We start from the raw sequence: 59,956 nt of genomic DNA, 5'->3' as shown, positions 1-59,956 counted from the left end.
GCGTACATACACACACACACACCAAATAAATAAAAAATAAATAATTTTTTTGTTTGTTTTGTTTTGTTTTTGTTTTTTTTTGTTTTTTTTTTTGGTTTTTCGAGACAGGGTTTCTCTGTGTAGCTTTGCGCCTTTCCTGGAACTCACTTGGTAGCCCAGGCTGGCCTTGAACTCATGGAGATCCTCCTGGCTCTGCCTCCCGAGTGCTGGGATTAAAGGCGTGCACCACCACCGTCCGGCAAAATAAACAAATTTTAAAATAAAAAGATTCAAAGTAGTGAATGAGCACTCAAAAACTCAAGCAAATCTTCTCCAGGTTGTAGAGAAGGCTTGGGGTCAGAAAATCAGTGTTACCTAATGTGGCCCTGAGCAAATAACCTAGCATGAGCCATACAGGGAGCTGGGTGTTGGGCAGCATCCCAGCCCTCCCAGGTACACATGCCTTCATCCTGGCCACTCTGGTTATCAGTCTCATCAGTAAAGAATGCCTAACAATAGTAGTAATGACTGAAGCTTACTAAGTACTATCTGTGAGTTGTGTCCTATGTCAAGTCAAGCACATTGCACGGACCAAGCCATTTACTCCCTACCACATCCCCATAAGGGAGGAACAGTCACTGTCTCCATTTTATGAGTAAGGAAGCTGAAACACACTTTAGTCATTTGCCCAAGACCACATTGTAGCAAGCCCAGGATCAGTTCCAGGCAGTGTGACTACAGTGTGTGTTCTGAGCTCTGCCAGCCAGCGACCTCCCTGCAGGGTTTTGAGGATTCAATTAAACAGTGCACATAAAGCCGTGGCATCGCACCAGACACAGAAGACATGATTAGCCCATCTTCGTTAGCCATAAGGGTGCTTTGCCTGCAGGGCTGAAGACCAGTTCCTGGCACAGAGGAAATACTAGAAACGCCCTTTTTCTAGTGGTCAGTCCCCACTTTGGGTCCTCTACATATTGTAGGTAACAGCCCACATCCCAGAGTGCAAGCAGGTGTAGGAAAAGTCCCTTTATGCTTGAGAGTTTATCCTTAGGACAAGAGGTGGGCACAACCTGCTGAACACACCTTTCCTGTGTACAGTTCCAGGTCACAGGCAGTTTGTCTTTCTGTTGCCTCCTCCTTATTGCCTTTGTGATCTTCTAGAGAACACTTCCTTTGTATTAGAAAAAGCCCAAGCTTTATGTCACCGAAGAGGAATTGGCATTAAGTACTGCCAGTATCTTTGAGGTTTCTTTTTCTTTCTTTCTTTCTTTTTTTTTTTTTTTTTTTTTGTTTTTTTCGAGACAGGGTTTCTCTGTGTAGCTTTGCGCCTTTCCTGGAACTCACTTGGTAGCCCAGGCTGGCCTCGAACTCACAGAGATCCTCCTGGCTCTGCCTCCCGAGTGCTGGGATTAAAGGCGTGCGCCACAACCCGCCTGGTTTCTGTGAGGTTTCTAAGGCTAAGACACACTGGCAAAGCCAGGGTTCCTTGAATGCCTCTTCTTGGGTCTCCATCCTGGGTGGGCCATCCAGAATCACACACACACACACACACACACACACACACACACACACACACACACACAGTCACCTTCTCCTCCAGCCAGCATCTACTTATTCATTCCAGTAGCATACAAGTGAAGGGTTACTGTGTATCTGACACCATACTAGACACTCAGGCATCTTTGGCACAAAAGCGCACATCTTCACCTGTTCTCCACTCCCTCAGACTTCACTTGAATGTTTTTCCATGTCCCTTATATATGTAGCCATATGTAGAGGACACCTACGTATGTCCTTACAAATATTCTTTGCACTCACATCCCTCACATTTCCTATGTTTTGAGTGGTTCTGCCTTCTCTGCTTTCTGTTTCTTTCCCAATTCCAACAATGGCAGCACTGAGCTGTGGAACAGCACAAATCTGAGGCTTGTATTTCTCTTTGAAAAAGACCTTGCTGCTTGCCTTCCCTCTTCCAGGGCAAAGATCTATATTTTTGGCCTAGGCCCAGGCTGCAGCAGGTGAGCATGTCAGGGTGCTCAGGCTGCAGCAGGTGAGCATGTCGGGGTGCACAGGCTGCAGCAGGTGAGCAGGTCGGGGTGCTCAGGCTGCAGCAGGTGAGCAGGTCGGGGTGCTCAGGCTGCAGCAGGTGAGCAGGTCGGGGTGTTCAGGCTGCAGCAGGTGAGCAGGTCGGGGTGCCCAGGCTGCAGCAGGTGAGCATGTCAGGGTGCCCAGGCTGCAGCAGGTGAGCATGTCAGGGGTGCTCAGGCTGCAGCAGGTGAGCAGGCAGGGGTGCTCAGGCTGCAGCAGGTGAGCAGGTAGGGGTGCTCAGGCTGCAGCACGTGAGCATATTAGGGGTGCTCAGGCTGCAGCAGGTGAGCAGGTCGGGGTGTTCAGGCTGCAGCAGGTGAGCAGGTCGGGGTGCTCAGGCTGCAGCAGGTGAGCAGGTCGGGGTGCTCAGGCTGCAGCAGGTGAGCAGGTCGGGGTGCTCAGGCTGCAGCAGGTGAGCATGTCGGGGTGCACAGGCTGCAGCAGGTGAGCATGTTAGGGTGCACAGGCTGCAGCAGGTGAGCAGGTCGGGGTGTTCAGGCTGCAGCAGGTGAGCATGTCAGAGTGCTCAGGCTGCAGCAGGTGAGCAGGTCGGGGTGCTCAGGCTGCAGCAGACGAGCAGGTCAGAGTGCTCACTTATTCAAAGATTCCCTAGATCAGGTGAGTGTGGGAGAACAGGGCCCACTTGTCTGGCCCTAAGATCAGCCCCTCCTGAGCCAGAGAACCCAGAACCATTGGCCTTGGCCACTGACTGGACCCTTCCTGGCATAGCTGTATGGATGTGGCCTACTTTTGTGTGCCCTGCTCTCCCTTTTAGGTTTCCCAACCTTCCACATCTTTCCCTTTCAAATTAGCTCTTAAACCATGATATGAAACCTCTTGGGAGGATCCCAGAGCAGAAAGCTTCCAAATTAAAGGAGCCCTACTCTGATCAGGACACCAAAAACAATGAAATGTGGTAGGATGAGTACTGGCTCAAGGAGTCGGGACATGTTCGAAATACACATGTCCACACCTGTAGAGGGATGGCCAATTTCTGGATTAGCTAGAGGAAGGTGGCCATCTTACCATTCTGGCAGACCCTACCTCATCACAGCCATGGAGACCATGAGGTAGCTGTAAGGTAGAGGAAATGAGCCAGTTGGAGTCACTATCTGAGCTGCTCTGTGAAGGACCTGGGGATGGAAACATCAAGTGATCCCTGTTCAAAAAGGACACTGCCCTGGGTGTCGGAAGTAATGAACTAAGGCACTTCAGAGGAAGAAGCCCTTTGGGTTTCCCGCCATACGCAGTGGGCCTTGGCTTCTTCTCTGCCAGCTGAGGACTGAATTCTCCGCCACACCCAAGAGGCTAGGTGCTGGAAGGAGCTACCAAAAGGGGCACCAGCAGACATGTGAAAACAAGGGCAAATGCTTACAAAGTTCCAAGCTGTCCCCCAGAAACTTGAACGTGAGTACGCTGTACTAGATAAATGGAAGCTAAGAGACTGACCTGGCTGGAGACAAGAAGGACAAGGTGTTGAAGAGAGATTGGAACTTTATTGAGACGTTCTCCCTGACAAAACCAGAGTGGAAAGAACACTGGAAAGGTTGGCCGCTGTTCAGGCACCTACATGGAATTCCACTCGGGAAATCCCTGGATCTCATGCTTCTCCTGGATTGAAACTCCCTCCTCCTAGAGTCAGAACCCTACTCAGAACCCATCTCTGCAGAGCTGGGCAAAGAACGGGTGCTAAACTCTGTGCTGGCCCATCAGCAGCCCATGGGCAGGAGAGGAAAGTGAATTAGGGGGTGAGAAGAGGAACAGAATGGAGATAAAGGAGAAAAAGATGGAGGAAAATCCAAATGGAAGGTAATGCCGATAAGGTGCCCTCCCCCAAATACAAATACTGTATGAATTTGCTTGCCTTATTTCACCTGCTTCCCCAAGCATGCAGGCACTGACAGCTAGGACAGGGTCCATACGGTCCACGTTGCTCCCCCTCTCTCTGACTGCACTGAGAAAAACCAGATTTGCTACACCAAGCCCTCAGGCGTGAGGAGCATGAAAGAGGAAGGTAGAGGGACAGTCTCTCCAGAGAGCAAGTGACGGAGAGGTGAGGAGTTTGAGGGTTGGATGTGTATTTTAATGAGAAAAAAATCCAAGACAGACTGCAGCTCATCTACCTGAGTGGGTGACCCTATGAAAGGAACTCACTCCTTGGAAACAGTGTCTTGGCAGCTTTGGAGCATTTGACTTGTGGGAGGTCCTGGGCCCTACAGAGAGCCAAAGCAGCAGCTTCCCTTATAGCCAAACAGCTAAGTATCAGAGAGACATGAACTCCTAACCTGAAGTTCTTCATATAGCCCCCACTGATGACCAATCTGCTTATCCTCCCGACATGATCCTCAGAAGGAACAACTCTGGCTCAGCCTTCCTTCCTTCCTTCCCCACTTTCCTTCCGCTCCACATGACTCACAGGTACTGGTGGATCCCAACTCATGCCTCACAATCAAGGTCCTCAGGACAGCTTGCTCCCAAAGAAAAGCAGTTGGCTTTGCTCAAAGGGTCCTCAAGAGAGCCTGACCTTCACCTTGCCTGCTCTTCATCCTCCCAGGGCTTCTTGCTCCCATGTGCTCCAAGGTGGCAGTGTATGTCTGCCATGCAAGACTCTGAGGAGTCCTTTCTCTGTGCCCTCAAGTCTTTCATTGCCCTACTCCCTCTTGTACAGTGGACACACAAATGCACACTCACTGGTGTGTGAAGGTCCTGGCTCTCCTGACTGCATTCAGTGGATATCTGCAGAAGTTCAGAAGGAACCTGAACCTCAGACCTTGTGTGCCACCAATGCCAAGGGGCTGGGGCTGCTTCTAAGTCTAGGGAATTTCTCTCAGATGGAAGTATTGGTGCATCAGGGAATGGAGAAGAAGGAGAAGGAGAAGCCACAGTCCTGGGAACCAAGAGAGACATGTCATCTGTCAAGGGTTCCCACAAAGAAGTTGTAGAAACAGTTTCCCCTGAAACTTGGGAGAAGTGGCTTCCGAAGAAGCCTCCAAGGACCAGGAACAAGGTCCCCATTGTCCTTTCTGAAATCAACACCTTTGTGATCTGGGTTTTCCAAGACATGCAACAGACAAAGACACACTGCAAACCAATTAACCCCTGAGCCCTTCCAGTACTTTCATGTAAGCCATTTTCAGGAGGAAAAGTACTTCTTGAGTACATCACCCACTCACCCTCCTTTTGGGGCCAACTAAGTGTCTGAGCTCTCCAACTGAGACATCAATGAAATGATACTTGGGGTAGCAGATCAGCATCCTAATCAGAAAACTCTTGTTTTAGTGTTCTGGATGCCCTACCTGTTGGGAAGATGGAGAAGATTCCAAGGTTGGGCTCAGAATTCATGAAGATCAGACTCAAGAGACTGTCCACTGATGAAAGCCAACCCAAGCATAGGAGGGAGCCAGAGAGGCAGAGGGAACGGACAGAAGATTTGTGTGAAAAGAGTTGACGCTCACTGACCTCAAAGCCCTCTAGTACTTGGGAATTTACTGAGGTCGGCTTATTTGACCCTCATTATCTGAGTAGTCATTAGAAGTTAGCTGCTCTCTGTCCCTCCAAGACAAGACCCAGGAAAACAAGGGAAGCCTGACTTGCCAGTGTCAGGCCTTTGAACGAAGCAATAAGACAAGCACACTATAATTCACAGTTTCCACTCTCCTCCCTAGAACCCTTGTTCCTTCCCTGGTTCACCGGCCTCAATGAACTCCCTAATCTCCAATGCAGACTGATTGTCACCAGTATGGCTCAAAGGGTTAATAAACCAGGACTTCTCAGACAGTTAGGACATAAGCTCATTCGCCAGTGGGGACCCGAGAATGGCTACACACAAACTAATGCTTCTTGTAGCGATTCTTTGGGGTCTCACCACAGCCTGTTTTGTCACAATTAGGAGCACCTGGATTCTTCCCAAGCCCAAGGCTACCCAGAAGACTGGGGAGCTCCTGGGTGATGGCCCGTTCAATCTTCTCCAGGAAGCAACCCCCCATGTAAGAGCACTGCTGAGAGAGGAGTTTGAAATTGGAAATGGGGTTGATGCCAAAGAAGTCCTTGTAGGCCTCACGGTTGGGAAGGTCAAACTTGCTGACATTGGTCTTTGCCAGGATGGTCTTGAAAATGTAGAATTTATCAGGATCTTCCACAATGTCCTTAAAAACCAGTTCCCCATCGCTGAAGAAGGTCATTTTGTCCTTGTAAGTCTGCAGATAGCGGTCAACTAAGAGGGCGTGGATTCGGACACGGATGGCATGCTGGCGGATAAAAGCGATCTTGTTCTCTAACCTGTTCTCAATCACCTGGTTCAGGTCTTCCAGGAGAGAGATCTCTTCTTTGAGGAACAGTTCCCGGTGGGTGTCAGGCTTATAGTCCTGTGGCCAGAAGGAGCTGACATAAACCCGTGGAGGCTCTGTGACATTGATAAGAGGGGCCAAGCTCCAGAAGAGAGCTCCGTATACCCGCATGAGCATTTGCGTGGCCAGGTTGTCAGCCTTGTTCAGAATGATCCTTATCTGAGACTCCCGTCCCTTCAGCTGGCGGAAGAGCGTCTCCAGCTCCAGACCCACATCCAACTTGGTGGGATCAAAAACAACAAAGATGAGGTCAGCTCTGTCGATGAACCATTGGCACACGTCGTTGAAGGGGTAGCCTTGGAGAGACAGGAATGAGAAGTCAAGCTGAGTGGGACACACACAAAGCCCTTTGCACCCCCCTCCAGGACCAGACCCTTACGTGGGCGGAACAAAGTCATAGCACTCGCAATTTCCTGGATTTCTAGAGACCAGTGAGCATTATCTCTTGCTTTTTGTCAGCCTTTAATCAATAACAGCCTGACCCATGCTTTAATATACAGTGGCTTCTGAGTCCCTAGTGAAGTGAAGTGTTTGTCCAAAGTGGAGCTTTTTGTGCAATGTGTGGTAGTGCATTCCTGAAATCCCAGGGAAGCAAATGCAGGAGGATCTTCAGTTCAAGGCTAGGCTGAGCTGCCTAATGAGACCCTGTTTCAAAAACAAAAACAGCAGCAGAAAGGGAAAAAATCAGGACTAGAGAGATGTCTCATTGGTTAGGAGCACTGGCATCCCTTTCAGAGGAGCCAGGTTCTGTCCCCAGCACCCACATGCCACTCACCACTGTCTGTAACTTGCATCTCAGAGGAGCCAAGTCCCTCTTCTGGCCTCCGTGGGCACCAGGCATGCATGTGGTGCTGACATACATGCAGGTAAACACAAGTCATAACGGTAAACTGAGATTTGCCATTTAATCACCTATTACTATGACTGCCCAGGTTAGGACACATCAGTGCAGATAGCCCTGTGCCAAGGCAGTATTCAGGGCCCTATTATACAGCCCTGCATCTGAGGCAGACAGGGCCTGAGAAGCCTAATAAAGGTTTAGGTTAAAGCAGGCCTAACAAAGCAGATGTTGGGAGTAAGAAGAGATGTAGACCAAGTTCAACAGAATAAGCCCATGCCCAAGACCTAGGTTAGCCAGAATTCAAGTATAATGCACCAGGATCCCATTAGTCCAGGCCCTCCCCTATTCAGGATAGACTGAGTACCCAAAGACAGCTAGTCCACAGCTTGGACATCTCCAAGACCTTACAGAGAAGACCAGTACTTCTCCTAGGAAAATACTGGCCATCTCCAAACTCAGGCATCCCTTTAGGAGGCAGAGAACACGACACTCCAGACCCCAAGTGGTACCACAGTAGCAGTGAGAAGGAGTGGAGGTAAAGAATGCATCTCCTTGGTCTTGAACATTAACCATTCTTGCTTCCTTGCTGGACTACCATCCTCTGTTGATCACAGTATCCTAACACAGAGCTCTTGCTATTCAGAAATGGATTCATGTGTGTGTGTGTTGTATGCATGTACAGGTGAGTGTACCCATAAGTGTGTATACATTGAGAGAAGGATGGTAGGGTCTTCCTTTACTACTTTCTGTTTTATTTCTTTAAGACAGGGTCTCTCATTTTGGTTAGGCTGGCTTGGCCACAGAGCTCCAGGATCCAGGGATCCACCTATGCCCACCCTACAACACTGGCATTATAGGCACAGATAACCATGCCTCGCTTTTTTGGTTTTTTGAGACATTGTTTCTCTGTGTAACAGCACTGGCTGTCCTGGAACTTATTCTGTAGATGAGGCTGTCCTGGAACTCACAGAAATCCACCTGCTTCTGCCTTCCAAGTGCTGGGATTAAAGGTGTGTGCCACCGCTGCCAGGCTTCATGCCTGGATTTTGACATGGGTGCTAAGCATTTGAAGCCAGATCATCATGGTTGTAGAACAGGTACTCTTACTCTGAGCACATCCCCAGCCCCTGAATTACCTCTTTCCTGTTGTTTGCGGTTCTCAATGATGCCTGGCGTGTCTACAAAAGTGACTCGTTCTAGAAGTTTGTGGGGAACCTCGATGCCGATCAGCTTCTCCAGAAAATTCTGGCCAAACTTTTCCAGTGGTGAGAAGGATCGGGCACTGTCAGCAGCCATGACGATGCCCTCAATGGTTTTCAGCTTGGGCCCATGCATAAGGACAGTGAACTCGGAAGTGGTGGGTTCAGCACCTGCATGCACGGGTGAGAAGTGGAAAACAATAGCCACTGAGAAACAGACTTCTGGAAGGGTGTGAACAAGCAAGGTGTCTGGGAAGGAAGGGCTTCCACAAGGACAGGACAGGTGTGCCAGGTTCCTGCCGTCTCACTTTTTAATTGTGTCAAAATACACAGAACATAACATTTACATTTTAATCTTTAAACCTATAGTTCAATAGCATTAATATAGTCACATTATCATGCAAACAGTTAGTTATCCTCACTCTCCAGAACTTTATCATCTTCCCACACTGAAACTCTGCTTCCATTAAGTAGTAACTCCCCATCCCCTTCCCTGGCAACCTCTATTCTTTCTCTGCCTCTGAGTTTTTCCTATTGTGGCACCTCATATGAGTGGAATCATACAGTCTCTGGGCTTTTGTGCCTGACTTGTTTTACTTAGCACATTTTCAAGGTTTATCCATATTGTGGCAAGGATGTATCCAATGTGATCTGACAGCATGCATGCTTCATTCCCTTCTATCTGTGCTTGTGTGTGTGTGTGAGTGTGTGTGTGTTGCACGCATCTGCCATGGCACAGGGGTGGAGGTCAGAAGACAGACAACCATGGGTATCCTCACCTTCTACTTTATCTCTTGTACACTGCTGCATAGGCCAGGTTAGCTGGCCTCTAGGCTCTCAGGGGTTCTCTTATCTCCAGTTCCGATCTCCCTATAAAAGTACTTCGATCGCAGACACTTGTGCTACTCATGTGGCTTTTATGTGGATACTAGGGACCCGGCTTCAAATCATCAGGCTTGCACAGCAAGCACTTCCCCACTGAGCCGTCTCCTTGGTTCTGCAACATTCCTTTCTAAGGCTAACATTTCATTGTATGCACAGGCTACATTTTGATTATTCCTTCGTCCAGCAGTGGACACTTGAGTTGTTTCTATTGTATGAATAATGCTGCTGTGGAGGTGGTTGAGCTGCTGGATCTTGTATGTAATTTTCATTAATACTTTAAGGGCATACAAGTGCTTTAATTATTCATCTGCTTTAACAATTTACACACACCCCCACACCTTCTCACCTGTGTAAAGCTGGTAGCGAGTGTCTTCTAGCCCGAGGAGGTAGTTTATCATGGTGGATTTGCCGACGCTCCACGGTCCCAGGAACAGCACCATTGGCTTGGAAGTAATCTCCCCATCTGCAGACAACAGGAATTAGAAAGAGAAGTGCACTAACACCAGTTCTTACTGGGGGTGCAGCACTGCTCTCCAAAGCACCCTGGATTCCCCACATCATCCAACTGCTTGTGGGGTTCCATGTGGATCAAACTGTGCAGCAGTCAGTGGCACTTTTCTTGCTTTACAAGAACATTCACTCAAAAGACAGCAGAAGTCAATGTTTTGACCTTTTCCAGATCCTTTGCACATCTGGAATTAGTGGATTATTCCATACTAGCGCAGTGCTCACTCTAGGTGCAGTCTCCTGTCTAGAAAGAATGGTTCATAAAAAGGACGGAGCTTCTGCACTGAGAAAGACTGAATTTTGCTACCCGGATCAATAACAAGAGAAGAAAGGACATGGGAGAGGCACAGTGTTGAACCATCTGAACTCACTGGGGCTCCCCAAACCCCATCAAAAGCACAGACTAGTCTCAGATAGTCTGCTCCAAAGTCCATGATAAGTCTTCAGGGTCTGAAACCAAACACTGAAAACTGGGAATCCTTAAATTATTGGGCCCTGTGGCCAAGGTGCTCCCTGACGTCATGCTGGGTAGCACACCCTACCGAGGCTACCCAGCAAGGGGAAGTAGAATTCTCCAGTGTTTTCAAAACTAGGGCTGGGGGCTTAGGAGGGTGCTCAGGGGCAGAGCATTGGCGTAGAATGTGTGATGCCATGGTTCACCCCCCAGTACTGCAAACATAGAATAAATACGGGCAGAGAAGGGGTGGACAGAGAGATGATTTGTCTTCTTGTTGGTTTCTTGTCTTCTCAGTTCTTTTCTGAATAATCTCCACAGAGCACCTACGTTCTCCAGACTTTTGCCTTCCTGAGCCTGCAGATAGCCCTCCAAAGGTAGGCCTCCTTTTTAAACTTTTTTCATTTATTTTCTATAATTTTGTATAACATCATGACTCAAAAGTCTGAAATACAAAAAGACCCACTCTGTCTAGGCTGTAACATCCTCTCTAATAGGTAACTAATGCTAGAGTTTTCTCTATTTTTTTTTAATTTTGAGACAAGGTTATATTATATTGACCAGGATGCTCTCAAAGTCCTGGGCTCAAGAATCCAGTGGTTCTCCTGCCTCAGCTTCCAGAGTATCTGAGACTATATTTGTATGCCACTACACTGGGCAGCATTGCTAATTTCTGGCATTTTCCCAGCTACCTTGATGTGTATAATCAGTGTTGTAGATATCCCAGCTCATCGTTTCTGTACAGCGGACAGCATGATTCCCCTTCTGCACCTGGCTTTTGGATGCCCGGCTTTTGTTTCTCTGGGGTGTCTTGTGCATGGTGAGCACATATTCATGGCCTGGGCCCTTCCCTCCTGCCTACAAATATGCATAAGAGGCCCTCTGGCCTGGGGACAGGACGGATTAGCAGGTCCAGAGGGGTACACTCAGTTACAGAGATTTTACAAAAGGCCAGTCAGTGCTGGTTATGTGAGTTCTGAGACAGGGCTTCCGGGTGCTGCTGTACCAGCTCTGCACAGCAGGGGGCACCGTGGGCATACCTGGGAGGCCAGGAATAAGCTTGAAGGATAGGGGTCACGCGGGAAGCTGGCAAGAGATTAGGACAGAGAAGCCAAGTCCAGAAAGGGAAGCCAGAAAAGAGCCAATTGGCCTTTGCTGAGAACCAACCAATTGGCCACTGAGGGTGGGGTTTCCCCAGGAGGGCCATCCCACTCCCAGTGTCAGAGTAGGAAGAGAAGGCAATACAGAGGACCAAAGAAAGCCATGGGGAGATTCTGTAACCTCATACCACGTCCTCTAAGAAGCAGACGAGGTCGACTGACTCTCAGGCTTGTAAGAACGGTAGGACTAACAGAACGGGGCATTCCCTGGGGACAGAAAGAGAATCACCATCCTGACAGTGGCTTCGTGGCCAGGGCAACCAGCACTACCTGGGCACCAGGCTCCTTTCTGTACAGTAGGAATATATATGCCTCAGATGCCACAGCTCCTCAATAGGCATTAGGATAATATGGGAACTGCCAAGGAACACAGGGAGAGATTTGTGTTATCACTCACAATTAAAACAAGGGCTGGATTATAGCTCAGTGGTAGGGCGCTTGCCTAGGGTGCTCAAGGCCCTGGGTTCCATCCCCAGGAACTGAACGGAAAAGAAGAAAAATAACAACAGTTATGGAAGCTTTCGAGAGGAGTAAGAGCAGCTGCGGCTGTAGCTCAGTGGCAGGGCCCCTTCTTAGCATGCCTGAGGTCTGGGGTGTAGCCCCAGAACTACAAAATGGGGAACACTTTTTAAAATGGCAAACTGTGGTGGAAAAAGAATTCTCTGGTATGTTCTCATACAGATTAGAGTATTTCAAGGTGATTTTACGACAGTGATCAAAATACTTAATTCTAGTGTTCCATATTAATTTTTAAGCATTCATTTGTGGGGCGGGGATGTTCCAGAGGATGAACTATGGGACTTGGTTCTCTCCTTCCAGCATGTAGGTTATCAGGGCTGGCAAGCGGTGCTTTTACCCACTGAGATGTCTTGTCCGCCCCTCTACTGTCCTGTTTTAAAAACAAGGAACAAACAAAACACGTCCTACAAATATCTGTACATAAGACATACAGTGACTCTGCCAGAATGCTTTAATCTCACTTTTCCCAGGCATCATCACACTCTGAAGCCCAGGCTGGCTTTAAAGTCTCTGTGATCCCCTTGCCTCAGCCTGCCAAGTGCTGAAACTATAGGCACAGCCACCATGCCCAGTTGTGGGGCATTACATTTTTAATTTATCTTATATGTACATATATGATGTGTTTGCATGTGTGCGGGTGTACACGGCATGGTGTGTGTATAGAGGTCAGAGGACAACTTGCAGGGGCTGATTCTCTCCTTCTTCCATGTGGAGCCCAGGAACTGAACTCAAGCCATCAGGCTTGGAGGCAAGTACCTTTATCTGCTGAGCTACCTCACTAGCCCCATTTTGTTGGGGAGGAGTCTTTTTGAGCTCTGGCTCTCCTGCCCTCTGTAGACCAGGCTGGCCTCAAACTCACAGAGATCCACCTGCCTCTGCCTCCCGAGTGCTGGGATTAAAGGCGTGTGTCACTACTCACAGCTACTAGCCCCATTTTATTTAAGGCAGAAATGGAAAGCACCCATTGTCCCTCGGGAATTGGATGCTGGTTGTACAGAGCCTGGTATGTTCATAGATGACAGGACCAAGAAGCCTCAATAAAGAATAATGGAGAGGTATGCATGCATGCACATACATGTATATATATACACATATGCACAGCTGGCATAATATGATTCCATATATGTAAGAAGAAAAAGACAATTCTATGCTCATAGATATAGAGGAATTTCTGGAAGATCCTATTACTTCCTGTAGTTTTGAGCACTATAACAAGAAGCTGTGTGTGTGTGTGTGTGTGTGTGTGTGTGTGTGTGTGTGTGTGTGTGTGTGGTGTTTTGGAAACAGGGCTTGCCATGTACTAAGCCCAGAACTCACTGTGTAACCTAATCTGGCCTCAATGTTAAAATTCTCCTCCTGCTTCTGCCTCTTAAAATCTAGGATTACAGTTATATGCCATCAAGCCTGGCTTTATTTTTCAGTTTATATTATTTTACATTATTTGAATGCAATTGAAACAAAGTTGTATTTTATTATTTTTAAAACCAAGTTTTAAAAGAATCTAGGCCCTGTTCTGGGTGCAGTAGCACATCTGTGTAAAGCCAGCTCTCAGGAAGCTAAGGCAGGAGGTTCTCAAGTTCAAGGCCATCCTGAGCTACATGGTGAGACCTTGTCTCAAAAATCAACAGCACCAGTCACATGTGGTGGCACACACCTTTAGTCCCAGCACTCAGAGGGCAGAGGCAGGCAGTTCTCTATGAGTTTGAGGCCAGCCTGGTCTACAGAGAGAGTTCCAGGACAGCCAAGGCTGTTATACAGAGAAATCCTGTCTTGAAAAACACACACAAACACACACAAATCATCATCATCATCATCATCATCATCATCATCCAGACCCAAAGGAGGCCTTCCAGGAGGAACAGTAAGAAGGCTGGGAGAAAGATAGGTCATATGAAGGCCTATGTGAATAGGAAGCCTGGAGACTCTGGAGCCCAGAGGGATCACACAGGCCTACTCCCTGGAAATCCAATGCCTACTGCTGAAACAAAATGCTTAGCAATGAAATCTCTGTCACACTCTTACGGTACTGAGCACTCACTCCTCCAGGAAAGGCCACTTCCCAGGCCTGAGCTTCTGTCCTCCACTCCTCAGCAAAGCTCAGCTCCTGGAGTCCTAGCACACATTACACATGGACCTTGTGAGCCTGTGTGGGTACCAGGGAGGTAGCGCAGCACCCACTTCTGGGTCCTGGTGCCATACCTGTGATCTCATGCTGTCGCAGCTCATTGTACTTGTAAGATTGCTCCAGGGGCTTGATGGATGTATGATAGATCTTCCGCAGCCGCTGTAGTACCGCTGGGAGAGAGGAGCAAGGAGTGAGCATCGGGCGGGACCAACCCCATGCTGCTTGCTCCTCACTCCAGAGCGATAGAGAGTCTATCTCTGCCTTTCCTCTGTGAGGAGGAAAACCATTGGCAACCCAAGATCGCGACTGTGTTTGGGAAGGAGCTGGTCCACATCCCACCCTCAGAAACCCTCAACCCAAAACCATTTTCCTACCCAATCTGCAAAGCCTCCTGAGCTATTTAAGAAACGAAACAAAACAAAGAACTAATTCTTGGCCAGGCACTGTATCATACACTTTTAATCCTAGCATTCAAGAGGCAGGGTGGCTGGATTTCTGTGATTCCAGGAGCCTCCTTGGTCTACATGGCAAGTTCCAGGCAGCCAGGCTACACAGTGGGACATTGTCTCAGGAATAGTAACAGACCAACCTCGGGCTGGCATGTGGCTCTGATGGCGAAGTGCTCGCCTCCCATGCACAAGCACAGAACCCTGGGTTCAGTCCCTAGCACCATAACAACAACAACACAAAAAACAGGTTTGGCGGCACACACCTGTGATCTCTACTCAGGGGTGATAGCAAGAAGATCAGGAGTTCAAGGTTCTCCTCTGCCACATAGGGAGTACCAGGCCAACCTGAGCTACACGAGACACTGTCTCAAGAAAAATTAAATTGAAACCCTAATACTCTCTTTCTTCCTCACCTCAATGACATAAGAAAAGCTAGGTTGTCCTCGGGAGATGAGAATCTCATGTCTGTGCCCCTGTTTGTGCTGCCGAGGTCCACAGTGTAAGGAGGTTGGGTGCCCAGAAGACCCATACACAGTGCTCCCTGGGGGATTCAGACATGCCCATGCTCTGGGGGAGCAGAAACCCAGGGTGCACTGAGAGCTGTGGGGTGTGTGTGTAGCACAAGAGGACAGTGTGGAGAGCAAGAATCAGGCTAGTAATGCTCTGGTCCTTGCACTACCACATCTGGCTATATGCCAAGAGCAAATTGCTGTATTAATCTGTGCTTGGCTAGTTAATTAAGAAAGGATAAGAAGCCCCCACTGAAATCCTTGGTTCATTATGGGGCAAAATAAAACATGAGAAATGGAAACTGTGTAAACTAAAAACCAAAGCAGATAAGATGGATTCTTATTAACCGTCTGCCCTGCCCAAGGCTGGTGGTGGGGTGGCAGGTCGCATCTGACAGGCAATGGCTCTGGAACTCACCTCTGTTCTGACACTGTGCCCTCTGCTTGGTTATCTTCCTTGCCCCTGCCTTGGCCTTGTTCACAGAGTTGCCTCACATAGCCCCTTCCCCGGTTCCCCTCTGGCCTCAGAACTACAGAGCCCTGGTGCCTGGACCCCCGCCCATCTCCTCCCCAGTTACCTGTGTAATCGTCCGATGGCTTGTCCTCATTCAGCATCAGGGTTTTGTCAATGTGGGAGCGGTCCCTCATGGGGGCCTCTTCACTCACATCCTCAGTCTCTTCTGGGAAGAGAAGCAGACAGTGTAGGGTCAGAGCAAATCTAAGCCCCCAGAGCTCTAAGCTTCACAGAGATGGAGCAGGGCTGGGCCTCAAGTAGATGCAGAACCAAGTTGCCAAGTTGAATGAATTTGAAATGTAAATACAACTTTCAAGGGCTGGAGAGATGGCTCAGAGGTTAAGAGCACTGGCTGTTCTTGCAGAGGTCCTGAGTTCAGTTCCCAGCAACCACATGGTGGCTCACGACCATCTGTAATGAGATCTGACACCCTCTTTCGGCATGCAGGCAGAACACTGTATACATAATAAATAAATCTTTAAAAAAAAAAAACCCACAACTTTCAAGACCCATGATCTACGTGTGTGTATTCATGTATGTATGTATGTGTAACTATACAGGAGTATGCATGAGCACATGTGTGTGGAAATGTGTGGAGGCCAGAGGTCAATCCCTGATGTCATTCCTCCAGATCTATCACCTTTTTTATTTGTTTATCTGTCTTATTTTTTCTGAGGTCTGTCATTGGCACCTAGGGCTCCCCAACTAGGCTTGGCTGGCCAGTGAGCCCCAAGGATCTGTGTGTCTCTGGTCACCAGTGCTAGAATTACAAGTGCACAACACCACACTTGGCTTTTTACACGGGCCCTGGAGATCAAACTCAGACCCTCACAGTTGTGCAGTGAGCATTTCCCTCTATGGCTGGTCTTAATGTCAGCTGGCCACACGTTAGTGTCACCTCGTAGGGAGCTTCATTTGAAGAGCTGTCCTGATGCCCTAATTGGTGGAGGAGAGCCCACCCACTGTAGGTGGCGTCATTCCTAAGCAGGTGGGCCTGGGCTACTTAAGAAAGCTAGCTGAGCAAACCAGAGGGAACAAGTCAGTAAACAGTGTCCCTCCATGGTCTCTGCTTCAGTTCCTGCCTCAGTTTCCCTCAAGTGGATGGACTTTAACCTGTAAGTGAAATAAATTCTTTTCTCCTCCAAGTTGTTTTTGGCCAGTGTTTTATCACAACAGAGAACAAGTAGGATGCTGACGAAGCTGCCACCCCACCCCATTTACTCTATTTCTTTTTCTAACTGTGCTGAGCATAGAATGTGGTGGCACACACCTATAACCCTACCAGTCCAGAGGCCAAGACAAGTGGCGCTCAAGTTCCAGGCCAGCCCAGGCTGTATAGCAAGGCCTTGTTTCAAAAAATAAAGCAACGTCCTGAACACCTGTCGCATGCCAGGGGCCAGATGTCATGCTGGCACCACCGTGACGTCTGCACAGTGACGTCTACACAGTGACGTCTACACAGTGACGTCTACACAGTGACATCTGCACAGTGACGTCTACACAGTGACATCTGCACAGTGACGTCATCTGCACAGTGACATCTGCACAGTGACGTCATCTGCACAGTGACATCTGCACAGTGACGTCTACAAAGTGACGCGGCTCCCGACCTTAGGAGGTCATCCTGCAGTGTAATGGGAACCAACTGATGAACTGTCTTTAAAACGTGATCATTTTGAGCAGCAAGGAGGCTATAGTAGCTTTGAGGGCCTAAGAAGAATGCCTGCAGGTTTTGGGAGGGTGGCAGGGGGTGCAGAGGCCCCTTCCCTGACATCTGCTGTTGAGCCAGAGTTAGTAAAGAAAAGAAAGTAGTTTTCTGTGACGAGTCACATAGGTAGCCTGGCAAAGAGTGGTCTAGGTCCTCCAGGAGCTGACTCTTCATCCTTAGAGACCATCACAGGGGGCTGCATTTTATCCCAGGGCAAAGAGAGCCATTGAGAGACTCTACTTACACTGAATGAACTACGTCCATTCAGTTCTACTCTCCTCAACTGAATGAACTTCTTGTCAGCTTAACACTGATGGGAACTGAGTGGAAGGAAGTGCTGCAGATGTGTGAGTGTACCTCTATGTGCTGGCAGTCACAGACAGGTCAGCTGTCCCACTGACCAAGCAAACAAGAGACACCCACACCTGATGAGTCCTGGCAAGGATGTTGTTCATGTTCCCTGGCCTCTAAGGTCACTCATTTCTAGCGAAGATGCCTATTCAGGGATCTTAGATTATTAGGAGGATGTAGCTTAGGCTTGTGGGATAGAGGGAGGCCAGCATCTGCATGTCTTATACAGCATTTCAGGCAGTCCCTGCTCCCAGAATCAAATTAGGAAAGATAGAGAAAGGGGAGGAGCTTATTGCTTGCAGTTCTACTTCCCTAAAGAAAGCGTAAGTACATAAAGAAGAGTATGAACATCAAATTCTGCAAGAAGCCAGACATGTAGCACATGCCTATAATCTCACCGCATTCTAGAGGCTGAGGCAGGAAGATTAGGAGCTCAAGGCCACTTTGACATATTACATAATGAGTTCATGCCTAGCCTGGAATACATAAGCTCCTGTCTCAAAGTGGGAAAATAGCTTTAAGGAAATCTGTAAGGAAGCCATCTGGGAAAGTGACAGTGAGAACACCACCCAGCCTCTGCTCTGAAAGCCACCTTCTGTTCTAGTCACACATATCACACGAGGTCTTCAGGTCTGACCATGTCGTCCCTAATGCTGCCCAATAGCTCAGCCCCTCTCCTCCTTCTTCCCTGTCCCTTGAGGGCTGTCCTGCTCTTAGGGGCATTTAAGAGCCGTCAGCCTCAGCTCTCACACCATGATCCTGACCCCTCGATTCCTGACGTTCACACCTTGTGTGGGAAGTCTTCAAGAGCAGACTCGGTTCCTAACCTACCCCACCACCTCCCTGCATCTCCTTCCACCGGCCAGTCTCAGGACCCCAAGCCTGCCATCAGTCCCCTTGTCCTTAAGGCTGATGAGCCACATCTAGCAGCCCTAAAAAGGAGCCTTCTTGGTCCTAACTCGGAAAAGGTTAAGTCCCTCTGAAGCCTCTTGCTAGATCCACCCACACTGAAGTTAAGTGGCTAAGAAACTGCCTAAGTGGACTCTCTGGGTTAACCCAAGGGACAGGGCCCTGCCTAACAAACCCAGAACTAACCTAGGATTATCCCACCCCCGTGTTTGTCCCACAATATACAAGATTTCCATAGAGGATGTTCTGGGATTGCCTTGAGGAATGAAGTCCTACCCTGATGAGCAATTACAGGATTCTCTCTGCCCTGCTGTCTCTCTTTGGATGCCTCCGCCTCTGTATCCTGGGTCTTGCCACCCTCCAGGTCTTCCACATCAAGCTGGGTGCCTTCCACCTCGTGTTCCGTGGTTCCTGCTGCTCTCTGGGCCTCTCCAGCCTCCCCAGGGGCGTCCCGCTCTTCTTCTGAGCTAGCGCCATCACCACTGCCTTCTTCAGACTCCTCTCTAGACGGAGCTCCACCTTCTTCACTTCCGCTTCCTTCACCACCCTCTTCCTCAGAGGAGGCCTCAGCCGGGCCCTCCTCAGGCATCCCCGACACCTGGCCCTCGGGAGGGTCGTTCTCTGTCTCCCTGTCCTTGGAACTCTGGGTGTCCCCAGACTTCTCATTGGCCTCCTGACTAGGTCTAGGTTCCCCTTGGTCCTCAGCCTTCTCCCCAGTTTCTGTATCCACCTCAGCCTTTGGTTCTCCTCCAGCAGATGTGGCATCTGGGGCTGTAACTAGCTCTGTAGGCTGATGACCAGACCCTGGGCTAGCCTCGACTTCTTTTTGAGAGGAATGGACTTGGCTCTGCTCAGCTGCTCGCTCTGCAGCGTCTGCCTCTACTCCAGAAGACCTGTTGTCAGAGACTGCATCGAGGTCAGGGGGCCGGTGATCAGGCCCTGAGATGGCTTCGTCTTCCGGCTGCAGGGCTTGGCCCTGGGGCTGGTCCTCTGCCCGCTCCTTGGCTTCTGCAGCTGTGTCAGCCTCTGATTCATCTCCAGCAGATGTGGCATCCTGAACTCCATCTAGCTCTGCGGATTGGCGGCCAGGCCCTGTGTCGCCCTCCCCTTCTGCCTCCGCTGTATAGACCTCTTCGCCCTCTGTGCTAGGAGGGACCTGGGTGGCTGCAGGCTCTCTTGTCCCTGCTGCCGCTTCTGTCATGGGGCTATCTCCTACACTCCCCTGGAATTCCTCAGGGACCTCACTACTTCCTTCTTGCACTTCTGCCCCCATGCTGGCAGCCCCCTCTGTGGGGAGCCCCAGCCCAACCTCCTCCTGTCCTGGTTCCCCTCCAGAACTGAACTCTGGCCTCTCTTCTTCTGGCCCCTCGACCCCTCCTGGAGAAAGGGTGCCTGCTGCTGGGCCCTTCTCTTCCTCCCCAGGCCCTTCAGCATCCCCAGATGGAGCTGACTCTGCAGCTGAGGTATTGGACAGGCTAGCTTCAGATTCGGAGCCCTGGCCGTTGGTAGTGGAAGGGACCCCTGCTGGGGTCTGCTCCAAGCTCTCAGCCTCCCTGCCGTCTGGGTAGTGAAGGAGCAGGTTCTTGTCTCCAGGGGCCGCATCTGCATAAAGCGCCCTTTCTTTCTCCTCTAGACTTGCATCTCCAGCAGAGAAATGATTCTCCAACAAATTGCCAACATCTTCTGTGCCACCCGAAGCAGAGACTTGCAGTTCTAAATGATTAGAACATGATTGGTCAGTTCACAGGGTCGGCACTTGCCCTGCTTCTCAAGAGTCTATATCAGTCTAGCAGAGAGCACCGTATGTGCCTGGCGTCCAACGTTATGCCTCCCAACTTGGGTCCTCTGGACCACCTGCCTCCCTCCGAGCCTGTGGGGGTCTACAGACTAGGGAGTTAAAGAATTGACTTTCTGTCCACTAAGGGAGTTAGCTGCTGTAGTAACTCAAGAGCCCCCAAAGGCTGACCCTGACCTTCAAGTCTTCCCTGGGCCCTGCTGACTATATATGGATAGAAACTTGGGTGAGCCCTTCCAGTCCTTCCTCAACCTTGCAACGGGCGTGGCACGTGCCACCTGGCTCCTGAGGAGATATTCCAAGATAGGACAAATGTGAGAGCATTCCACTCCTTGTCAGTTCCTAGAGTCATTAACCAGCATGCTTTTTATACTGCTATCAGCAGAGGAGTGAAAACAGGTGTTCGCAGGCCAGATAATCTTAGGTTACAAGGCAAAGTACTTAGGGGATTACTTGTGGCTCTTGGCTTTATTAAGTCACACATCTAACCCTGTCCCCTTAAGGGCAGGCATTCGCTGGCCTCCCTACCTCAGATTACAGGGAACAGGGCCCTAAGGAGGAGACATCCAAAATGGACAGGGCTGGGCTCCCCAATGGCCTCAGCCAACCCCTTCTGAGGGGATCCCCTTCTAAGGTCCTGCAGCTGTACCCACAGAGCAGAGGGCATGGGGAGAAGAGAACAAACATGGGCCCCGTCTGTGCCGGAGACTGCCACCAAGGGTCAAGTTGGGTATTTTGGGAAATAGGGTGAACGCAAAGCTTAGACCTATCCCTCTGACCTTCCCTCCCAACTGGGATCTGTTTAAGGAGGAGGCCTGCAGGAAAAACTGCAAGCCCGCAGGAAGGGGTGGAAGACAGCCCCTCTTAGGGGAAGCTTGGTGCTTGCCTCTCCTCCTTCACTGAAGTAAAAGGCCTGTCTGTCTCTAGGTATCCCACCCCTTGCCAGTTCTCAAAAGGCAGGGGCAGCCTTCGGTCATTAGGAATGGGTGTTTTCTCATTCGCTCCCACAGTTAGTCAACTGTGCCAGCTTCTGAAGGGTGGGAAATTCTGGGCACTTATTATAGAGGAGCCCTATATACAAATGTATAAAACTTCACCCCAAGCACAATAGTACACATGGCTATTTGTAAGCTTGCTCATCCCGCCTGGCAGATTTTAGACTCAAATTAGTGATAGTCTTTGGTTTGCCACAGACACATGGCCACCATGTGACTAAGAAGTGGTAGAATACAGAACTGCCAATTCCTGGTCCATGATGTTGTCGGGAGACACAGAAACTTTTGATGGGTCTCACAGCCCCGGACTGCATGCACCCTCTTTCCAGGATCATGTTCCTGGCTCCTGGGTAGCAGGATGGGTCTTAATTGTGTGTTCTCAGCACTCAAGACCCTTGCCTGCCCTGCAGAAAGTTCTAGAAGAAGTCAACACTCACATGAGGGAACCAGTAAGAGTTCCTGGTTCTTTGGTCTCAGCAGGATGGGAAGCCAAATATTACTTGCCACAATTCCCTCCCCTGCATTTCTGTCTCTAGTTCCTGAGAAGAATCTGTGGCAGGAATTTGTTTTAACCTACGGAGACTGACAGTCCCCTGAGCAGTAAAATGTATAAATACATGAGATACATTCATATAATTACTTACTATGCCAGGCAACAGAAAATATCTCAGTCTCACTCAGTTTATTTAGACTTACTTGCTTCTGGAAAACAAGTATTACTTATCTCTCTGTCTCTCTGTGTGTGTCTCTGTCTCTTTCTGTTTTGTTTTGTTTTTCAAGACAGGGCTTCTCTGAGTAGCCTTGGCTGTCCTGGACACTCTCTGTAGACTAGGCTGGCCTCAAACTCAGAGATCTGTCTGCTTCTCCTTCCTGAGTGCTAGAATTAAAGGTGTGCTCAACCGCAGCCCGGCTATTTATCTCTTTTGCAGGTGAGAAGACTGACATTCAGGGACCTACCTGTGTCACATGGCTAGTAACAGGCTGAGGACCTGGGAAGGACATTGCCTGGCTTCTGAGCGGGATTATTACTACTCAACGTGTGGCCCAGGGACCAGCTTCTTCCCCAGCGTCACCTCAGAGCTTTCTGGAGACACAGTCTCAGGAGCCAGCCAGAACACATGGATCCGAATACTCAACAAGACGCTGCGGGTGATGAATTTACACATTTTTATGGTTTGAGAGGCACTGGTCTCTACCATGTCCTCTCCTGTCCTTTCCTGTGGCTTTTAACACATGGAATCACCTTGTTCTTGGTTCTTTATTTCCTCCCTTTCCTTAGTGGTTCGGATTTAAATTATCCAGGATGCAGCCCTAGCAACAACAACAAAAACTTATCTCCAGTAATCCCAGCACACGAAATTACAAACCACTGCAGCTTCAGAGACAAACAGTTTTGACCCCGGGCTTCTGCTCCTATCCCCTCCACATTGGGAGGACCCCCACTTAACTTCCAGTTTGGGTTAGGCCTGCAAAACCTGGCATTGTCTTCACAACAGCAGTAGTTATCAGCTTTTCCTCTGATACAGCTAACCATTTCCACAGGCTGCTGCTACCCTCTGATGACAAAGATGGAAGTAGTGACGATACTGAGCTAAACAGATTCTAGGTCTGGCTTCTGGTTATATTTCTGATATTCTCAAAAGAACCTCTGCCGGGCGGTGGTGGCGCACACCTTTAATCCCAGCACTGAGGAGGCAGAGCCAGGTGGATCTCTTGAGTTTGAGGCCAGCCTGGTCTACAGAGCAAGTTCTAGAACAGCCAGGGCTGCACAGAGAAACCCTGTCTTGAAAAAAGAAAAAAGAAAAACTCTGACTCCAGTGGGAGTGAGAAGCTGGCATCATCCAAAAGAGTGTGAAGAACTAGATGTTGAGGGGACACCTGACCTCCACACAGCGGTGTTTCCACCTGCCGTTACTAGACCATGTGTGTGTACATTAGCATCTCCCATCTTTGGTGTTTAGATCTCAAAGCCAAAGTGCCCCTCATTGTCTACTAAGCAGTTTGGCAGGAAAAAGACTGATGCCCCATGGCCTCCTTCTCAGGCTAAAACTGACTGCTCTGGCAGAAAATCTTTCCGTGAAACCACCTGTCCCGCTGGGGCTCCCAGAGCTCAACCTCAGGAAGCATTGGACCCAAATCTGTTGTGGGAGGCACATCTGATGCTCAGTTCCCTGAGAGCTAAGGCCAGTGTCCCTCCTTCCCCCCTCCCTTGACTTCTGGCCAGAGCCCTTGTTGGTGCCCAGAGCAGGAGGGAGAGAGAGGACACAGAGGATCCTGGTGGGCTGAGTCCTGGTGAGATGAGTATGGTTCCATATCAGGACATGAAGTGTCCTACTGTATGAACTGCTGCCAACAGAGCCACCTCGGCGCTGCCAGGCTGGGCACTGACGTCAGGGCACATGAATAGCAGGTCTCCAGCTCATCCTCAGAGGCCCCTGACAGGCCGAGTCCCAGCCTCACTCACACTCAGGCACAGCCTGGCACAAGCTAGCACTGCCTCCCTGGGCACCCCCTCTACCATCAGCCCTCTTGGGGAACCTAGGCTTTTTGCTCTCCCAACCCCACCCCCCAACAGTGGTTCCACATGCTGCTCGGTTCTTCTCTTTTCTCCCCACAGACAAGCACCCTGGCTTTGTTCCTCTACTCCTGCCTTGTCCCACAGCACTCTCTGTGACTCGGAGACTGATGAGTTTCCAAGGGCCTAAGAGTCCAACTGGAGAGGAGGAAGCTTTGGCCAGGGAGGGGCTTAAAGGCTGGCCAGAGGACAAGGTCAGGCTGGGACAGGGCCTGTCTATGGCCTAGTGTTCTCACTCTACCTCAGTGGCTTACCTGCTTGTCTTCCAGGAAGTTCCTAAGGAGAGAGGGAAGATGAAGTAGGCTAGAGGCAGGGCCTCCTCCATATTCCCTAGCTCCCTGAATCTATCCGCCCACTGTCTGGAGGGGACTCCCTGCCTTTCCGGTCCTGTGCGGCTTTTTTCCCCCCACTTTGCTGATCTACGGTGCAAAGCTCCACACTAGATCCCGTCTTGCCCTCAGGGTTCTCAGACACTTTGGAGTTCTTGTTCTTTGATCCTCCTCACAGCCCTCTCAGGCAAAGGCAAGGGCTATCAATCTCTCTTGAAATGAGGAAGCAGACACCGGAAACACAAGGCGTTTGTCCCACAAGCCATTCCTGCGGAGTTCCGCCTGGGAATGGTGTCATCACACCTACAAAGCTTTTCAAGCTCTGGATCCGGCTCTGGGGTTGGGCCAGTATGTAGCTGTGTTTTATAAGATAATTCTAGATAATACCAAGGCCTAAGACCCTCAGCGGTAAGTCTTCCTCAGTACAAAGTAACAAGGAGTTCTGTCCCAAAGTTGAAAGTGGAGGTCGAAAGAACAGATCTCAAAACCCAAGAGTTTTTTTGTTTATTTATCTGTTTTGAGCTCACCTCACTGTAAATTCCATTGCAGTTGTCTCTTTAGGACTTTGGAGGTGGAGGTGGGGACAGGGTCTCACTGTGCATCCCTAGTCAACCTGAACTTACTTTGTAAATCAGAGATTCACCTGCCTCTGCCTCCAAGCGTTGGGATTAAAGGCGTGTGCTGGCTGGCTCCTTAGCAGTCTTTAGTAAGGATAGGCTGAAGTTGCTCTCCCACATGCTTTCTCATCCATTTGATCTGAAACTGTGACGGTCAGAGTCACTCATACACATTTATGCAAATGAGCCATCAATAGTAATAAAGATGCCAGTGGAAAAGTCTTTCCTGGTTGTACACCTTAGGAGGAGTGCACTGGCCTTGAGGCACACAGGAGTTCCAAGTCCCACTGTTAGTGACCCTTGGTCCACACGTCAGCTTCTCATGGGCTGTGTCTCCAAAGTGACTGGAGACACGTCAGAACCCATGACGCTGCTGCTGCTGCTGTTCTCACCCTTTCCAACGACTGGAGCTCAGGTGGCAGAGTGCTGGCCCACACACAAAGCCCTGTCCAATCTCCAGTACTGCATAAACTGAATGTGATGCCACATGCCTATAACCCCAGCACTTGGGAAGAGGAAACAAGAGAATCAAAAGTTCAAGGTCATTGAGTTTAAAGCCAGCCTGGGCTACATGAGACTCTGTCTCAAAATAAAAATGAAAAAAAGAAAAGAAAAAAATATTAAGTCATGCTGCCTCCAAGTGAACTGATAGAAGGAATGCTCTGTTGAAACTGTTTTTATGGAGATCAGCACAGAAATCCTCACAAGAGTCATCGTGGAGTGATGTCCTTACTCTGGAAGGACTAAGGCCAGGGCAAAGAATGAACGCAGGGTGGAGTCTGAGAGAGACCGAGGCATGTGTCTGGCTCCCCTGTCTCCCCTGTCTCCCCACCTCCCAGCCTGAAGAAACTGAATCTCCCTGGAATCTGTAGGGAAGGATGCTGGGAGAACTGATGGTGTAACTTCTGGGTACCAGCAAGGAGATACCCAGTGGGCGCCGAAGGAGTGCCACTCCCTCTAGAGGCCTTGGGTTAGTCACTGGGGCCCAGCAGCTAAGGGAGCAAGGGAGACCAGAGCCACCTCTTTCCCATCCAAGGAAGCTGGAGAAGTCTGCTTGATTCTGCACTTGGGAACTGGATCTTCCTAGTCTGGGCCTGAACCAAATCTTTTCCCTGGCCACACCTCACAGGCTAAGAAGGCTCCTGACCCTTAAGCCAAAAGAGCAGTCTCTCTGGGTGTACTTGGAAATCCAGAGAGCCAGGCTCTGGTCTTTGCTGTTGCACCATCTGTATGACCTTGGACTATCCCTAATCCTCCTGTAGCAGCCTGACACACTCACGAAATGCAGTGCATCGCCACCGTGTGGTAGAGGCACATGCCTTTAATCCCAGCACTCAGGAGGCAGAGGCAGGCGGATCTCTGTGAGTTTGAGGCCAGCCTGGTCTACAGAGCGAGTTCCAGGACAGGCTCCAAAGCTACACAGAGAAACCCTCTCTCAAAAAAAAAAAAAAAAAAAAAAAAAAGCAGAGCATCCTGCCCTGCTTTGACCAGCCCCTGGGAGCACTTTAAACATCAAATGAAGTTTAAAGCATTCGACAATCTGCTGGAGCACAGGGGGGGGGGGGTCCTGCAGACCCAGGGCTACAGGATCCCCAGACACAGGGCAGCAACGGGATGTCCAGGAAGAGTCCCAGTGAGGCCCAGTGTTGATAGTGCAGCAGAGACCAGGGGCCTCGAACCAGACCAGGGGTTCTTTGCAGTGAACACCTGCATGGATAAAGGGATTTACTTCAAGACTAACTGTATCACACTGCAGCTTCCCTTTATCCCTTTTTTTTTTCCTTTTTTATCTTAAATTTTATTTTGTTTTATTTTGGGAGGGAGGTTTCAGGGTCATAGGGCAGATTCTAGGGGATGGGAGATAGGTGGGATCAGGATGCATGATGTAAAAGACACAACGAATAAATAAAAGAAAAATATTTTTAAAAAGCATCCAACAAATGGTAGGTATGACACTTACTATTTCCTAGAAGATCAAAGATCAAGTCCCAAACACTCCAAGTCGCTGCAACAGAGCCAGCTCTGGGCAAGAGGGGCACAGGATTGCCCCTCACTCTACTCCTTTGGACCTTTTGGGTCTGGGAGCTCACCCAAGAGGCCAGAGAAGGTCTTTACTCAGAGCTTCTCTCCAGCCACAAGAGCTGAGGTGGGATCTATAGGATTTGTTGGGGGTGGTGATAGTCTTTTGAGGCTCCAGCTGGTCCAGGGACATGAGGAACTGGAGGTACCAGCTCTCCAGGGGCCAAGAGTTCATTCTGATGAGCCTAATGGTAATTCCTATGATCACTATTCCATCAGCCTTGACTCACCTAGAAACATCTGAGGCTAACAAGAGTCCTCCCGTACATTTCAGATCTTGAAGTCACTGACGTGAGGTAACCATGGCTGCACTTTACCCCCAGTGCAAATCACACAAACACACAGATCCATCATAAGAACTATATCTGTCTGAGAATGGATGGAAGGCCCTTCCAAAAGCAAAACAAAACAAACAAACAAAAAATGTAAAGGCCCTTCACAATAATAAACCAAGAATGCTGCATTCCTATAGACCACGGTGAGTGAGGCCTTTGCCTCAGAGACAGGGCCAGCACAGTGGTAGCTCTTGCTTAATAGGAACTGTGTGGGCTGCTCAAGTGAAATCGGAGCAAATGCTTGCAGGGTTTTGAAGGACCGTATACACCAGCCTGTAGAACCGACCACAGCCATCCTTCCTCATCACCTCCTGAGCTGTGCTCCAACAATTCAGGTGAGAGGAAGAACCATACCCAGAATACCAGGCAAGCAGCACCCAGCAGTACCAACACTGCTGCCCACTCTGCCAGCAAGATAGCCTCCGAGGCTCTCACCCACAGTCGCCACGGAGCTGCCCACCCGATGTCTGTTCATAGTGAATGAAGGAGGAAGGTCAAGCCAAAGACAGAGGTTGGGGTCAGCAATGGACAGGTAGTATACCCTAGTCTATAGACCCTTATGGAAAAACTGCTTCCCACTTTCTCCCCTGAGAATATCCCCAAATCCATGACAGAAGAGTTCCACTTCTGGGCTCTTACATCCATAACCCCCACATTTTGATTTTTAGCCTTATAGTTATTTTTACTATAGAGACTTCCAGAACTGAAGAAAAATTACAAATTAATTAGTTTAACTCTTATTTCACAAATGGAAAAAAACAAGTCCAGGGAAGGAAAAAAAAATGGGGATGCTAGAAGTCCCTCAGAGAGCAAGTACAAGCCAGGGCTAAGTACACACACACACACACACACACACACACACACACACACAGACATGAGTGAAAGAGTGAAAATAAAAGTAAGCTGGGTGATGGTGGTGCACACATTTTATCCCAGCACTCAGGAAGCAGAGGCAGATGGATCTCTGTGAGTTCCAGGACAGCCTGGTCTACAGAGTAAGTTCCAGGACAGCCAAGGCTACACAGAGAAACCCTGTCTCAAAAAAAAAAAAAAAAAAGAAAGAAAGAAAAAAATAAAAATAAAAATAAATCTTAAAAAGAAGAAGAAGAAGAAGAAGAAGAAGAAGAAGAAGAAGAAGAAGAAGAAGAAGAAGAAGAAGAACGAAAAGGAGTAAAAATCCATTCTCTCACAGTTCCAGAGTCAGAGTCTGAATCAGGCGTTGGCTGGGCCCCACTTCCTCTGAGCCCTGTAGGAAGGGCCTGTCTTGCTGCTCTGGCAATCCCTGGCTTACAGCTGCCTCTTTCCATTTCTGTCTCCACTGTCATGTGACCTCCTCCTCCTCTTCCCAGAGGGAAGCCACCGTGTTGGACAGGGAGCCCACCCTTCTCCTCGGAGTTCAGCTACCACCGCCACAGGGGCCCCACTTGCAAATCACAGGTATCTGGCTTAAGACTTAAACATGTCTTTTAGGGGGTTATGGTCCAGCTCATAATTGGCGTCGTGATGGCCTTTATGCCTGCTCCCTTTGCGAGCCATGCTGGTACCACACCCCTTTTGGTTCGTATCACTTAAGGCCACGTAGCTCTCTGACTCTGGCCTCAGTTCACTCAATGTCCAAGACTGATCTACACTGAGTAACATGACAAGACACAGACAGACCCTGATCCCTCTGCTAGTGACCTATCTTCCAGGTTGACATCTCTAGGAAAAGGGCCATGCCCAGTACCTCTTTAGATTTATGCCATCCATGCCTGAAGAGCTGATATTCGAATCACCTTCACTCAGTATGACTTTCTAACCAGTCTCCAAAATGCCTGTCTCACTGTCAGCCTCTGTCCCAGGTCCAATTCCTGCTCATCCTTCTGAGCTCGGCTTTGAGGCTCATCCCCTAGGAATTCCCCCCCCACCCCTCAAACTTAGTTAGGTGTGTCTGTTCTGTGTTCCTGAAGTACCTGTCACCTTTTCCCCAGGGAGATGACAGGTGTTTGGCTGAGACATAGCGGTTATCCCTGCAGTCTGAGCACCAGACGAATGCACTGAGAACACGTGACAATAAGCCTCCTTTCCCGGTCAGTGTTTCTCAGGGCTATCTAAAAAAGACCACATAGCACCCCTTCCCATGCCCCTGTGTGTTCCCCATGCCAGAGGAATGAGTGATGTCCCTCCTTGGTGCACCCTCCAGTTTTCTTGTATTATGCAAAGGAAGAGCCAAAGCTCCGCAGTGACCTAGAGGCCCATGCCCTCTGCCCTGCTTCCCCGGTGACCTCATCTCTTCTCCTGTACCACCTTGACCACTCTGGCCACACTTGAGAACTCTTGCTCTTCTTGGGCCACCCCAGTGTCCCTCCTGGCTCATTGTGCCTCCTGTCCCCTCTTCTGAGTATGCTCTTCCCAGACAGTTCTGTTCTGATGTTGCCACCTCCCTAAGGCTTACTCCAGCTAGCCCGCTGACGACGGTCCCCCACTTAGCCTTCCTGCTTTTCTCTCCCTAGTTTTACTTTTCTTCACTGCAACTACTGTTTTCTAAAACACTGCATAACTTACATAGTGTCTCCGTGGTTGGAACTTGTTTCCTTAGCACCTAGAATGGCTCTTTGTGTGGATGGATACAAAATGAGTGGATGGGAAACAGATAGTCGGATGGAAAATGGGATAAATGGTGGCAAAATGAAAGACCTTTTTTCAACTTGGTAGCAAAATAGTTCCATAAGACAAGAGAAGTGCCATTGAGCTGTGTCCTGATGCCAAAACTTAACCTCCACAGGCCTAGTTCTCAAGTGATTAAAGGGTCCTAGAAGAGTTGCTTTCCTACCTTACCATGTAATAACCAAGTGAACAGAATTGCTAAACAAAATCTCCTCCCCTTAAAGACGTTAGGATCTGATTAGAGGGAGAGATGAGTAGGCAGGAAGCCAGAGCTAACCACGCAGCATCAGTCTCCAGGCCTGAGAAAGGACTGTGGACAACACAGGTAGTTGCTGAGTAGTTGCTCATGAGAGCTGAGGTTATTTGGGGTCAGACACTGTGGGAGACAAGCCAAGTGTATAGGGGAGCAGGAGTTATGGTTAAGAGGACAGGAGAGAGCTGGACAGGGAGAGCACACAAGGCCAGGCTAACGGGGGACCAGGGGGTTCCTTGAACTAGGTCTTGGTGGTCACTGATAAACATTTTGTTGTTATTGTTGCTCTTTTTTTTAAAAAAGATTTATTTGTATGTGTTTGTGATTGTGCGATGAGTATGTGGGAAGCTGAATAGGCCAGAAAATGGCATCAGACACCCTGAAGCTGGAATTACAGGCAGTTGTAAGGCACCTGATGTGGGTGCTGGGACCCAAATTCAGATCCTCTAACAGAGCAGCAAGTCCTGACAACCACTGAGCCATCTCTCCCGCGCCCACTGATGCTCATTTCCGAAAAGGTCTGGAGACCTTCCCTGAGCAAAGGTTGGAAGTAACCTCCCGACACTGCTTCCTCCAGAACCAGGGTGCGCCACAGTGCCCAGCTTCTAGAACTGCTAGATGCCCAGACTCAAGCTTGGGCACTCCTGCCACCCACATGAGGAGCCCCAGCTACTCTACTGTCCAGTAGGGAACCTCTGCTGCTGGCAGGTCTGTGAGAATGGGTGCCTCACGGGGTGGTCCTTCAGAAGTTAATTTTGAGCAGCTTCTGTGAAAGCTAGGGAGAGGCTTCTACATCCCACATATCCCTCCCTTGGCTCCCACAACACCCGGGGGCTGAGATCAAGAAGGGAGATGGATACAGGGTCTAACAAAGAGAGCATGCTGTGCATAGATTTCCAACTTCTGGGTCCTTGCTCTTTCTATCACTAGCCATCCAGACAGCAGTTCTCCCTCCCTTGGGATCCTCCACCTCTAACTTGTTCCATAGCTGAGGCATACTCAGAAAGTCACCCTCCCCGCCAGCACCCTTACAAGCTGGGCAGCTGCTCCTGGAATTCTCCGCTCCAGCCAGCTGTCCATACATTCATTTCACGTTTCCCTTGGGTGTGTCATCAGAGCTCCAAATTAGCCATCAGGTCATTGTGGGGGCCACAGGAGCAGTAGGGCCAAGACAGCAGGTGCATCTCTGCCCAGCAGAAGAATGTTGCCCGAGGGACATAAGAACTAGACATTTGGAGGTAGCAGCTGCCAGGATCCTGAGGTTCACAGCTAAGACACTATAGTGGGTTGAATGGTGTGCTCTCAACATGTGTGTCCACCATGACCTGAGAATGTGACCCTATTTAGAAATAGGATTTTTGTAGATGTAATGAGTTAAGATGAGGTCATGTTAGTTAGGGTGAGCCCTAAACCCAATGTCTTTAATAACTTTATATGATGGGGTTAAAACATAAAATCCCAGACAGGGGAGGAGGCCATAGGAAGGCAGAAGTGAGATTGGAAAGGTAAAGCTAGAAGCCAGGAACACCAAGGGTTACTAGTAGTTACAAGAAGCTAGAAAAGGCACAAAAGCTTCCTCCACAAGGGCCTTCGGAAGTATAGCCCTACCAATGCCTTGATTTGGATTTCTAGCCTCTAAAACTGAACAAGAATACATTTGTGGGTTTGGTTTGGTTTGGTTTGAGACAGGACCTCACTGTAGACCAGGCTGGCCTTGAACTCACAGACATCCACCTGCTTCAATCTCCTAAATGCTGGGATTAAAGATATGCACCACCACACCCAGCCATTTCTAATTTTTTTTTTTTTTTTTTTTTTTGGTTTTTCGAGACAGAGTTTCTCTGTGTAGCTTTGTGCCTTTCCTGGAACTCGCTTTGTAGCCCAGGCTGGCTTCGAACTCATAGAGATCCGCCTGCCTCTGCCTCCCGAGTGCTGGGATTAAAGCCGTGCGCCACCACCGCCCGGCCATTTCTAATGTTTTAAGCCATCAAGTTTGGGGTGATTTGTTATGACAACCACAGAAAAACGACCAGCGCCTAAGCCTGGCCCTCTGAAATCTGCCAAACATCCCCCCACACTAAGCCAGATGTGACTTCACTAGTCCCAGGCCCTAGTCCCTGCCCTACAGTCCTGGCATCGGCATGCTTAGAAACCCGGTTTGTGCGCCCCTCCCAGCCACAAAGCCTGCCTGACAAGTGTTCCCCTTCCCTGCTCTCTCTGGCTACTTATTTTTAGCCCCTGATTCCATCTACCTTATATGGTTCTCTGTTCATCTCATGAGTATAGACTCCCCCTCTCTTGGTCTGTAAGCTCTTTGAGGACAGAGAATCCCAAAGATATTAACAGCCCTAGCAGGAGTGAAATGCTGATAGATCCCTTGCTTGTTCTTGTCCCATGATATTTGAGGAAACTGGCAGCACATGTCACTCAGCAGTGAGGATGATCCGATACTGTCACAGCCCTGTTAATGTTAACATTAAAAAGCATCTAATATCAAAGATGCTTTTTTTGAGACAGTGAATCACTATACAGCTCTGGCTGTCCTGGAACTCACTCTGTAGCCCAGGCTGACTTCGAACTCACAGAGATCCACCTGCCTCTGCCTCTGAGGGATGTGATTAAAGGCATGCACCATCATGCCTGGCTCAAAGAATATTTTTAGCATCTGATAGACTTTTCTTTTTTTTTTTTTTTTTTTTTGAGACAGGGTCTGTGTATCCCAGCCTGGCCTCGAACTCACTATATACCCCAGTATAGTGAGATGACCTTGAACTCCTGGTCCCCCTGTATCTACCTCCCAGGTGCTAGGATTACAGGCACACACCACCATGGCCGGTTTTTGCAGCGCTAGAGATGAAGTCCAGGGCTTTGTACATGTTAGACAAGCTCTTCGCCCACTGGCCTGTTTTCCCCCAGCTCCCTCGCCCTTACATAGTCACACGGTCCCCATGTTGTCAGTAGTTCAAGTATTATTATCCCCAGTTAGTAGGTAAAGAAATGGGTACAAGATGAGTATGGTGGCACATGTCTATACTCCCAGCATCTAGGAGGTCGAGGAAGGAGGACTATGAGTTCAAGGCCAGCTACGTAGAGAGACACGAGAGACACTGTTAACGGAAAGCAGGGCGGCAGAGGAAGAGGAGGAGCCAAGGGCTTGGCTTTGTCAGTCAAGCTTTTACCTGTTGCCATCTAGGGAAAATTCTGCTGGAGACAACTGGGCAGCCAGGTCCTAACCAATGGCCACTTGGAAGAGGACCAGGGGCTGCAATTTGGCAGTGGCCTGCTGGAGGAGGGGAGGAAGGAGGGGACTCCCAAGCGAGCTCCAGGGCTCTCCCCTGCTCAGTTCTGGGCTGAGCTCCCAGAACAACCCACTTCCTGTGAGCACTGAACTCCAGGCCAGGCTTTGCCTGCACCTGTTTGAACTCAGAGTGCTACCCCTGCTCTAGAAGGATCCAAAAATATCTGAGAGGGAGGAGAAGGGGTGGGTCTAGTCAGAGGAAGAGCAGGCTAGAGAGACAGCTACTTAGCTTAGCATTCAAGGCCCTTCCCAACTGGCTGCACCCATCCGTGTGGCCTTGTCTCCCCTGAACATGAGCTTCCCATTCTAGCCAGTGCGGCTCTCGTCCTGTTCTTGCCGATGCAAAACTCGGAGCTCCCCCATGCCTGTAGAGAGCTCTGCTTACACGAATCATCTGCTCCTTCATTGGACTTTATTAAATGCCGTCAGTGATCCAAGCTCCATGCTAAGGATTGGTAATGCAGTACAACAGTCCCTCTGGGCTTGCAGGGAGTAGTTCCCAGGGCCCCGGCAGAGGCCTGAAACCACATAGTACTGAATTCTATATTTTTCCTGTACATGCATATCTATAGTGAGTGTTAAAGTTTATCTATTTATTTATTTGTTGGTGAGGAGGGTGCACACATGCCATGGCACATGTGTGGAGGTCAGAAGGCAATTTTCAGGGGTTAGTTTTCTCCTTCTACCATGTGATTCTGGGGATGGAACTCGGGTTGTCAAGCCTGGCAGCAAATGATTTTGCTTGCTGAACCATCTCACTGGCCCCATACAGTTTTAATTTACAAATTAAGTACAGTGATGGCTTGGAGATGTAGGTCACTTGATAGAGTGCTTGCCTGGCATGACCAAAAGCCCTGAGTTCCATCCTCAGTGTGTTCGTGCACACATGTAATCCCAGCACTTGGGAAGGGGGGCAGGACTATCAGGCATTCAAGGCCATCCTAGGCTACATAGTGAATTTGATGCCTGGCTGAACTACCTGAGACCCTGCCTCAAGAAGGGGAAGACGGGATGGCAGCCAGGTGGCTCAGCAGGAAAGGATGTTTGCTGCCAAGCCTGGATAACCCACGTTTGAGCCCCAGAAGGACTTAGTCCCTCAAGTTGTCTTCTGACTCTACACATGCACCAAGGCATATATGTACATATGTGCAAACACAGAGAGAAATAAATAAGTGTAATAAACTTTTAAATTAGGCACAGTGAGCTGAGGCTCTAGCTCAGTGCCAGAGTCTGTCCCAGCATGCGAGAGACCCCAGGTTCAGTCTGTACTGTGAGAGAGTGGGGTCCCAGTAAAAGAGTAACAAAGTAATAGTTAACCAGAACAATCCTAACAATATAACAATATACTATATGGAAATGGAATATACAGTGGTCAGTAGAGCAGGGCGTTAATCCTGACTCTTGAGAGACAGAAGCAGGTGGATCTCTGTGAGTTGCAGAGCAGCCAGGCCAAAACTATATAGTGAGACTCTGTTAAGAAAAAAAAAGTTATTTAAAATTTATAAATTGTATATTTCTAGGATTTTCCTAGAATCTTTTTGAAGCATGATTAGCATGATTGGTCATAATAACTGAAAACAAAGCAATAGATTTTTAAAAACTACAACAAAGACAAGCAGTGGTGTGGTGGCGCATGCCTTTAATCCCAGCACTCGGAAGGCAGAGGCAGGCGGATCTCTAAATTTGAGGCCAGCCTGGTTTATAGAGCAAGTTCTAGGATGGCCAGAGATACACAGAGAAACCCTGTCTCAACAAATAAACAGACAACAACAACAAACACTACTTATTTACTATGTAAGAGAAATAAATAATAAAAGTCCAGTCTCTTGCCCTCTGGAAGCTGATGGTCTGATAATTGTCCCTTCCTACAAGCTGACTCCCTCCTCAGAGCCGACCTTCCTAACTATCCTCTGCACTCCAACCAGAATGTAGGCTGCAGGGGTGTTAGTTACATTTTTTTACAGTGCAAGTCATCTCTCCAAATAGAAGGTCATCTCTTCAGGGTAGAGACACAGTCCATTCCTGCCTGTACCGTGTGGCTCAGCCAGGACCTTGAAGGTCCTGAGAAGGGTCTGGGAGGGCTAGAGACCCCACATCTGCCTCAGCTCTCCCTCCTCAGGGGTAAAATACCCCCACTCCTTGTAATCACTCAAGTTCCCAGAGAGTGTGGTCATTTTTGTTGGTTCCTCAGACTTCTGATTACATCCTGACCAGAATCCACCTCAGTCTTCTTAACTAAAGGGTGTTCTCAAAGGAAGACTACACTCACATTCTGCAAGTCTCTGATGGACCTTCTACAGCCAAAGATCAGCACATAGCCCACACTCACACAGTAGCTAGCATACTCCAAACTGAGGGAAGAAGCAAGAACTCTCAAGGAGGCTGTGCAAAGAAGACCCTGGGAAAGAAGTGGAAAGTCCCTTAGAGAGGGCCAGGAATCCCATCCTTGCTAAGACAGTCCCATAGAATACTTCTGGCCTCATTGATGGCCACCCTGCTGTCCTGAACCCCACACAGCACCATCTCAGGAAAGACAGACTTCCAGAATGGCTCCACTAGCATCAATGTCTTCTTGTCCTCAGAATCTGGCTGTGGGCATACTCACCCCAGGGCAAATGAAAGCATCCCTCCCTCCATACTAGCTGAGGAAGAACTGGTAAGCTAGAGTGAGGAACCCGCTATAAGGCACTGGCCTTGGAGGTGTGAAGGGTTGAGCTCTCAGCCCTTTAATTCTGATTATATTCTGACCAAATTCTACTTATTAACTGTTTATAATCAGGTTATGAATAAAACTAATACAATGTTACTTGTACTTCTGGTTTAATTCTGACACTTGAATTCTGATTCTCCATGAAAGTTTTCTATCTTGCAACTGAGCAGCTCAGGAATGGCTGCTCTGAGAAGGAGGGTGAATACATAGGTTAACAAGTGACAGGCATGTCCCCTGAGGTGGAAGGGACCTGGAACCTTGATTGTAAGTAAAAACCACCTTCAGGAGTGGAAAAGAAAGAGGCAGAAACCAGATGGATTAAGACTCGCTGCCAGGCATGGTGGTGCATGCCTTTAACCCCAGAACTCAGAAGACAGAGGCAGGCAGATCTCTGAGTTCGAGGCCAGCCTGGTCTACAGAGTGAGTTCCAGGACGGCCAGGGCTACACAGAGAAACCCTGACTGAGGGGTGAGGGAGAGGAAGACTCCTCAGTCCTACAGAAACACAACAACTTTCCAAAAGCTCAGAGAATCTGACAGTCCTATTTGTTCCCTAAAGTGTGCTCGTCACCTTCCCTGCTGAGCACACCAGGCTGGGGTGGACCTAGGGGACCGAGACCTCTGGAACACTGAGCAAATCCAAAGCCCAGTTACAGCTGGCCTCCCGTGGCTCCAGTTCTTCCTCAGCTCCAGGCAGAAAAAGGCCCACTCTACAGAGCAGCCCGTGTGCTCAGAACTCAGGGACATCCCCTGTGTGCTCAGAACTCAGGGACATCCCCTGTGTGCTCAGAACTCAGGGACATCCCCTGTACACTCAGAACTCAGGGACATCCCATGTGCACTCAGAACTCAGGGACATCCCCTGTGCGCTCAGAACTCAGGGACATCCCCTGTGCGCTCAGAACTCAGGGACTATCTGTTGACTACATTGTGATTAAGGGGTGCCACAGGCCTTGCTCACCAAAGCAATGGGAACTTCCGCCTGAGAGATGCATTCCTTGAGCTAAAATGTGAACCCTCTAAAACTAAGAGTGATCACAGAAAATGACAATCCAAACTGCTGAGCCCTGGTCTTCCATGGACGTGCTTATAGCTTTTCCTGACTGCACTACATTAGGTAGTGGAAGTGAAGGACAGAATAGGTGTTGGCAGAGAGGCAAGAAGTGAGACATCAAAGAATGACAGGGACCCTGCAGGGTGGATGCATCCTGCAGACAGGCAGCTGCTGCTGCAATGCCTTTGCGAGAAGGCAGGTAAGGAAAGAGCTGAGGATTCTGAGGAGCCCAGGCTCTCAACACAGAAATGAAGGACTCAAGCCTTACCCATCTAAGGTGCTCCTCTTGTTCACCCCCCTTGTCCATGAGAAGGATGTAGGCCTCATAGCCAAGGTGAAACCAATGGGGAGACCTGAGCCTAGGCGCCTGTCTTCACCCCACAATGAAGAATAACAAGATCACCCTCCAGGTAACTCAGGCCATGTTCCTCCCCTGTCAGCTTCCACTTTAAAAAAAAAAAAAAAACAATTACAAAAAACAACAACAAAAACCACACCACGAATCCAGATGGGACCAGAACACAGAGCTTTACCCACAGTTGATTCAACAGGCATTTGTTAAGTCCACCTCCTGGAGGATGGAGTCTGAGGCAAGTTTGTTTCCTACGAAGCCACTGTGACTGGAGGTAGCCGGCCCGCCAGTGCTCACTCTGACGAAATGCTGGCTTATTGCTCCCGCTCCAGCCCCCTCCTCCAGGCATCTCACAGTCCTTCCTCAACGGTGGAGACTAGCTTGGCTCAACTCAAACCCAGAGTGGCAAGTCACAGCTCCGGGAAGATTTGTCTGGCTCTCCATTCCATGGCCTTGCATACCTGCTGGAGCAGTGGTTCTCAATCTGTGGGTCACAACCCCTTTGGCAAACCTCTATCTCCAAAAACATTTACATTATGATTCATAACAGTAGCAAAATTACAGTTATGAAGTGGGGATTAAAATAATTTTATGGTTGGGGGTCACCACAAAATGTATTAAAAGGTCGCAGCATTAGGAAGGTTGAGAACCGCTGTTCTAGAGAAATCCCCAGTGTGGGCCAGGATCCCACAGGCATACTTCCTAGTTCAGCTCCTTAGATAGCATGGGCCACTGAGGCTGATTCTAACTCACACTACCTATCCAAGGCTTCTTCAGTGCTTCTCCTCAGGCCTTTTGTGCCCTGCTTGAGTATTCTGCTATCTTAGACACCCCGTTTGCCATCTCCTTCTTGTCCTTTTTTTTTTTTAAGTCAGGGTCTCCTGTAGTCCAGCCTGCCTCTGACTCACTCCGTAGCCCAGAATGACCCTGAACTGCTGATTCTCTTACCTTCACTCCCAAGTGCTGGCATTACCAGCGTTTGCCACCATCCCAGTATTGTGTGGTGCGGGAGGTTAAACCCAGGCCTTATGCATGCTAGGCAGTCACTCTCCTAACTGAACCATAACCCTAGCCCTTCCCTATGCTTTTCAACCTTTGCCTTTCCACAGGATCCTTCCCTATTGGCTCAGAAACATGCTCCATGTTAAAGTTTCTCTCTGTCTGCAATGCCTTCTGGTCCCGAATTCTGTTACTGGCTTTTATCCCCCCCGACTTAATCTTTAAGTCCCCACATCTAAATATGTTGCCTCTGTGTGATCACTAAATACTCTTAAATCCCTCATAATCTGCCGGTGACCTCTGGGTTGTCAAAATCAACACCTCATCGTCCCCCACGTCTCTGTGACATTTAATCTCCTTGACTGCCCCTTCCTCTAGGAGACATCCTTTCCCTTGGCTACCAGGCCACTCTCTGTCCTTATATTCCTTACCATCTTTCTGAAAATTATTTATTTATTATCTTCTTCCTCTTCCTAATCTTTAATTCCAGTGTCCTTCCAAGATTAGTTCTTGGTCTTATTTCCTCCCTCTGTAATGGCTCCCCCTTCCCAGTCTTGAAGGTCTTTGTATAAATGAGTTGTATCTCTTCATTTCTAGGCCTAGTTTTAATCTAGTCCTAGCTCCAATCCATCTTTCCTCTGTTTTTGTTTGTTTAATACAGAGGCCCTCTACCAGCCCAGGATGACCTTGAACTCGTGATCCTCCTACCTCTGTCTCCCAAGCTGTGTCAATATACCCAGTCTAATCTCATCTTTCTAAGCACTCTTAATCCCCATCCAGATGTCCCATGGACTGTGGCACTCAAAATGACCCAAATTGAACTTTGTGTGTATATAACAGGGTCTCACTACTGACTGGCCTGGAACTCACTAGGAGACCAAGCTGGTCTCGAACTCACAGAGACCCACCTGCCACTGCCTCTCCAGTGCTAGAATTAGTCATGTATCACCACACTCAGTCCAAACTGAACATTTAGAATGTGTTCTCTCTTACATAGCAATGTCTTTTTCTGACAGTTCCTCCAGTGACCTAAAGGAAGCCTGTTGGGGATTCCTGCAGCCTGCTCAGGTTGAGAAGTCTGACTTAAGGGCCCTAACTCTGTTAGGGTTGCCTCTTCGTCCTACTCACAAGTTTGCTGGGGTCTTTATTCTCTGACTTACCCTCCTGACATGGCTGACTGATCAGTTTCCCCCAGCCCTACTTCTCCCAGTCAACATTACCAGGTACATTTTCTCAGAGTTCCCCATGGTTACCCACTGTCCACAGAATAGTTTCCTCCTCAGCCACCACTCAAGGCCGTCCACACTTCCCTCCATGAGGTCAGCTCATCCTGGCCCCTTTACATGCATTCCCTTCCTGCTATCCTCTCATATCTGAACCCTGCTTTCCTCAAGGCCTGGCTCCATCTTCCTTAATCTAGAAACACTACTCAGGGCCAGCAAATGGCTCAGCAGGTAAGGGTGCTTGCCGACAAGTCTGGTGACCTTAATCAGATCACCAAGACTCCCAAAAGTTGTCCTCTGACCTCTACATACATGCTGTGGCACATGCATGCCCCTCCCTAATCAATAAACATAAATATTATTTATTTCATAAAAAGACAGTCCTCCATCCACTCAGCTCAATAACCCTACTTCAGCTTCTCATGCTGACAAGTCTCCATGATGACAGCATCTTATCAGCCCAGGAATAGCTGTAAAGAGGCAGCTGTCTTTCCTTCCTTCTAGACCAAACGCATGCCAAAATGTCTTCTGAATTCCTCCAGTATTTAAAAAACAGCAGGCACAATAAAATATAGGATGACTTTATAAAATGATGAACAAGCAAGCTGTGTGGATGAACGGCTTCAGATACTCGAGCACCGTTACACAATGGGCTTGGACTTGGGTTACAAGTGTAGAATGTGACCACCCCCACGGCAACAGACCCTGCTCTGTACAGCACACTCTCCCAGCCGTCACTCCATTCCAACCGGGAAGCATAGCGTCCAGCCCCGCCCCCCTCCCAGGCCAAACCAGCAGCAGAAGCAGCCATCTTGTCTTCCTTCGTGTCCACAGGAGCTGAGGGAGGCCTTCTCAGTCTATTCTCACAAGTAGGCACCAAATGGCCAGCTGGTTGCGACCGGCCTTCTCTTCCCCTCCCTTGGGAGGTGAGTGGGCCAAAGCACAGGGAAGAGGGAAGAGACCTGAACCCTGGTCTGGCCCACCATGAACTAGATATCTCATATATGGGACAAAACCAGAATTCCCCAACTGTGGTTCCCCGTGACACCAGGAAAAGTGTCCTCTTTCGAAGGGATGAATCCATAAGCATATCCTGGCATAGCACTGCACAGACTTCATGTGGAAAAGGGGACACAAGATGCACTTGGGCTTGTCCAGCTTTCTCAAGCTAGTAGGGGACATCGCTTTGGAAGCCAGAAAGGTCAGCTCTGAGGTCAGCTCTCTCCCCAAGAACCCTGAATTCACTCCCCTCGAAGCCTCCCCACAGAAGACAGTAGCAGCTGAACTGCGCTGTGGAAGAGACAGGAAGTTTCCTTCTGAATATACCAGCCTTATAGGAGTGACAGCCTCAAGGAGTGACATGGACACATTGTCCTTGGCTGTAGACAGGAACCCCCAGCACACACCAAGGGTATGGGGGGGATGAATGGACACAAAATCCCTAGATTCCTGATCAAGGAACAGGAAGCGAAGGGGTCATGAATTAGCCTTTAGCGATACACACCAATGGCTTCATCTGCATCAAATGCTTTCTTAGCAGCACCTACTCACCCAACCCTAGGGAGTCAAAGGATCCAAAGCAACATTCTCAGAAACTTCCTGGGTGGCCTCATCCCAGCCCCTTTTCACATCCACCCACAGGGGCTGTCAGAGGAAGGCAGGCAGGGGAGAACACAGTTCCCAGCCAGCCGAGTGCTAACACACTGAAGCATGTGCCTCTGTCGCTGACTGGAAAGGTCCCTTCACTTCTCTGGGTTTTCCTCTCCTTCACTGTCCACAGAAAACACTGATTAAATCATCTCTAGGGCTCTTGATGAGACCCCTCTCCCTGCCAGGTGCTTAGACCACGGAAAGCACTCAGGTAATTATGAAGAACTCGGGGCAACAGGACAAGGGTGGAGCCCAGAGGAGTCTGGTAACAGGAGCCATGGCTGCTCCAAGTCCTGCTGTAGGAACGTGTGACTAACGGCTAGAGAAACCGGGTCTTCTAATGAGAAGAGGAGGCAACAGAGGCTTCAGAGTCGACCACCCAGTCTCAAGGAAACGTGGGAGCAATGTGGGTAAGATAAAAACAGGTAGAGTTCTGGGGTTCCTAGCCTTGGACGTTGGGGTGGGGCTAGAGGAGACATGTGCTTCTTCCAGCCCAGGGCAGAGCAAGGCGGGAGGTAGATGGCAGGAGGAAGAGGAGGGAGAAGAGTCCAGTACAAAGGCACGACCTTTGACCGGGATGGCAAATTCGGGGGAAAATCAACCACTGGGAAAGACTGCTGTTATAAGGGCATAAGGAAACGGTCTGGTGTCTTATAACCTCCCACGAAGCTCAAGCAACAGCCACCTTACAGTATCCAGTCTACACAGAGCCGTGGGCACTGAGCTGAAGGAGCAGGCAGGGGAAGCTGCACACTAATGGACAGGCAGGAGCAGGCTCACACTGGGTGCAGGAAGACAACAGCCTGGAGAAACATTCACACAAAGCATATGTCCCTTTCCCCCATAGCAAGCGCTCTGAGCAGAGCTTTTGGAATATTCTAGATATCCACTTTCCTCTATATGAAGAGAGAAAATAAAAGATGCCCCTAAAAGGACAGAAATTCCTGGGGCTCTGCTATGTGGAGGCTTCAAGGTGGCAGCCGGGGCTGGACCCACAGAGGAGGGGCTGGGAAGGGAGAGGGTGGCGGTGGCTTCAGGCTCAGGATCCAGTTACAGGACTGTTTCCATACTTAGCCACCTGACAGCCGCTTGGAATACTCACCACTCCAGCCACCCCAGCCCCACAGACCAAATTAACTCAAGGGCAGACAAGGGCAGGGCCCAGCAGCAAGCTCAATGGCCCGGAGGCCCCCAGCCTTATCTCTTGCACCCCCAAAGAATGGCTCTTGTTTCTCCTAATTCCTGTTCTCTCCTTAGAACTGTACCTCTGTAGCTCCATGGTCTCACGAGACAGAACCTTAAAGATCTAAGACCAGACCCACAAGCCTCATGATCTCATGTGCAAAGACTAAGTCTAGTACAGGAGACAGACCGGGGTGTCCTGGATTCCTGGGGGGATCTTAGGGCACCTCCTCCAAAGAATCCCTAAGGGGAAGCCAGCCTTGGGAGTCTTAAGAACAAGAGAGGTGGAAAAATGATCGGGTGTCCCCTCCACAGCCTATAAATAACCCCCATGCTGCAACCCAAGCCACCGCCTCTGTCACACAAAGTGCTGAGATGTCAAAGGAAAGCCACGCCGTGCAGAGCTGAACCCCCTTCCTGATGAAAGACCCTGCCCCTCAGAGAGCTCTCCTCCATTCCTCTCTGCATCTGTCCAGCTACTGCAACACAGTCCCCAATTCTCAACTTCATGTTCAATACTACCCCATCCTGACTCCAGTTCTGTCCCACTGTTCATAAAATGATTCCCAGCTTTGCCTACTCTGAGTGTCCCACTCTGTCCATGACATGCAAACCTAAGTCACTAGCTAGAACAGAGTCCTCTGCCCTATCTCCCACCAAGAGGGTAACTCTGAACCTCCAGTCCTAAGATTGTTATTTTTATCCATCTCACAGATCCCTCTAGGCTTGACTTGGAGGGTCCTCTTTCCAGCATGTTCCTGCCAGGCTCCTCTCTCTGAACCTGGCCCAGATCTCAGAACCATCTGCTCTCATCTCTTCTTAGAGCCCCTCATGGGCCCCCAGTTCTCTCTAGCATCTCATCCTGTGTCCCAGGCCCCTGTGAGAAGGGCAGTGGTACCAGCATGAAGCAAAGTTCTGCTGTCAGCCTAGCCCCTTACTCCAATAGAAATGGGCACATCAGGGGCCCAGTGGGAGCCATTTGTGCAGGGGGACATACCTGCTTGTCCTGAAAGCAGCAGCGAGGCCAGGCAGCAGCAGAGCAGGAGCAGCGCCCTCATGGTGACTGCCAAGAGAGCCCAGCTGCTCCTCGCCTCTATTTATATGGTGGCTGCAGGCGGCCACAGCGGGCAGTGGAGGGCGGGGAGAAGGGTCACACAGTCACTAGGGCAACTGGGCAAACACGATGGGGAAGCCACCCCGACCCCCAGGACTACGGCAGGTGTTGTCCTAGCCTTGGGCACCAGAACCCAGAGCCCAGTACTGGCCTCTCCCCACATGCCCAGGATCGTCTGATCCAGGGTATTGGCTAAGGGGATAAAGTGAGATGGCCCTTGGGCTGAGGTCCAGGAGTTAGGAACTTGAGTCTTCCTAGAATATTTGCTGCCTTAACCTAAAGTCAGGTCCAGGACCTGGAAATTCCTCCAAGTGAAGGAATTATCAAACGAATCAAAGCCAATCCTGTTTGGTAGTCACTGATCTGCAATCTAGCAATAGGAAAACCCGCCGCCTCTGACCTTTGAGGTCGATGACTACAAGCTTATCCTTCCAGGGCCTCTGCATAGAGAATGCTGAGCAGAGGGAAAAGGGGACTTAGAGAAGCGCCTAAGTGATGTGATGTCAGTTGGAGGCAGAGAGACAGATCCATTTCCAGTGGGCGGGGGCTCCAGAATGTTCAGTTACCTCTGCAAAGTGCTATTTGATGCAGTCTTCCTCTGGGCTTGTGGCAGCCCACAGATGCTGGCTTGTGTGGCTATGGGGACAGTGTCACCAGGAAGGAAGGAGGTAGCAACTGGCCATGGAGTAAATAAACTAAAAGTAAACTAGGCATCTGTTATGAGTAGGAACTTTACATTTCTCAAAGTTTGTTTTTATTGTACTGGAAATTGAAATAGGGCTTAGAGCATGGTCAGAACACTCTACCAGAGAACCACATCCCTAGCCCCTGTGCTTTTCATTTTTAATAAGCTCTGTAGACCAGGCTGGCCTCAACTCAAGGATCTGCCTGTCTCTGCCTCTCAAGTGCTGGGATCAAAGGTGTGCACCACCATGCCTAGTATACCACATTTAAATGGTACAAACTGATACAGTTTGACCTATGTCTGCAACATCATAGGTGCCAGCACAATTAAGATAATCAACCGATCCCTCTCCTCACAGACTGGCAACCTCTAATCTACTTGCTGTCAATACAGGTTAGTTTGTATCTCATGACTATGGCTGTAAAGGAAATCAATGTTCTTTATCTGTTTCTTTTACTTACACAATTATTTTGTACACATTGGATCAATAGCTCATTCTTTTTTATCAATGAGTAATCTTCCATTGTATGAACAAACCACAATTGGTCATCTACTCACCTGCTGATAGACATGTGGATTGTTTCTAAGATTAGACTATTAAAAGTAAATTGTTATGAATATTTGTATGCATACCAGTGTACAGACAGAAGCTTCAATTTCTCTTGGGTAACTGCCTAGGAGTGGTAGCTGGAGATTTCTTCAGTCCTGCCTGGCCCACAGTCAGGACAAACCTCTCTCACCCCCGAGTCCCGCAGCCGCTCAGACCCAACCAAGTACACACGCAGAGACTTACATCGCTTACAAACTATATGGCCGTAGCAGGCTTCTTGTTATCTAGTTCTTCTATCTTAAATTAACCCATTTCTATTAGTCTGTAAGTTGCCATGTGGCCCATGGCTTACCAGTACCTTACATCTCGATTTTCATGGCGGTGGCTGGCAGCATCTCTCTGCCTCAGTCTTCCACTTCCCAGAATTCTCCTCTCTCCTTGTCCTGCCTATACTTCCTGCCTGGCTACTGGCCAATCAGTGTTTTATTTATTAGCCAATCAGAGCAATCCATTTAACATACAGAACATCCCAGAGCAAGGGGTGAAATAGTTGGGTCATATGGTGTCTGCTTAAACTTTTCCCAAGGTATTTACTCTTTATGTTCCCAAAAGTGTACTCCTTTCCCAGCCTAACACTTGATATGATTGGTATCTGTGGTCCTGGGAATGGAACTCAAGGCCTTCCATGTGCTAGCCAAGAACTCCATCACTAAGCCATGCCTTAGCCCCTTACCTTTGGTGATTCGTTAGATGTACAGGTGTAGCTCACTGCAGAGTTTTTTTTAAATAATTATTTTTAGTGTATGCATGTGTGAGCACTTGAAAGGGTGCCATGGTACACACAGAGCTCAGAAGACAGTTCTTTCTGCCATCTGGATCTTGGGAGTTGCACTCAGGTCAATAGGGTTGGTGGCAAGTGCCTTTACCCACTGGGCCATCTCATTGCAGATTTAATTTGTATTTCCCTGATAACTAATAATATTGATGTTTTCACTTATTTACTACCTATTTCTTAGGTATACTTTTTGTGAAATGCCTGCTCAAATTTTTTGTTCACATATTATGAGATCTTTTGCTCAGTTTTGGCCCATATATGCTGGATACAAATCCTTTATCAGATAGATATATGCTTATAAATATTCTTCCCTAAACTGTAGCTTGTCATTGCCTTCACTTAAATGCCTTTGAAGGAACAGAAGTTCTTGATTTTTATCAAGTGCCATTTACCAATTTTTCTTTTATGAATTAAGTTTTTAATCTAAAAAATGGTGTCTTATCTAAAAACTCTGCCTCAAAGTCACAGATTTTCGTTGATATTTTCTTTCTTATGTGCAGCCCTGTCTGTACTAGAATTCTTTATATAGACCATGCCAGCCTTGAACTCACAGGACAACCTACCTGCCTTTGCTTCCCAAGTGCCCAGTGATTTATTTATAGTTTGTGTGTGAGTGTTTTGCCCACATGCATGTAAGTGTACTGAATGTGTGCAGGGTGCCCACTGAAGCTAGAAGAGGGGATGGTTGCGAACCACTGTGTGTAATAGGTCTTTCTTGGGAGTGTTAGCTCCTGAATATCGACATGGTGACTTTTTATTAATTATGAAAGCTTGGCGTTAACTTAAGCTTGTTCCCAACTAAATCTTAAAACCTAAATTAACTCATTAATATTAATCTATGTTTTGCCACATGGCTCATTATCTCTCCTCAGAACCATACATCTGACTTCCTGTGTCTGGCAGGCAAATCTCCCTCCTCAGTTTCTTTCCCAGAATTCCTGTCTCTCCCGGAAGTCCTGCCTAGCCTCTCTTGCCTAGCTATTGGCTGTTCAGCTCTTTATTAAACCAATCATAAGGTGCCTTAGGCAGATGAGGTAAAATAGAGACACATCTTCACACAACATACAAAAAGGTTTCCCCAACAACCCTGTAGGTGCTAGAAACCAAATTAAGGTCCTCTTCGAAAGCAGCAAGTGTTCTTAACCACTGAGCCATCTCTCCAGCTTCCAAAGATTTTAATCTTAATGACTAAGATTATTTACTTTTCAACACACACACAAAAATGAAAAGACCAAGAGTACAATTTAGTTTTTACATATGTATTTTCAGTTGTTCTATTACCATTTACCAAAAAGGCTAGTTTTTAATTGAGATTCTATTGATTGTTGAGGATTAATACACAAACATTTCAATTTATACTCAATCTGTAACACATATACTGAAAATGTAAAATGTCATGTATTGTATGTGTTTTTTAAAGTTGTTCCAGTTTTAAGCTTTGAGGTAAATGCTGATAATCTTTACCTGTCACCAATTCAAGGTTTGCTTGTTTTTAGATTCATTTATTTTTATTTTTATGTGTATGGATGTTTTGCCTGCATATATTTTTGTGCACCATGTGCATGCCTTGTGCCCACAGAAACTAGAAGAGGGTTTCAGATCCCCTGGAACTAGAGCTACAGATGGTTGTGAGCTAATATGTGAATGCTGGGAACTGAACTCAGGTCCTATGGAAGAATAATCAGTAGTCTTAACCACTGAGCCATCTCTCCAGACCATTTGTTGTTTTTTGAGACACAGTCTCACTATGTAACCCTGGTTACCTGTGACCCCCCAATGTAGACTAAGCTGCCCTTGAATTTAGACATTCACACACCTTTAAACCCACCACTGGGAGGTGGAGGCAGGTGGATCTCTGTGAGTTCAAGGCCAGCCTGGTCTACAGAGTGAGTTCCAAGACAGCCAAGGCTATACACACACACACACACACACACACACACACACACACACACACACACACACAAACTGTCTCAAAAAAACTAAAAATAGTAAAATAAAATAAATTAGACATTGCCTTTGCTTCCCTAGTGCTGGTTTAAGGGAGGGCACCACCACACCCAGTCAATTCAAAGTGTCTTAGTTTGTTTGTTTGTTTTGGTGTATATGTATATGTGTGCTATGGTTTGTGTGGAGGTCAGATGACAATTTATGGGAGGTGGTTCTCTTCATCCATCATATAGGTCTCAGGGAACAAAATCAAGGTGACATCTCACTGGCTCCCAATTCAAGGTTCTACATAATATATATAAAATCAAATTTTCAATCTTGTATAGCACATCAACCAAATTAATAGGGAAACTGGATTCTCATGATCAGAGTTATTACAGAGGGCACATAGTTCTGACAGGGCAATAATGAAGAAGTATTTCTTTAAGAAACAGTTCTCAAGCTGGGCACTGATGGTGCACACCTTTAATCCCAGCACTTGGGAGGCAGAGCTCTCTGAGTTTGAGGCTATCCTGGTCTACAGAATGAGTTCCAGGACAACCAGGGCTACAAAGAGAAGCCCTTTCTCAAAAAACCAAAACCAAACAAACAAAAGCAATTCTCTTAAAATAACAAGGGACTTGAAATAATTTAGTATGTTCAACATACATTAAATTGTGACTGACTGCAAATTGGCATTTAGTATGTTTTGTATTGTAGGATATAAAACTACCCCAGGGAATGGAATATTAGCTAATACACAGCAGCAAGTGGAACCCACCTTTCAGAGTCAGAGGGTTATGAGAACTTGACCTTTCAACATTGTCAGCAATTCCCTGCATAGTTCTAAACAAAACTAGTTCATCTGCATAACCATGTTGTGCATTTCAGGTAAGTAATTTTTTAAAGTATTCTTGAATTTTAATGGGGATTATTATCAATCTCTAGCTCAACTTGAAGGAAACTAACCAAGTTACTTGCTGTGGAGGTGGATTTTGTTTCCACTTGGCTAGACTATGGTGCCAGTTGCTTGGTCTCACACTAATCTGGATGTTACTAGGAAGGTATTTTTAACATTTGAAGTAAAGATCTTGGGTTGGGAGAGTGGTAGAGCACTGGCTTAGCTGAAAGACCTTGGCTCAATCCCTACCGCCAATTTTAAAGAGAGACTGAGATGAAAAGAAATCACCTTCTTCAATGTGAGCATGTCTCGTTCGCGTCAGGCAATAGCCTGAGAAGGAATTACGACTTACACCTGGCTTCAGAGTCAAGACCATGATATCTACTCTTGCCAGAATTTTCATCTGCAAACCGTAGGCTCTTTTTTCCCTTTAACTTGTGTCTGTGTGTGTGTGCATGTATGTGTATGCTGTATATGCATGTGTGCAACATGTGGGTTACCAAGAGATCAGAAGAAGGCATTGGATTCCCAGAGCTGGAGTTACAGGAGGTTGTGAACAAAACCTAAGGGTGGGTGTTTAACCACCTTAGCCAAACTCAGGGCCTCTAGAGAAGCAGCAAGCATTCCTGATCACTAAGCCATCGCCTCAGTCTCCATGCTCTCTTTCTAAACCAAGTCTCACAATCATGCATGTAACTGAGGAGTATCACAAGAGAAGAGGATGCAGCTGGTCACAGAAAAAAAAAAATAACTGTCCCGAAAAACCAAAAACAAACAAACAAACAATTCTCTGAAAATAACAATTCTCTTAAAATAGTTCTCTGTGCTAATGTGTTCTCTTGGATGTAGTGTGAAGCAGGCACATCCTTACTGTTAATCCCAAAGATGGAAAGAGAAAGACCACCAACCCAAATCACCATGGCCAAATTAAGCTTTTTTATTCATGTACACAGGCTGCCTCCCCCAAAGTCGGGGTTCAAGAAGTCAGTATTGGATGTAAGGAAGACAAGGCTTTTATAGCTCAGGGGTATGAGGTTTCCAAATAGGAGATTTGGCAGGCAAAATAGGTCAGGTTATAGTAACAGAACATAAGATCCTAACCACCTTTTGAAACAAAGACATGGGTGCAGGGTAGGCACAACAAGGTGGTCACGGTGGTCATCTAACCTTTGGAAACAAAGGTAGGGTGCAAGATGTTGTAAACAACGTGGGAAACAGACATGATTGCCATTCCTGGAACAGGCAGTACAGAACCGTGTGCAGTTAAGATCACAAGTGGGCATAGCCCAATCCTTGAGAAACAGATTTAATCATAAATAGTGACTGACCCAGTTTGTCTTTACTATAAGATGGCTTTTAAGCCTACGATGGAGGCAGGCTGGTTCTTCACTTATGATTGTACAAGTTCAAGGTTTAGGGAAGTCAAGCAGCTGGTTCAGTAGTATACCTGTGACTTCTTTCATCAATCAAAGTGAACACCATCAGAGAAAAGAAGATGATGTCACTGAAAAAGAGTTGAGGGATATGGAGAATACAGGGAAGACACAAGTGTCGACAAAAACCACAAGAACTGAAACCTAAGCGAGAAGAGCAATGAGAGCAGTGCACCAACTCTTAGATGGAAAGATGATGTTTGGAATATCAAACAGGTAATTTGCACACCATGCTCAAAGCAGCACAGTTCACAGTAGCCAAACTGGAAACAATCCAGGTGTCTCTCAGCAAATGAACAGATAAGCAAAATGCAGTCTTTTGGACAATGAAATATTACTTAGGCACACAAAGAAATGAGACTATAACACACGTCTTCAACATGTGTCAACCTTTAAGTAAATGTTACACTAGTAAAATAAGGACAGTCTGTTATTTTGCTATGGTTTCTAGAAAAGAAAATCCTGGCCCACAGAAATGTATTGTCTCATAATTCTGGAGGCTGGCAGGCTTTGAAGTATCAGCAGTAGTGGTTTCTTCGGAGGCCTTTGTCCTTGGCTTCAAGCTGCACCTTCTCCCCGTGTCCTCACATGGTCTTCCCTGTGTGTGAGGATGCCAGTTAGACTGGATTAGGGCCCACTCCAATGACCTCATGTTACCTTCACTACTTCTTTATCAGCCTATCTTCAGATACAATCACATGCTAAGGTGCTAGGGGCTGGGATTCCACATGTGATATGAGGGTATGAGACAAGAGACAACCCCTAACAGGCATTGAATGATTCCATTTACACAGCCAAGTTTATAGAGGAGAATTAACTAGATGTAGACAAGGGACTGAGAGTATAACTCAGTGTTAGCACTTGTCCAGCATTTGCGAAACCCAGAATCCAACCAATACTAGAAAAAATGCACTCCTATACTTTGAAAACACTGTGAATTATTAAAAATTATTAAGCCAGATGTGATGACACATACCTGTAATCCTATCACATAGGGGTAGAGGGCAGGGGAGATAAGAGTTCAAGGTCATCCTGAACCAAATAGTGAGTTCCAGGCCAGCCTGAGCTCAATGACCCTGTTTCAAAAATCAGGCTAGGCAGACAAGATGGTTCGGTGGGTAGGGGTATTGGAAATGAGTTTGAGTAGGAGAAAAATGACTTCTGGAAGTTGTTCTCTGACTGCCATATGCACACCCCAACGCACAAATAAATTAAGAATTTTTGTACAAAATAAAAATCATAAAAAAATCTAAAAATTAAAATAATAAACATCTATTATGTATACTTCCACAATTTTTTGGGGGGAGCTAAGGATTGAACCCAGGGCCTTGTGCTTGCTAGGCAAGTGCTCTACCACTGAACTAAATACCCAACCCCACAATTTTTTAAAGAAGAAAAGGGGTGCCCTGTTTGGAAAACAAGAGAGAAACTTAAGAGAAAATAAACTCTTAAATCATAAATTTTCAAATAGACCTCATGTGGTCATAAGAAATCTGACTGATAACATGTCACATCACCCACCACTGCCACCACCTCCAAAGTCAGAACCTCCAGACCCCTGCTCAGCCTTTAGGAATCTTTGATCATGGTAGTTTTAACCCCATTTTCACAAGCTGCCAATCCCCACATACACCTGCTTCTGACAGTCTCAGGCTGATGTTCCAGAGATGAGAGTATGCTTAAGAACAAGATGTGTGTGAGCCAGGTGGTGGTGATGCACGCCTTTAATCCCAGCACTTGGGTGGCAGAGGGCAGCTGATCTCTGTGAGTTCAAGGCCAGCCTGGTCTACAGATGGAGTTCCAGGACAGCCAGGGCTACAAGAGAAACCCTGTCTCGAAAAGCCAAAAGAAAAAAAAAAAAAAAAAAAAAAAAAAAAAGAACGATATGAAAGCCAGTGAGACGCCACCAAGCCTGACCTGACAACCTTAGAACCCACTTGGTGGAAGGAGAGAGCCAACTCCTGCAAGCTCTCCTCTTCACCGCCACATGAGCTCCCACAGCACTGACATGCCCACACATACACATTAACACAACATAAAAATGTAAAGATCAAGAAAAAGAACATGAGGTGAGGCTACCATGTACTGGGGCGACTCAAGTCCCACTTCCAAAGCCCTGGAATAGGGATAAGTAGCCTCTCCTGTAAAGGATCAGAGGGCAAAAAATTTAAGTTTTTCAAAAGCAGCCATGGATAACAAAAACAAATGGATATGTCCCCAAAAGAATTTATCTGTGAACTAGTCTGGGGCTGTGATTGTTAGAAATCATTTGGTAAGTTACTTGACAAAATACCAAGTCTGTATCAGTGATCACACATCTGGGGCTTCCTGGCTTAGGCTGCCTCACTTTGGGGTTAAGAGTCTACAAGGGGGGGCAGTGAGAAGGCTCAGCAGGTAAACGTACTTGCAAAGAAAACCTGACAACCTGAATTCAATGCCCAGATCCCACAGTGGAGGGAACAGATTCCCAGAGTTGTCCTCTGACCTCCACAGGCACATCATGGAACCCATACTGACACATCACACACAGAATCATAACAACATATAAAATAAAAAGTAAGTTTAGGACTCTATGATTAAGAGTACTTACTACTCTTGCAGAAGACTTGAATTCAGTTTCCAGCCGCTATATCAAATGACTCACAACTATCTGTAACTCCAGCTCCAGTAGATCCAACACCTCTGACTTCCTGTGGCACACCCAAACATATGTGAATTCCCACAAAGACATATAATCAAAAGAAAAAAAAAAAAAAAAAGAATGAGCCAGGCATGGTGGCACATGCCTTTAATCCCAACACTCAGGAGGCAGGAGCTGACAGATCTCTTGAGTTTGAGGCCAGCCTGGTCTACAGAGTGAGTTCCAGGACAGTCAGAGCTACACAGAGAAACCCTGTCTTGTTTGTTTGTTTGCTTGTTTTTTGAGACAAGGTTTATCTGTAGCTTTGGAGCCTATCTTGCAACTTGCTCTGTAGACCTGGATGTCCTCACAGAGATCTGCCTGTCTCTGTCTCTCAAGTGCTGGGATTAAAGGCATGCGCCACCAGGCCCAGCTTGAGAAATCCAGTCTTGGAAAAAATAATCATCACCATCATTTTTCAAACTAATCTTTAAAAAAAAGAACCCAGGCACAGTGGCACACTCCTTTAATCCCAGCACTTGGAAGGCAGAGGTAGGTGGATTTCAGTGAGTTTGAGGCAAGCCTGGTCTGCAGAGTGAGTACTAAGTCAGCCAGAGTTACATGGTGAGATCCTGTTTCAAAAAAACAAAACAAGCCAGGCAGTGGTGCCACACTCCTTTAATCCCAGCACTCGGGAAGCAGAGCCAGGTGGATCTCTGTGAGTTCGAGGCCAACCTGGTCTACAGAGCCAGATCCAGGAAAGGCACCAAAACTACACAGAGAAACCCTGTCTCAAAAAACCAAACCAAACAAAACAAAACAAAAAGAGAGAAAGGGGGCGGGGGAGGGAGGGAAGGAATGAAGGCAGGAAGAGAGGGAGTAAGTAGGTGCATCTGGAAGGATACAAGGGTCTTAGGAGAAAACACAAATTTGAGGGGCTACCACAGATTATGGTCATGGCCACATTTCAAAAGGCAATACTGAAGGAATTTCTAAAAGTGGGAAGAAGTACATATATCCATGGGAAAATTTCTCCTGGACTGAAAAGGGACCCCAACCAATCAAACCCTGGATTTAGGACCTGACGGTTCATTTCAATTGCTAAGGTACTACCACTAAAGGAAACATCAGTTTGTTCTGTATGGTTCAAGAATAGAGCCAGGGTTATAGAAGACATTTCACCTCAATGTTTAGGCTTAACATGCCCCAAAGAACACGTTTGCTGCATGTAAGCACTCTATACCTGCATGGATCTGGTCTTGGCAGAGACTGGTGTTTAGGGGAGGGGCACTACACCTATGGCTTCCTTCCCTCCTTTCCTAAGAGTCTGGGTCCAGGAAAGCCTTTGGGCATATGCCTTCTGAGAAACTGCTATGGTCTAAATATAGGTGTCCCCAAAAGTCCTCTGTGTAGAAGGATTCATCCCCAAAGATACCAATAGTGGGAATTCCTGTGGACTTAGGAGGTAGAACCTAGTGACAGATCCTTAGATCTCTAGGAGTGTGCTTTAAAGAAAAAATGATGGAACCCCAACTGTCCTCTTCTCTACTTCCCCACTAGAGACATGAACACTCACTCCAATGTGTTCCACCACGACATGCCACCCTCACCAGATACCCAAACCTATGGACCACCCACTCTTGAACTTCCAGAACCATGAGTCAACATAAGCCTTTGTTCACTTCTGAAGTAGTTTGCATGAGATATCTCTTATAGTCTCTGGCCTTTGAATACTTGGTCCCCAGTTGGTGGCACTGTTTGAGAAGGCTTAAAAGGTACAGCCTTGATAAAGAATCTGTCAAGCTTGAAGCAGCTTGAAGGTTTAAAAGCCACATGCCAGTCCCAGTTCTCTCTCTTCCCGTGTTCATGGTTCAAGATGTGAGCGCTCAGCTTCTGCTCCAGCCACCATGTCTGCTGCTTGCTGCCATGCTTTCTGCTATGATGAACTCTTATCCCCCTGGAATCCTGAGTGTAATACACCCGTCCTTCTGTAAGTTGCCTTGGTCATGGAATTTTATCACACAACAGATACAATTGTAACTAATACCATTTCCTAAGTAACCCCTGTCAGGTCTTTTGTTATGAATACGGGTAGCTGATGAATACAGAAACCCTAACTCTAACCATCTTCCTGTGCTCAGGCCTACCATGGGCTACCATGTCCAGTATCACCCACATGTTTTTCTCAGGATAATGTGCAGAGTTCAGTGATCCTACATTGGGCTAGTGAGTGACAAGGAATTTATCCAGCAAGTGATGGCCTTGAATAAAGGCTGGTTCTGACAACAGGGTCAAGCCACAGCTTGGGCTTCTGGGAAACTGAGGACTAAGGAAATAAGAACTTTTGCTAACACACTGTCTCAGGTGCTTCAACAAGGATCTCCTTATCCCCTCCCCCACCCCACCCACCCCCTTCCTTTCCCTTCCATACAGCTGCTCCTCCTAAAGTGGTCCCATCATGGAATCACCACTTCTCCAGTGGTGAAAACACCTGAACCAGGATTGGAGATGCACAGAAGACAGTGAGGGAAGGTAGGTAGCGTCTCAGAACCTGTCTCTGGTTGTTAAATGAGTTAGCACCCTCACAGAATTGCTGTTAGACACTTGAGATCTCACATAGTCCAGGCTGGCCTCAAACTCACTATGTAGGTGATGCTATCCTTGAACTCCTGATTCTGCTGCCTCCGCCTCCTAAGTGCTGGCTTTACAAGCATGTATCACATCAAGCTTCATTTCATTTATTTGTAACTGAAACAGTCTTGTCATGTTACCTAGGAGAGCTTTAAACAGAGATCCCCTTGTTTTCCCAAGTGCTGAGATTAGACAAGTAATAAAACCACAGTGGCTCCTTTCCTTAACGCTGGCCCACACTCTCATTAAGAACACAGGTCATCCACAGCCAAACTCTAGGCAGCTCTTGGGAATCCTGCAGAAGAGGGGGAGGAATGATTGTAGGAACCAAAGGGTCAAGGACACCACAAGAGAACCCACAGAATCAACTAACCTGGCCTCATAGAGGCTCACAGATACTGAACAGACCACCAGGGAACCTGCATAGGACTGACCTAGGCACTCCACATATATGTTACGTGTATAGCTTGGTCTCGGGATTTTAACAGTGGGAGCGGGGGCTATCTCTGACTCTTTTGCCTGCTTTTAGGACCCTTTCCTCATAATGGATTGCTTTGACTACCCTTAATACTAGAGGAGGTTCCTAGTTTTACTGCAACTTGATATGCCATGTTTAGTTGATATTCATGGGAGGCCTGCCATTTTCTGGAGAAAAACAGAGGAGTGGGTGGGGAGGAGAGGGAAGGTGGGGGAGGGACTGGGAAGAGAGAAGGGATAGAAAACAGCATTCAGGGTGTAGAAAAAAAATTAAAGAAAAAAAAGAACACAGGTCATGAATGCAGCACACAGAATTAACACCTAGTGTGAAGAACAATGGATGGTAGAAGTAGGATGTGGGGACAGTGTGAAAGGCCACAGGGCCCAACAAGATGTGTGCTAGAATTTTATGGTCCCTGGCACAGTGTCTGTAGGTCGATCTATCTTGGGCAGCTGACTTGGTAGATTGTCAGGCTCAAACATTCCTCAAGGATCCAGGAAATTGTCAGACCTTAACTTAGGCAGCATTTGAGTTTGCATCTGTTGCACATTCCATGGGGAGGAGGGGGACTGGGGGAGAGGGTGGGGGAGAGGCAGGGTCTCAAGCATTCAGGCTAGTTTCAAACTGTATTGTCATGAGTGACCTTTGCCTCCTAGTCCTCCTGTCTCCAACACCCAAATCCTGAGATTATAAGTGTGAGCCACCATGGCCAGCTTTGGCATCTTTTAGTATTTTATTTATTATTATGTATATGTATGAGATGCCATGCACAAGTGTGGAGGTCAGTAGACAACTTTGGTGAGTCAGTTCTTCCCTTTCCCCATGAGCCCTGAGGACTGAATTTAGGTCATCAGGCTTAATGTAACACTTTACCCACTAAGCTATCTCATCCAAGTTGGTTTTTGTTGTTGTTGTTGTTGTTGTTATGAGTCTTTTGTTGGCTGGGTGTGATGGAACATACCTATAATCCTGGCACTTGAGAGGCAGAGGCAGGTGGATCTCTGTGAGTTCAAGACTAGCCTGGTGTACATAGGGAGCTCCAGAATAGCCAGGAAGACATAGAGACGCTGTCACAAAAGGGTGGTGGGGCATGTCTCATACTGTATCTTAGGCCAGCCTAAAATTTACTGTGTAGTCCAAGTTGCCTCCAACTTCTTGCAATACTCCTACCTCAGTCCCCTGAGTATTGAGATTAAAGTGTGAACCACAACATCTGGCTAATAGCACTTACTAAAAGAACTATCCTATTTTTCTTCGTAATTATAGGTTATCAATCTTAGAAGAATTTGAATTTCCACCCAGTATGGGAACTACTTCTATAAAAATCTGACATATCCATCCAGCTATTTGATACCCACTGTGATGAGATGTTTAGTGTTACAGAAAAATGGCTCCACTGTTGACTACTGTGCGGACTGAGAGCCACCCAGTGCTGCAGCTCTCCTTCCCAGCTGTCATCTCAGTCTCCTACAGGAAAAGCACAGAGCCATTCCCCTGATGGCAAGGAAGCCACCCTACCAGTCCAGCCTCAGTGGCATTTCCTTTTCTTACAAAAATCAGTACATTTTTGTCAATTCTCTATGCGGCCACAGCTTCAGAGCATTATCTTCAGCATCGCAGGGCAGATGTTACCAGGAGAAACTCAAGGACAACTTCTGTTCTTCGAAGAGCACACAATCTCCAACCACTTTTACATTTCTACTTAATCTTGAGAATGTCCACCCAGATAGTCTGCACTCTGGAGTTATCCTCGATTTAGGGCACCTAATTCAGGAAACGTTGCAGCTGTCAGTCCTGGTTCCTTCTGCAATATCAGGGGTGTGATGGAAGGAGAGCCAGTTTGAGGAGTTCATTCCTTTGCACAGCTGCCAGATTTAGTGCCAGTTTTGCCTACAGCCCCCAGTCCCACCCTCTTCTCTCAGTCAGCACATGATCTTGTCAGTCAACAGAAGAAACCTGCAGTTCTTGTCAATCAACAGAAGAAACCTGCAATTCAGCAGGGCAACAAAAAGGATAAGGCAGAATGGGGTCTGACCCCACCTCCATCCAGGATTAAAGGACAAGACAGGCAAGCAGAACTCCATGTGAAAAAGACAAATGCCACACATTCAACAGCACTGAAGAGGGCAGAGAGACACGGGGGGGGGGGGGCAGTAGGATGAGCTTGGGTGGGGACAGGGTGGAGCCAGGACCAACATCTGAGGCTAAGGACAGCATGGCCAGATGGCTGGCTCCAAGAGGCTGCTTGAAGATTTCCATGTACTCTCTGTACTGGCCCGGGGCCAGTTAGTCACTGCTAAAGAGACCAAGGTCATGGAGAGGACCCTGCCTCTACCACTAGATGACTCTCCAAACGTCTTATGGAGCTGAGGCATTATTCTGTCATTCTGCCCAAACCATGGCACAAGGGGCACCTATTTACTATGTGCCCTACCATACCAGAAAAGCATTAAAATAGTTGGCGTCGGGCGGTGGTAGCGCACGCCTTTAATCCCAGCACTCGGGAGGCAGAGGCAGGTGGATCTCTGTGAGTTCAAGGCCAGCCTGGGCTACAGAGCCACTTCTAGGACAGCCAGTGCTACTCAGAGACCCCCTGTATTGAAAAACAAACAAAAAAGCTGGCAGTAATTCATAAAATACAGCAAGAATGCACCACGCAGCAGAGGAGAAACAGGAAGAAACACAAACTGGAAGGCTAGGAGGGGGAAAGGCTATATATTAAGTTCTAACATGTGCAAAACCTAACCACATGCCCAATTCAGTGTCCTTAGAATAAGAACACACCACACACTAGGAAGAAAGGAAATTATTCCTGCTACTAAGAGTCGACAAGAATTTTCTTGAGAATCATCATAAAGGCAACAAGGTATAATGTAATGGTCCTTGACAACACTCTTAGAGCAGAAAGAACACACTTCCCAAGAAGCTTATCCCTAATAGAGACTCAAAATAGGGTCAATGAGGGAACCAGGGACCGAGAATAACATGCCCTGATCTCAAAGAAACAGCCACCAAAGAGGTCATCAACCACACGGTTAGGACAAATCTGAATTATCACTTACTTGTGGGTATTTAAGGGGCAGTGTCTATAGAAATGAAGTTTCAAGCTGGAGAGATGACTCATTGGTTAAGAACACTGGCTGTTCTTCTGGAGGTCCTGAGTTCAATTCCCAGCACCCACATGGTGGCTCATAACCATCTATAATGGGATCTGATGCCCTCTTTTGGCCTGCAGGCATACATGCAGATAGAGCACTCATACAAATAAAATAAATGTTTTAAATGAAGTTACAATAGCTATAAATTAGAAACAATCTAAATGCCCATGTCTAGGTAAATGGATAAATTATGGAATATTCATACAAAGAATTAGTGCTTATCAATAAGTTAATGAACTTTGCTGGTGGGCAGGTATGGGGCCAGTTCAGCTGCTTGTTCAGTGGGACCTTGGGGAACACAGCTGTCCTTAGCCACGACAGGCTAAGAGGCAGAAATGGGCACACAGGCAGCCCGCAGTTACAGCTCCGTCTGAGTGGCCATGCCCACTGTGGAGGTGTTTGAAGGGAAGCCTAGGAGGGTGAACCTGGCGGAGCTATTTAAGGACAAGAAGGGTGTGCTGTTTGGAGCTGCTGGACATTTACCTGAGTGCTCTAAGACCCACTTTCCTGGGTTTGCGGAGTAAGCCTAGGATCTGAAGCCAAGGATATGTAGGTAGTGGCATGTCTGAGTGTTAATCATGTCTCTGTGACCAAGGAGTGTGATCAAACCCACAAAACAGAATGCAAACCCCCCAGCTGCCATCACTGGGACCTGTGGGAAGAAGACAGACTTATGACTAAATGAGTCCTTGGTTCCCCTCTTTGGGAATCGCAGGCGAGCATGGTGAGTGTGCCTGCTGGTGAGTGTGCCTGCTGGCGAGCGTGCCTGCTGGTGAGCCTGGTGGCCTGAGTTCACTCCCAGGCCACATCAGAGAAGGACAGACCTGACTCCAGAAAAGCTGCCCTGACCTGCACAATAAATAGATATAATTTTTTTATTTAATTAACTTGATTAACTGGATTTAATTAAAGTAACATTCACAGGGCAGTGGTGGTGCACACCTTTAATCTCAGCACTTGGTTAACAGAAGGAAGCAGTCTCTGAGTTCAA

The 59,956-nt window shown here is 47.8% G+C and overlaps 1 protein-coding gene across 2 annotated transcripts; it reads right to left on the bottom strand.

The window, feature by feature from the left end:
* Window positions 1-3,543: 3,543 nt before the first annotated feature.
* Srl (sarcalumenin) lies at window positions 3,544-43,715 on the bottom strand. 2 transcript variants are annotated; one of them, XM_028894798.2, is made up of 7 exons: window positions 43,632-43,715; window positions 18,820-20,256; window positions 15,640-15,741; window positions 14,178-14,273; window positions 9,685-9,801; window positions 8,391-8,624; window positions 3,544-6,709 (listed from the first exon to the last, which is right to left on the bottom strand). In XM_028894798.2, the coding sequence occupies exons 1-7, from the start codon at window positions 43,690-43,692 to the stop codon at window positions 5,898-5,900; spliced, it is 2,859 nt and encodes a 952-aa protein (XP_028750631.1). In that variant the 5' UTR covers window positions 43,693-43,715; the 3' UTR covers window positions 3,544-5,897. The 2 variants fall into 2 exon arrangements, with proteins under 2 accessions (XP_028750631.1, XP_028750632.1); XM_028894799.2 differs by lacking the exon at window positions 18,820-20,256.
* Between the last annotated feature and the right edge of the window lie 16,241 nt (window positions 43,716-59,956).

This window comes from Peromyscus leucopus, chromosome 8b (assembly GCF_004664715.2).
Source record: "Peromyscus leucopus breed LL Stock chromosome 8b, UCI_PerLeu_2.1, whole genome shotgun sequence".
NCBI lineage: Eukaryota > Metazoa > Chordata > Mammalia > Rodentia > Cricetidae > Peromyscus > Peromyscus leucopus.
Note: the sequence above shows the minus strand (reverse complement) of the source record. Positions and strands in the feature narration are given on the sequence as shown.

Bases quoted from the DNA above. Each gene is read 5' to 3' on its own strand.
- Srl (XM_028894798.2), bottom strand. From the start codon at position 43,692: ATGAGGGCGCTGCTCCTGCTCTGCTGCTGCCTGGCCTCGCTGCTGCTT. The intron at 20,257-43,631 runs GTATGTCCCCCT...CTAATCATTTAG, and splicing joins GCTGCTTTCAGGACAAGCAG to AACTGCAAGTCTCTGCTTCG. The intron at 9,802-14,177 runs GTATGGCACCAG...TGTTGTCTGCAG, and splicing joins GCGACAGCATGAGATCACAG to ATGGGGAGATTACTTCCAAG.